This window comes from Zea mays, chromosome 4 (genome assembly GCF_902167145.1).
Source record: "Zea mays cultivar B73 chromosome 4, Zm-B73-REFERENCE-NAM-5.0, whole genome shotgun sequence".
NCBI classification, from domain to species: domain Eukaryota; kingdom Viridiplantae; phylum Streptophyta; class Magnoliopsida; order Poales; family Poaceae; genus Zea; species Zea mays.
In genome coordinates this window covers 38,919,335-38,988,886 of record NC_050099.1, presented here as the reverse complement: position 1 = coordinate 38,988,886, position 69,552 = coordinate 38,919,335, and the positions used below count along the sequence as shown (strand labels likewise).

Sequence of the window (69,552 nt, the reverse complement as noted above, 5' to 3'; positions counted from 1 at the left end):
TGATCATTTGATGCAATAGGAGATTTCTTTTTAGGCATTTTAACATGGGTAGAACGCCTAGAGCTAGAAGCCTCATTCTTATAAATAAAAGCATGGTGAGAAACAGAATGAGTTTTCTTAGCATGAATTCTCCTAATCTTATCCTCAGGATAACCAGCAGGATATAAGATATAGCCCTCGTTATCCTGAGGCATGGGAGCCTTGCCCTTAACAAAATTAGACAATCTTTTAGGGGCATTGAGTTTGATAGTGCCTCCCTTTTGGAAGCCAATGCCATCCTTAATGCCAGGGCATCTCCCACTATAGAGCATGCTTCTAGTAAATTTAATTTTTTCATTTTCTAAGTCATGATCATTAATTTTAGCACTAAGTTGAGCTATGTGATCATTTTGTTATTTAATTAAAGCTCGGTGATCATGGATAGCATCAACATTAATGTTTTTACATCTAGTACAAATAGTAACATGCTCAATGGTAGATGTAGAGGGTTTGTAAGCATTTAATTCATCAATCTTAGCATGTAAAATAGCATTCTCATTTCTAAGATTGGAAATAGAAATATTGCAAATATTTAAATCTTTAGCCTTAGCAATTAATTTTTCATTCTCAATTTTAAGGCTAGAGAGAGATGCATTCAACTTGTCAATCATAGTAATTAAACTAGCATTATCATTTCTAAGACTAACAATTGAATCATCACAAACATCTAACTTCTCAACCTTAGCAATTAATTTTGCATTTTAATTTCTAAGGTTTGAGATAATATCATGGCAAGTGCTTAGCTCACTAGTTATTTTTTCACATTTCTCTACTTCCTGAGCATAAGCATTTTTAACCTTAACATGCTTCTTGTTTTCCTTAATAAGGAAGTCCTCTTGGCTATCCAAGAGTTCACCTTCTCATGAATAGCACCTACCAATTCATTTATTTTTTTCCTTTTGTTGCATGTTTAGGTTGGCAAAAAGAGCTAGCAAATTATCCTCATCATCACTAGAGTTATCCTCATCACTAGATGTTGCATATTTAGTGGAGGCTCTAGATTTTACCTTCTTTTTGCCGTCCTTTGCCATGAGGCACTTGTGGCCGACGTTGGGGAAGAGGAAGCCCTTGTTGACGGCGGTGTTGGCGGCGTCCTCGTCGGAGGAGGAGTCGGTGGAGCTCCCATCGGAGTCCCATTTCGACATACGTGGGCATCGCCGCCCTTCTTCTTGTAGTATCTCTTCTTCTCCTTCTTCTTTCCCCTCTTGTCGTCGCTCCTATCACTATCACTTGATAATGGACATTTAGCAATAAAGTGACCGGGCTTACCAAACTTGTAGCAAACCTTCTTGGAACGGGGCTTGTAGTCTCTCCCCTTCCTTTGCTTGAGGATTTGGCGAAAGCTTTTGATGATTAAAGCCATCTCCTCATTATTGAGCTTGGAGGCGTCGATGGGGAGCCTACTTGATGTAGACTCTTCTTTCTTCTCCTCCGTCGCTTTGAATGCGACGGGTTGCACCTCGGGTGTGGAGGTGGCGCCTCGCTCAATGATTTGTTTGGAGCCTTTGATCATTAACTCAAAGCTCACAAACTTTCCTATAACCTCCTCGGGAGACATTAGCTTATATCTAGGATCACCACAAATTAATTGAACTTGTGTAGGGTTAAGAAAAATGAGTGATCTTAGAATAACCTTGACCATTTCATGGTCATCCCATTTGGTGCTCCCGAGGTTGCGCACTTGGTTCACCAAGGTCTTGAGCCGGTTATACATAGCTTGTGGCTCCTATCCTTGGTTTAGCATGAATCGACCGAGCTCCCCCTCGATCATTTCCCGCTTGGTGATCTTGGTCACCTCATCTCCTTCGTGCGCGGTCTTGAGCACATCCCAAATCTCTTTGGCACTCTTCAACCCTTGTACCTTATTATACTCCTCTCGACTTAGAGAGGCGAGGAGTATAGTAGTGGCCTGGGAGTTGAAGTGCCGGATTTAGGCAACTTCGTCCGAGTCATATCCTTCATCCCCTACGGATGGTACCTGTACTCCAAACTCAACAACATCGCAAATGCTAGTGTGGAGTGAGGTTAGATGGTGTCTCATTTTATCACTCCACATACAATAATCTTCACCGTAAAAAATCGGTGGTTTGCCTAATGGGACGAAAAGTAATGGAGTATGTTTAGAAATACAAGGGTAGCGTAAGGGGATCTTACTAAACTTCTTGCGCTCATGGCGCTTAGAAGTGACGGACGGCGTGTCGGAGCCGGAGGTGGAAGGCGACGAAGAATCGGTCTCGTAGTAGACCACTTTCTTCATTTTCTTCTTCTTGTCGCCACTCCGGTGCGACTTGACGCGGGGAGGTGATTCCTCCCTCTTCTTGTTGCGGGACTCCCCCGATGGAGCTTTCCCATGGCTTGTGGCGGGCTTCTCGCTGGTCACCATCTCCTACTTGGCGTGAGCTCCCGACATCACTTCGAGCGGTTAGACTCTAATGAAGTACCGGGCTCTGATACCAATTGAAAGTCGCCTAGAGGGGGTGAATAGGCTAATCTGAAATTTATAAACTTTAAGCACAAGTACAAGCCAGGGTTAGCGTTAGAAATAAAGTCGAGTCCGAAAGAGAGGGCGAAAAACAAATCACAAGCAAATAAGGCGGATGACATGGTGATTTGTTTTACCGAGGTTCGGTTCTTGCAAACCTACTCCTCGTTGAGGTGGTCACAAAGACCGGGTCTCTTTCAACCCTTTCCCTCTCTCAAACGGTCACTTAGACCGAGTGAGCTTTTCTCCTCAATCAATTGGGACACTTGGTCCCCACAAGGACCACCACACAATTGGTGTCTCTTGCTTTGATTACAAATGTCTTGAGAACAAGAAATGGGGAAGAAGAAAAGCGATCCAAGCGCAAGAGCTCAAAAGAACACGGCAAAACTCTCTCTTCTAGTCACTAATTGCTTTGAGTGGAATTGGGACTTGGAGATATTTTGATTCAATCTAATTGTGTCTTGTATTGAATGCACTAGCTCTTGTATTGAATGTATTGGCTGAAAACTTGGATCCTTGAAGTGTGGTGGTTGGGGGGTATTTATAGCCCCAACCACCAAAGTGGCCGTTGGGGAAGTCTGCTGTCGACGGGCGCACCGGACAGTCCGGTGCGCCAGCCACGTCACCCAACCGTTAGGGTTTGACCGTTGGAGCTCTGACAAGTGGGGCCACCGGACAGTCCCTGTTCACTGTCCGGTGCGCCTTCTGGCACCTGCTCTGACTCTGCGCGCGTTGTCCGCGCACTGTAGCTTCACTATTCACTTTTGCAGATGACCGTTGGCGCTGTAGCCGTTACTCCGCATGGCACACCGGACAGTCCGGTGCTACACCGGACAGTCCGGTGAATTATAGCGGATTGGCATTTCCAGAAACCCAAAGCTAAGCAGTTCGAGTTGATCCACCCGGACAGTCCGGTGCGCCAGACTAGGGCAGCCTTCGGTTTTCTTTGGCTCCTTTCTTTTGAACCCTTTCTTGGATTTTTTATTGGTTTGTGTTGAAACTTTGGCACCTGTAGAACTTATAATCTAGAGCAAACTAGTTAGTCCAATTATTTGTGTTGTGCAATTCAACCACCAAAATTATTTAGGAAAAGGTTTTAGCCTATTTCCCTTTCACCCACCCTTCGGGGGAATTCGGCACCTCGGGTCTGGTCTCGACGGCTTTATGGCTATTTTTTCTTGTGCTGGACTAAGACGCGGTGGGGCGGATGCTGCTGCAATTAGAGATGGCAACGGTTGCAAACCCGCTAGGTTTTGCCATCCCAAACCCGTACCCGTGAAAAATATCTACACCCATTAAAAAACACGTACCCATGACGGGTTTGAAATTTTGCCTAAACCATATCCATCTGGTTAGCGGGTACCCACGAGTTACCCACGGGTTTCATCTCAATATGATTGTTCTTCTCAAAATCAATAAGTATCTTAATGATTAATGAGATCATGGTCCAAAATTTGTGTGATGAACAACGAGTTCATGATTTGGTATAAAAATTATTAGTTGAGAGAATGAAATACAAATAATAAGTTGTATAATCAAGTGACATTGCACTAAGTTATCCATCCACCACATATATAATGCTAGTATAAACTATAATAGCAAGCAATCAATACTCTCACCAACTACCTATACATTCCCATTTGATAAAAATTAGGAAGTAACTAGGGAGATAACAATTTTGTTGTTCGTTTATAAAATAAAATGACAATATGCACTAGGTTTGGTCGGGTTTAAAAAGCCTATGGGTTCACGGGGTTGGGTACTATAGGAACAAACTCGTACCCATGAACTCGTCGGGTATAGATTTATGCCCATTAATAAACCCATGGGTATGAAGATTGACCCAAACCCATAGTTCTGTCAGGGTTTCTTCTGGTTCACCCGTACTCACAGTGTGGGCCTCGAGGGCGCTGGGTCACCGAAGCTGGAGTTAGAGTCTGACAGGAGAATATCATAATTCAATTCCCTACAAACTTGGCATCGACCGTGGACCACATGTTTGGTGATTTTCTCCTCAACATCGTGATAATCGGGCAGGGGTTCTATAGGGATGTCCGTGATCAACGCACACTGGGGTCCGACCTCGCCGTCGCGAGGGGCCACATGTCGTAGCCCCAACTCCTTGAGATCCGAGGGGAGAAACGGACCGGGTCCTAGGGCGCGATCCAGCAGGGCTCCAAGTAGGAGAGAGATCCATGAGCACCTTGGTAATTGTACCAAGGTCATTTGCTTTGGATATTTAAGGGGCCAGGTGAAAGTCGCCTAGAGGGGGTGAATAGGCAAATCTGAAATTTATAAACTTTAAGCACAACTACAAGCTGGGGTTAGCGTTAGAAATATAAACGAGTCCGAAAGAGAGGGCGAAAACAAATCACAAGCGAATAAGGCGAATGACACGGTGATTTGTTTTACCGAGGTTCGATTCTTGCAAACCTACTCCCCGTTGAGGTGGTCACAAAGACTGGGTCTCTTTCAACCCTTTCCTCTCTCAAACGGTCACCTAGACCGAGTGAGCTTCTCTTCTCAATCAATTGGGACACTAAGTCCCCACAAGGACCACCACACAATTGGTGTCTCTTGCTTTGATTACAAAGAACTTGGGAACAAGAATAGAGGAAGAAGAAAAGCGATCCAAGCGCAAGAGCTCAAAAGAACACAACAAAATTCTCTCTTCTAGTCACTAATTGCTTTGAGTGGAATTGGGACTTGGAGAGATTTTGATTCACTCTATTTGTGTCTTGTATTGAATGTACTAGCTCTTGTATTGAATGTGTTGGCTGAAAACTTGGATGCCTTGAAGTGTTAGTGGTTGGGGGTATTTATAGCCCCAACCACCAAAGTGGCCGTTGGGGAAGGCTGTTGTCGTATGGCGCACCGGACAGTCCGGTGCGCCAGCCACGTCACCCAACCGTTAGGGTTCGACCGTTGGAGCTCTGACATGTGGGGCCACAGTGTAGCACCGGATAGGTCCTGTTCACTGTCCGGTGCGCCTTCTGCCGCCTGCTCTGGCTCTGCGCGCGCAGTTGCACTGTTCACTATAGACTTTTGCAGACGACCGTTGGCGCATTTAGTCATTGCTCCGCTGGCACACCTGACAGTCCAGTGCTACACCGGACAGTCCGGTGAATTATAGCGGAGAGGCAATCCCAGAAACCTGAAGGTGGCAAGTTCAAAGTTGATCTCCCTGGTGCACCAGACACTGTCCGGTGGCACACCGGACAGTCCGGTGCGCCAGACCAGGGTTGCCTTCGGTTGTCTTTTGCTCTTTTTATTTGAACCCTTTCTTGGACTTTTTATTGGTTTGTGTTGAACCTTTGGCACATGTAGAACTTATAATCTAGAGCAAACTAGTTAGTCCAATTATTTGTGTTGGGCAATTCAACCACCAAAATCATTTAGGAAAAGGTGTGAGCCTATTTCCCTTTCAATCTCCCCCTTTTTGGTGATTGATGCCAACACAAATCAAAGCAAATATATAAGTGCAGAATTGAACTAGTTTGCATAAGGTAAGTGCAAAGGTTGCTTAGAATTTAAACCAATTTACATTTCATAAGATATGCATGGATGCTTTCTTCTAATTTAATATTTTGGACCACGCATGCACCACTTGTTTTGTTTTTGCAAACTCTTTTGGAAATTCTTTTCAAAGTCTTTTGCAAATAGTCAAAGGTAAATAAATAAGATATCGAGAAGCATTTTCAAGATTTGAAATTTTCTCCCCCTGTTTCAAATGCTTTTACTTTGACTAAACAAAACTCCCCCTCAATGAAATTCTCCTCTTAGTGTTCAAGAGGGTTTTAGATATTAATTTTGAAAAAGGTCATACCAATTTGAAATTATATCAAAAATAAGATACCAGTTAAAAACATTTTAAAAACTTAAACTTATTTCAAAAATTTTTGAAATTGGTGTGGTGGTGCGGTCCTTTTGCTTTGGGCTAATACTTTCTCCCCCTTTGGCATGAATCGCCAAAAACGGATACTTTGTGAGTGAAATATAAGCCCTTTTCAAACTTCCTCCCCCTTTGGTAAATAATGTAGGAGTGAAGATTATACCAAATTGGAGAGCGAGGCGGAGTGACGGCGAAGGATGAATAATTTGATGGAGTGGAGTGGAAGCCTTGTCTTCGCCGAAGAACTCCATTTCCCTTTCAATCTATGACTTAGCATGAAATACACTTGAAAAACCACATTAGTCATAGCACATGAAAGAGATATGATCAAAGGTACAATGAGCTATGTGTGCAAAATATCAATCAAAATTCCTAGAATCAAGAATGTTTAGTTCATGCCTAAGTTTGGTAAAAGTTTTCTCATCCAGTGGCTTGGTAAAGATATCGGCTAATTGTTTTTTGGTGCTAACATATGCAATCTCGATATCCCCCTTTGTTGGTGATCCCTCAAAAAGTGATACCGAATGGCTATGTGTTTAGTGCAGCTGTGCTCAACGGGATTATCTGTCATGCGGATTGCACTCTCATTATCACATAGGAGAGGAACTTTGGTTAATTTGTAACCATAGTCCCTGAAGGTTTGCCTCATCCAAAGCAATTGCGCGCAACAATGGCCTGCGGCAATGTACTCGGCTTCGGCGGTAGAAAGAGCTACAGAATTTTGTTTCTTTGAAGCCTAAGACACCAGGGATCTTCCCAAGAACTGACAAGTCCCTGATGTGCTCTTTCTATCAATTTTACACCCTGCCCAATCAGCATCTGAATAACAAATTAAATCAAAAGTGGATCCCTTGGGGTACCAAAGGCCAAACTTAGGTGTATGAACTAAATATCTCAAGATTTGTTTCACGGCCCTAAGGTGAACTTCCTTAGGATCGGCTTGGAATCTTGCACACATGCATACGATAAGCATAATATCCGGTCGAGATGCACACAAATAGAGTAAAGATCCTATCATCAATCGGTATACCTTTTGATCTACGGATTTACCTCCTGTATTGAGGTCGGTATGTCCATTGGTTCCCATGGGTGTCTTGATGGGCTTGGCATCTTTCATCCCAAACTTGGTAAGAATGTCTTGAATGTACTTTGTTTGGCTAATGAAGGTGCCCTCTTGGAGTTGCTTGACTTGAAATCCTAGAAAATACTTCAACTCCCCCATCATAGACATCTCAAATTTTTGAACCATTATCCTACTAAACTCTTCACAAGTAGATTTGTTAGTAGACCCAAATATGATATCATCAACATAAATTTGGCATACAAACAAATTATTTGCAATTATTTTAGTAAAGAGAGTAGGATCGGCTTTTCTGACTTTGAAACCATTAGCGATAAGAAAATCTCTTAGGCATTCATACCATGCTCTTGGGGCTTGCTTGAGCCCATAAAGCGCCTTAGAGAGTTTATAAATATGGTTAGGGTACTCACTATCTTCAAAGCCGGGATGTTGCTCAACATAGACCTCCTCCTTGATTGGTCCATTGAGGAAGGCACTTTTCACGTCCATTTGATAGAGCTTAAAGCCATGGTAAGTAGCATAGGCAAGTAATATACGAATTGACTCAAGCCTAGCTACGGGTGCATAGGTTTCACCGAAATCCAAACCTTTGACTTGTGAATATCCCTTGGCCACAAGTCGGGCTTTGTTCCTTGTCGCCACACCATGCTCATCTTGCTTGTTGCGGAAGACCCACTTGGTTCCTACAACATTTTGGTTAGGACGTGGAACTAAATGTCATACCTCATTCCTCGTGAAGTTGTTGAGCTCCTCTTGCATTGCCAACACCCAATCTGAATCCCATAATGCGTCTTCCACCCTATATGGCTCAATAGAAGACACAAAGGAGTAATATTCACAAAAATGAGCAACACGAGATTGAGTGGTTACCCCCTTTTGAATATCACCGAGGATGGTGTTCACGGGGTGATCTCGTTGCATTGCTTGGTGGACTCTTGGGTGAGGCGGTCTTAGACCCTCATCATCTTCATTGTCTTGATCATTAGCATCTCCCCCTTGATCATTGTCCTCCTCTTGATCTTCATCATCATCCTCTTGAGCTTGATCCTCATCTTGGGTTGGTGGAGATGCTTGCATGGAGGAAGATGGTTAATCTTGTGCTTGTGGAGGCTCTTCGGATTCCTTAGGACACACATCCCCAATGGACATGTTCCTTAGCGCGACGCACGGAGCCTCTTCATCATCTAGCTCATCAAGATCAACTTGCTCTACTTGAGAGCCGTTAGTCTCATCAAACACAATGTCACAAGAAACATCAACTAGTCCAGTGGACTTGTTAAAGACTCTATATGCCCTTGTGTTTGAATCGTAACCAAGTAAAAAGCCTTCTACAGCCTTAGGAGCAAATTTAGATTTTCTATCTCTTTTAACAAGAATAAAGCATTTGCTACCAAAGACTCTAAAATATGAAACATTGAGCTTTTTACCAGTTAGGAGTTCATACGATGTCTTCTTGAGGATTCGGTGAAGGTAGAGATGGTTGATGGCGTAGCAAGCGGTGTTGATTGCTTCCGCCCAAAACCGGTCTGAAGTCTTGTACTCATCAAGCATGGTCCTCGCCATGTAAAGTAGAGTTCTATTCTTCCTCTCCACTACACCATTTTGTTGTGGCCTGTAGGGAGAAGAGAACTCATGCTTGATGCCCTCATCCTCAAGAAAGCTTTCTATTTGAGAGTTCTTGAACTCCGTCCCGTTGTCGCTTCTAATCTTTTTGATCCTTAAGCCAAACTCATTTTGAGCTCGTCTCAAGAATCCCTTTAAGGTCTCTTGGGTTTGTGATTTTTCTTGCAAAAAGAACACCCAACTGAAGCGAGAATAATCATCCACAATTACAAGACAATACTTACTCCCGCCGATGCTTATGTAAGCAATCGGGCCGAATAAATCCATGTGGAGTAGCTCAAGCGGCCTGTCAGTCGTCATGATGTTCTTGTGTGGATGATGAACACCAACTTGATTTCCTGCTTGACATGCGCTACAAACCATGTCTTTCTCAAAATGAACATTTGTTAGTCCCAAATTGTGCTCTCCCTTTAGAAGCTTATGAAGATTCTTCATTCCAACGTGGGCTAGTCGGTAATGCCAAAGCCAACTCATGTTAGTCTTAGCAATTAAGCAAGTGTCGAGTTCAGCTCTATTAAAATCAACTAAGTATAGCTAACCCTCTAACACTCCCTTAAATGCTATTGAATCATCACATCTTCTAAAGACAGTAATACCTATATCCGTAAAAAGACAATTGTAGCCCATTTTGCATAATTGAGAAACGGAAAGCAAGTTATAATCTAAAGAATCAACAAGAAAAACATTGGAAATAGAATGGTCAGGTGATATAGCAATTTTACCAAGTCCTTCGACCAAACCTTGATTTCCATCCCCGAATGTAATAGTTCTTTGGGGATCATGGTTTTTCTCGTAGGAGGAGAACATCCTTTTCTCCCCAGTCATGTGGTTTGTGCACCCGCTATCAATTATCCAACTTGAGCCCCCGGATGCATAAACCTACAAAACAAATTTAGGCCTTGTTCTTAGGTACCCAAACGGTCTTGGGTCCTTTGACATTAGAAACAAGCACCTTGGGTACCCAAACACAAGTCTTTGACCCCTTGTGTTTGCCCTCAACATATTTGGCAACTACTTTGCCTGATTTGTTAGTTAAAACATATGATGCATCAAAAGTCTTAAATGAAATGTTATGATCATTTGATGCAATAGGAGATTTCTTTTTAGGCAATTTAACATGGGTTGATTGCCTAGAGCTAGATGCCTCACTCTTACACATAAAAGCATGATGAGAGCCAGAGTGATACTTCCTAGAGTGAATTCTCCTAATTTTGTGTTCGGGATAACCGGTGAAAGTCGCCTAGAGGGGGGGTGAATAGGGCGAAACTGAAATTCTCAAATATAAACACAACTACAAGCCGGGTTAGCGTTAGAAATATAAACGAGTCCGCGAGAGAGGGAGCAAAACAAATCGCAAGCAAATGAAGAGTGTGACACGCGGATTTGTTTTACCGAGGTTCGGTTCTTGCAAACCTACTCCCCGTTGAGGAGGCCACAAAGGCCGGGTCTCTTTCAACCCTTCCCTCTCTCAATCGGTCCTTCGGACCGAGTGAGCTTCTCTTCTCAAATCACTTGGGAATCAAACTTCCCGCAAGGGCCACCACACAATTGGTGCCTCTTGCCTCAATTACAAGTGAGTGTTTGATCACAAGAAAGAATCAAGAAAGAAGAAAGCAATCCAAGCGCAAGAGCTCGAAAGAACACAAGCAAATCACTCTCTCTAGTCACTATGGCGTTGTGTGGAATTTGGAGAGGATTTGATCTCTTTGGTGTGTCTAGAATTGAATGCTAGAGCTCTTGTAGTAGTTGGGAAGTGGAAAACTTGGATGCAATGAATGGTGGGGTGGTTGGGGTATTTATAGCCCCAACCACCAAACTTGACCGTTGGCTGGGCTGTCTGTTCGATGGCGCACCGGACAGTCCGGTGCACACCGGACATGTCCGGTGCCCCTGCCACGTCATCAGTGCCGTTGGAAATTGATCGTTGGAGTTCTGACTTCTGGGCCCCCCTTGATGTCCGGTGGCGCACCGGACATGCACTGTTCACTGTCCGGTGCGCTGGTATGGGCGACTCTGACTCTGCGCGCGCTGCGCGCGCATTAAATGCCGTTGCAGGTAGCCGTTGGCGCCGGAAGTAGCCGTTGCCCCGCTGTTACACCGGACAGTCCGGTGTACACCGGACAGTCCGGTGATTTTTAGCGGAGCAGCCGAAGTGAAAACCCGAGGCTGGCGAGTTCCTGAGGCCGCCCTTCCTTGGAGCACCGGACATGTCCGGTGTACACCGGACAGTCCGGTGAATTATAGCGCGAGTGCCTCTGGAAATTCCCGAAGGTGGCGAGTTCGAGTTGGAGTCCTCTGGTGCACCGGACATGTCCGGTGGTGCACCGGACACTGTCCGGTGGCACACCGGACAGTCCAGTGTGCCAGACCAGAGGTGCCTTCGGTTGGCCCTTTGCTCTTTTGTTGAACCCAAAGCTTGGTCTTTTTATTGCCTAAGTGTGAACCTTTAGCACCTGTATAACTTATACACTAGAACAAACTAGTTAGTCCAATTATTTGTGTTGGGCAATTCAACCACCAAAATTATTTAGGAACTAGGTGTAAGCCTAATTCCCTTTCAATCTCCCCCTTTTTGGTGATTGATGCCAACACAAACCAAAGCAAATATAGAAGTGCATAATTGAACTAGTTTGCATAATGTAAGTGTAAAGGTTGCTTGGAATTGAGCCAATATGACTACTTACAAGATATGCATGGATTGTTTCTTTCTTATTTAACATTTTGGACCACGCTTGCACCACATGTTTTGTTTTTGCAAACTCTTTTGTAAACCCTTTTCAAAGTTCTTTTGCAAATGGTCAAAGGTAAATGAATAGGATTTTGCAAAGCATTTTCAAGATTTGAAATTTTCTCCCCCTGTTTCAATTGCTTTTCCTTTGACTAAACAAAACTCCCCCTAAAGGAGATCCTCCTCTTAGTGTTCAAGAGGGTTTTGATATATCATTTTTGAAATACTACTTTCTCCCCCTTTTGAACACAATAGGATACCAATTGATAAATACTCTTGGAAAACACTAAGTTTTTGAAATTGGTGGTGGTGCGGTCCTTTTGCTTTGGGCTCATACTCTCTCCCCCTTTGGCATGAATCGCCAAAAACGGAATTATTAGAGCCCTCGAAGTAATGTCTTCCTCTTTGGTCATAAACAAATGAGTTAAGATTATACCAAAGATGAAGTCCTTTTGTTTTCTCCCCCAAAGATGGAGAGTGGCTTGGAGCGACGGCGAAGGATGAGTTGCGGAGTGGAAGCCTTTGTCTTTGCCGAAAACTCCAATTCCCTTTCAATATACCTATGACTTGATTTGAAATAGACTTGGAAACACATTAGTCATAGCATATAAAAGAGATATGATCAAAAGTATATAAATGAGCTATGTGTGCAATCTAACAAAAGAAGTTGCGGGGATCAAGAATATTGAGCTCATGCCTAAGTTTGGTAAAAGTTTGTTCATCAAGTGGCTTGGTAAAGATATCGGCTAATTGATCTTTAGTATTAATGTAAGCAATCTCGATATCTCCCTTTTGTTGGTGATCCCTAAGAAAATGATACCGAATGGCTATGTGCTTAGTGCGGCTATGCTCGACGGGATTGTCGGCCATTTTGATTGCACTCTCATTATCACATAGCAAAGGAACTTTGGTTAATTTGTAACCGTAGTCCCGCAGGGTTTGCCTCATCCAAAGTAATTGCGCGCAACAATGACCAGCGGCAATGTACTCGGCTTCGGCGGTTGAAAGAGCGACCGAATTTTGCTTCTTTGAAGCCCAAGACACCAAGGATCTCCCCAAGAACTGGCAAGTCCCTGATGTGCTCTTCCTGTTAATCTTACACCCCGCCCAATCGGCATCCGAATAACCAATCAAATCAAATGTGGATCCCCGAGGGTACCAAAGCCCAAACTTAGGAGTATAAGCCAAATATCTCAAGATTCGTTTTACGGCCGTAAGGTGGGATTCCTTAGGGTCGGATTGTAATCTTGCACACATGCAAACGGAAAGCATAATGTCCGGTCGAGAAGCACATAAATAGAGTAAGGAACCTATCATCGACCGGTATACCTTTTGATCTACGGACTTACCTCCCGTGTCGAGGTCGAGATGCCCATTGGTTCCCATGGGTGTCTTGATGGGCTTGGCATCCTTCATCCCAAACTTGTTTAGAATGTCTTGAGTGTATTTCGTTTGGCTAATGAAGGTGCCCTCTTGGAGTTGCTTCACTTGGAATCCTAAGAAATACTTCAACTCCCCCATCATAGACATCTCGAATTTCTGTGTCATAATCCTACTAAACTCTTCACATGTAGACTCATTAGTAGACCCAAATATAATATCATCAACATAAATTTGGCATACAAACAAGTCATTTTTAAGAGTTTTTGTAAAGAGTGTAGGATCGGCCTTTCCGACTTTGAAGCCATTAGCAATAAGAAAATCTCTAAGGCATTCATACCATGCTCTTGGGGCTTGCTTAAGCCCGTAAAGCGCCTTAGAGAGCTTATAGACATGATTAGGATACTCACTGTCTTCAAAGCCGGGAGGTTGCTCAACATAGACCTCTTCCTTGATTGGTCCGTTGAGGAAGGCACTTTTCACGTCCATTTGATAAAGCTTAAAGCCATGGTAAGTAGCATAGGCTAATAATATGCGAATTGACTCAAGCCTAGCTACGGGTGCATAGGTTTCGCCGAAATCCAAACCTTCGACTTGGGAGTATCCCTTGGCCACAAGTCGTGCTTTGTTCCTTGTCACCACACCATGCTCGTCTTGCTTGTTGCGGAAGACCCATTTGGTTCCTACAACATTTTGGTTAGGACGTGGAACCAAGCGCCATACCTCGTTCCTTGTGAAATTGTTGAGCTCCTCTTGCATCGCCATCACCCAATCCGCATCTTGTAGTGCTTCCTCTACCCTGTGTGGCTCAATAGAGGAAACAAACGAGTAATGCTCACAAAAATGTGCAACACGAGATCTAGTAGTTACCCCCTTATGAATGTCGCCTAGGATAGTGTCGACGGGGTGATCTCGTTGTATTGCTTGGTGGACTCTTGGGTGTGGCGGCCTTGGTTCTTCATCCTCCTTGTCTTCATCATTTGCATCTCCCCCTTGATCGTTGCCGTCATTTGGAGGTGGCTCATCTTCTTGGTCTTCTTGTTCAACATCTTGAGTCTCACCCTCAACTTGTGTTGGTGGAGATGCTTGCGTGGAGAAGGATGGTTGATCTTGTGCATGTGGAGGCTCTTCGGATTCCTTAGGACACACATCCCCAATGGACATGTTCCTTAGCGCTATGCATGGAGCCTGTTCTTCACCTATCTCATCAAGATCAACGTGCTCTACTTGAGAGCCGTTAGTTTCATCAAACACAACGTCACAAGAGACTTCAATTAGTCCAGTGGACTTGTTAAAGACTCTATATGCCCTTGTGTTTGAGTCATAACCAAGAAAAAAACCTTCTACAGTCTTAGGAGCAAATTTGGATTTTCTACCTCTTTTAACAAGAATAAAACATTTGCTACCAAAGACTCTAAAATACGAAATATTGGGCTTTTTACCGGTTAGGAGTTCATATGATGTTTTCTTGAGGATTCGGTGAAGATATAACCGGTTGATGGCGTAGCAAGCGGTGTTGACCGCCTCGGCCCAAAACTGATCCGAAGTCTTGTACTCATCAAGCATGGTCCTTGCCATGTCCAATAGAGTTCGATTCTTCCTCTCCACTACACCATTTTGTTGAGGGGTGTAGGGAGAGGAGAACTCATGCTTGATGCCCTCCTCCTCAAGAAAGCCTTCAATTTGAGAGTTCTTGAACTCCGTCCCGTTGTCGCTTCTTATTTTCTTGATCCTTAAGCCGAACTCATTTTGAGCCCATCTCAAGAATCCCTTTAAGGTCTCTTGGGTTTGAGATTTTTCCTGTAAAAAGAATACCCAAGTAAAGCGAGAATAATCATCCACAATAACTAGACAGTACTTACTCCCGCCGATGCTTATGTAAGCAATCGGGCCGAATAGGTCCATGTGTAGGAGCTCCAGTGGCCTGTCGGTCGTCATGATGTTTTTGTGTGGATGATGGGTACCAACTTGCTTCCCGGCTTGGCATGCGCTACAAATCCTGTCTTTCTCAAAATGAACATTGGTTAATCCTAAAATGTGTTCCCCCTTTAGAAGCTTATGAAGATTCTTCATCCCAACATGGGCTAGTCGGCGGTGCCAGAGCCAACCCATGTTAGTCTTAGCAATTAAGCATGTGTCGAGTTCAGCTCTATCAAAATCGACCAAGTATAGCTGACCCTCTAACACACCCTTAAATGCTATTGAATCATCACTTCTTCTAAAGACAGTGACACCTACATCAGTAAATAGACAGTTGTAGCCCATTTGACATAATTGTGAAACGGAAAGCAAATTGTAATCTAAAGAATCTACAAGAAAAACATTGGAAATAGTATGGTCAGGTGATATAGCAATTTTACCCAATCCTTTGACCAAACCTTGTTTTCCATCCCCGAATGTGATAGCTCGTTGGGGATCTTGGTTTTTCTCGAAGGAGGAGAACATCTTCTTCTCCCCTGTCATGTGGTTTGTGCACCCGCTGTCGAGTATCCAACTTGAGCCCCCGGATGCATAAACCTACAAAACAAGTTTAGTTCTTGACTTTAGGTACCCAAATGGTTTTGGGTCCTTTGGCATTAGACACAAGAACTTTGGGTACCCAAACACAAGTCTTGGAGCCCTTGTGCTTGCCCCCAACATATTTGGCAACTATCTTGCCGGATTTGTTAGTCAAAACATAAGATGCATCAAAAGTTTTAAATGAAATATTATGATCATTTGATGCACTAGGAGTTTTCTTTCTAGGCAACTTAGCATGGGTTGGTTGCCTAGAGCTAGATGTCTCACCCTTATACATAAAAGCATGATTAGGGCCAGAGTGAGACTTCCTAGAATGAATTCTCCTAATTTTGCTCTCGGGATAACCGGCAGGGTATAAAATGTAACCCTCGTTATCCTGAGGCATGGGAGCCTTGCCCTTAACAAAATTAGACAATCTTTTAGGAGGGGCACTAATTTTGACATTGTCTCCCCTTTGGAAGCCAATGCCATCCTTGATGCCCGGGCGTCTCCCATTATAAAGCATGCTACGAGCAAATTTAAATTTCTCATTTTCTAAGTTGTGCTCGGCAATTTTAGCATCTAGTTTTGCTATATGATCATTTTGTTGTTTAATTAAAGCCATATGATCATGAATAGCATTAACATCAACATCTCTACATCTAGTACAAATAGATACATGCTCAACAATAGATGTAGAGGGTTTGCAAGAATTAAGTTCAACAATCTTAGCATGAAGAATATCATTTTTATCTCTAAGATCGGAAACTGTAACTTTGCAAACATCATAATCTTTAGCCTTAGTATTTAAATTTTTATTTTCTACTCTAAGGCTAGCAAGAGAAATATTTAATTCTTCAATCCTAGCAAGCAAATCATCATTATTATCTTTAGGATTGGAAGTTGAAACAATGCAAACATGAGAATCAACCTTAGCATTTAAACTAGCATTTTCATTCCTAAGGTTGTCAATCATCTCACGGCAAGTGCTTAGCTCACTAGATAATTTTTCACATTTTTCTACTTCTAGAGCATAAGCCTTTTTAACCTTAACATGTTTCTTGTTTTCTTTAATTAGACAATCCTCTTGGGAGTCCAAAAGGTCATCCTTTTCATGAATAGCACTAATCAATTCATTTAATTTTTCTTTTTGCTCCATGTTAAGATTGGCAAAGAGAACACGCAAATTATCCTCCTCATCACTATTATTATCATCACTAGAAGACTCATATTTAGTGGAGGAGTTAGATTTAACCTTCTTCCGTTTGTCGTCCTTTGCCATGAGGCACTTGTGGCCGACGTTGGGGAAGAGAAGTCCCTTGGTGACGGCGATGTTGGCGGCGTCCTCGTCGTCGGAGGAGTCGCTTGAGCTTTCGTCGGAATCCCACTCCCGACAAACATGGGCATCGCCGCCCTTCTTCTTGTAGTACTTCTTTTTCTCCTTTCTTCTCCCCTTCTTGTCGTCGCCTCGGTCACTGTCACTTGATATAGGACATTTAGCAATAAAATGACCGGGCTTACCACATTTGTAGCAAACCTTCTTGGAGCGGGACTTGTAGTCTTTCCCCCTCCTTTGTTTGAGGATTTGGCGGAAGCTCTTGATGACGAGCGCCATCTCCTCATTGTCAAGCTTGGAGGCGTCGATTGGTTGTCTACTTGGTGTAGACTCCTCCTTCTTTTCTTCCGTCGCCTTGAATGCGACGGGTTGAGCTTCGGATGTGGATGGATCATCAAGCTCGTTGATCTTCCTTGAGCCTTCGATCATGCACTCAAAACTTACAAAATTCCCGATAACTTCCTCGGGGGTCATTTTAGTATATCTAGGATTACCACGAATTAATTGAACTTGAGTGGGGTTAAGGAAAATGAGAGATCTTAGAATAACCTTAACCATTTCGTGGTCGTCCCACTTGACGCTCCCGAGGTTGCGCACTTGGTTCACCAAAGTCTTGAGCCGGTTGTACATGTGTTGTGGCTCTTCCCCTTTGCGAAGCCGGAACCGACCGAGCTCCCCCTCGATCGTTTCCCGCTTGGTGATCTTGGTGAGCTCATCTCCTTCGTGCGCGGTTTTGAGCACATCTCAAACCTCCTTGGCGCTCTTCAACCCTTGAACTTTGTTATACTCCTCTCTACTTAAAGAGGCGAGGAGTATTGTTGTCGCTTGAGAGTTGAAGTGCTCGATTTGGGCCACCTCATCCTCATCATAATCCTTGTCCCCTACGGATGGTACCTGTGCACCAAACTCAACAACATCCCATATACTTTTGTGGAGTGAGGTTAGATGAAATCGCATTAGATCACTCCACCTAGCATAATCTTCACCATCAAAAGTTGGTGGTTTGCCTAATGGGACGGAAAGTAAAGGTGCATGTTTAGAAATGTGAGGATAGTGTAGGGGGATCTTACTAAACTTCTTACGCTCTTGGCGTTTAGAAGTTACGGAGGGTGCATCGGAGTCGGAGGTTGATGTTGATGAAGTGTCGGTCTCGTAGTAGACCACCTTCCTCATCCTCTTTTGCTTGTCCCCACTCCGACGCGGCTTGTGGGAAGAAGATTTTTCCTTCTTCTCTTTGTGGTGAGAAGAAGATTTCTTCTCCTTCCCTTTGTTGGAGGAGATCTTCTTCTTCTCCTTCCTCTTGGTGCGGGACTCTTCCGATGAAGTGCTCTCGTGGCTTGTGGTGGGCTTCTCGCCGGTCTCCATCTCCTTCTTGGCATGATCTCCCGACATCACTTCGAGCGGTTAGGCTCTAATGAAGCACCGTGCTTTGATACCAATTGAAAGTCGCCTAGAGGGGGGTGAATAGGGCGAAACTGAAATTCTCAAATATAAACACAACTACAAGCCGGGTTAGCGTTAGAAATATAAACGAGTCCGCGAGAGAGGGAGCAAAACAAATCGCAAGCAAATGAAGAGTGTGACACGCGGATTTGTTTTACCGAGGTTCGGTTCTTGCAAACCTACTCCCCGTTGAGGAGGCCACAAAGGCCGGGTCTCTTTCAACCCTTCCCTCTCTCAATCGGTCCTTCGGACCGAGTGAGATTCTCTTCTCAAATCACTTGGGAATCAAACTTCCCGCAAGGGCCACCACACAATTGGTGCCTCTTGCCTCAATTACAAGTGAGTGTTTGATCACAAGAAAGAATCAAGAAAGAAGAAAGCAATCCAAGCGCAAGAGCTCGAAAGAACACAAGCAAATCACTCTCTCTAGTCACTATGGCGTTGTGTGGAATTTGGAGAGGATTTGATCTCTTTGGTGTGTCTAGAATTGAATGCTAGAGCTCTTGTAGTAGTTGGGAAGTGGAAAACTTGGATGCAATGAATGGTGGGGTGGTTGGGGTATTTATAGCCCCAACCACCAAACTTGACCGTTGGCTGGGCTGTCTGTTCGATGGCGCACCGGACAGTCCGGTGCACACCGGACATGTCCGGTGCCCCTGCCACGTCATCAGTGCCGTTGGAAATTGACCGTTGGAGTTCTGACTTCTGGGCCCCCCTTGATGTCCGGTGGCGCACCGGACATGCACTGTTCACTGTCCGGTGCGCTGGTATGGGCGACTCTGACTCTGCGCGCGCTGCGCGCGCATTAAATGCCGTTGCAGGTAGCCGTTGGCGCCGGAAGTAGCCGTTGCCCCGCTGTTACACCGGACAGTCCGGTGTACACCGGACAGTCCGGTGATTTTTAGCGGAGCAGCCGAAGTGAAAACCCGAGGCTGGCGAGTTCCTGAGGCCGCCCTTCCTTGGAGCACAGGACATGTCCGGTGTACACCGGACAGTCCGGTGAATTATAGCGCGAGTGCCTCTGGAAATTCCCGAAGGTGGCGAGTTCGAGTTGGAGTCCTCTGGTGCACCGGACACTGTCCGGTGGCACACCGGACAGTCCGGTGTGCCAGACCAGAGGTGCCTTCGGTTGGCCCTTTGCTCTTTTGTTGAACCCAACGCTTGGTCTTTTTATTGCCTAAGTGTGAACCTTTAGCACCTGTATAACTTATACACTAGAACAAACTAGTTAGTCCAATTATTTGTGTTGGGCAATTCAACCACCAAAATTATTTAGGAACTAGGTGTAAGCCTAATTCCCTTTCAACCGGCAGGGTATAAAATGTAACCCTCGTTATCTTGAACCATGGGAGCCTTACCCTTAACAAAATTAGACAATTTCTTAGGGGTAGTAAGCTTGACATTGTCTCCCTTTTGGAAGCCAATGCCATCCTTAAAGCCTGGGCGTCTCCCACTATAGAGCATGCTTCTAGCAAATTTAAATTTTTTATTTTCTAAGTCATGCTCATTAATCTTAGCACTAAGTTGAGCTATGTGATCGTTTTGTTGTTTAAATAAAGCTAGGTGATCATGAATATCATCAATATTAATATCTCTACAGCTAGTACAAATAGTAACATGCTCAATGGTAAATGTAGAGGGTTTGCAAGCATTTAATTCATCAATCTTAGCATGTAACATGACATTTTCATTTCTAAGATTGGAAACAATATCATTGCAAACATTTAAATTTTTAGCCTTAGCAATCAATTTATCATTTTCTATCTTAAGGCTAGCAATGGATTCATTCAACTTATCAATTTTCACAATTAAACTAGCATTATCATTTCTAAGGTTGACAAGAGAATCATCACTAACATTTAATTTCTCAACTTTAGCAATCAATTTATCATTCTCAAATCTAAGGTTGGAAATAGTGTCATGGCAAGTGCTTAGCTCACTAGTTAATTTCTCACATTTTTCTATCTCCTGAGCATAAGCATTTTTAACTTTAACATGCTTCTTATTTTCTTTAATAAGGAAGTCCTCTTGGCTATCCAAGAGTTCATCCTTCTCATGAATAGCTCCTATCAATTCATTTAATTTTTCTTTTTGTTGCATGTTTAGGTTGGCAAAAAGGGCAAGCAAATTATCCTCATCATCACTAGAGTTCTCCTCATCACTAGATGTTGCATATTTAGTGGAGGCTCTAGATTTTACCTTCTTTTTGTCGTCCCTTGCCATGAGGCATTTGTGGCCGACATTGGGGAAGAGAAGACCCTTGTTGACGAAGATGTTGGCGGCATCCTCGTCGGAGGAGGAGTCAGTGGAGCTCTCGTCAGAGTCCCATTCCCGACAAACATGGGCATCGCCGCCCTTCTTGTAGTACTTCTTCTTTTCTTTCTTCTTTCCCCTCTTGTCGTTATCCCTGTCACTATCACTAGATAAAGGACATTTAGCGATAAAATGACCGGGCTTACCACATTTGTAGCAAACCTTCTTGGAGCGGGGTTTGTAATCCTTCCCCCTCCTTTGCTTGAGGATTTGGCGGAAGCTCTTGATGATGAGCGCCATCTCCTCGTTGTCGAGCTTGGAGGCGTCGATGGGGAGTCTACTTGATGTAGACTCTTCTTTCTTCTCCTCTGTTGCCTTGAATGCGACGGGTTGCATCTCGGGTGTGGAGGAGGCGCCTTGCTCGATGATTTTCTTCGAGCCTTTGATCATCAATTCAAATCTCACAAATTTTCCTATAACCTCCTCGTGAGACATTAGCTTGTATCTAGGATCACCACGAATTAATTGAACTTGTGTAGGGTTAAGAAATACAAGTGATCTTAGAATAACCTTGACCATTTCATGGTCATCCCATTTGGTGCTTCCGAGGTTGCGCACTTGGTTCACCAAGGTCTTTAGCCGGTTGTACATGGCTTGTGGCTCCTCCCCTTGGTGAAGCATGAATCGACCGAGCTCTCCCTCGATCGTTTCCCTTTTGGTGATCTTGGTCACCTCGTCTCCTTCGTGCGCGATCTTGAGTACGTCCCAAATCTCTTTGGCACTCTTCAACCCTTGCACCTTATTATACTCCTCTCGACTTAGAGAGGCGAGGAGTATAGTAGTGGCTTGGGAGTTGAAGTGCCGGATTTGGGCTACTTCGTCCGAGTCATAGCCTTCATCCCCCATAGATGGTTCCTGCGTACCAAATTCAACAGTGTCCCAAATACTAGCGTGGAGTGAGGTTAGATGGTGCCTCATTTTATCACTCCATATACAATAATCTTCACCGTCAAAAACCGGTGGTTTGCCTAGTGAGACGGAAAGTAAAGGAGTGTGTTTGGAAATGCGAGGATAGCGTAAAGGGATCTTACTAAACTTCTTGCGCTCATGGCGCTTAGAAGTGACGGACGGCGCGCCGGAGCTGGAGGTGGAAGGTGACGAAGAATCGGTCTCATAGTAGACCACTTTCTTCATTTTCTTCTTCTTGTCGCCACTCCGGTGCGACTTGACGCGGGGAGGTGATTCCTCCCTCTTCTTGTTGCCGGACTCTCCCGATGGAGCCTTCCCGTGGCTTGTGGCGGGCTTCTCGCCGGTCACCATCTCCTTCTTGGCGTGAGCTCCCGACATAACTTCGAGCGGTTAGGCTCTAATGAAGTACCGGACTCCGATACCAAATGAAAATCGCCTAGAGGGGGGTGATTAGGCAAATCTGAAATTTATAAACTTTAAGCACAACTACAAGTCGGGGTTAGCGTTAGAAATATAAACGAGTCCGAAAGAGAGGGCGAAAACAAATCACAAAGACCGGGTCTCTTTCAACCCTTTCCCTCTCTCAAACGGTCACCTAGACCGAGTGAGCTTCTCTTCTCAATCAATCGGGACACTAAGTCCCCACAAGGACCACCACACAATTGGTGTCTCTTGCTTTGATTACAAAGAACTTGGGAACAAGAATAGAGGAAGAAGAAAAGCGATCCAAGCGCAAGAGCTCAAAAGAACACAACAAAATTCTCTCTTCTAGTCTCTAATTGCTTTGAGTGGAATTGGGACTTGGAGAGATTTTGATTCACTCTATTTGTGTCTTGTATTGAATGTACTAGCTCTTGTATTGAATGTGTTGGCTGAAAACTTGGATGCCTTGAAGTGTTGGTGGTTGGGGGTATTTATAGCCCCAACCACCAAAGTGGCCGTTGGAGAAGGCTGCTGTCGTATGGCGCACCGGACAGTCCGGTGCGCCAGCCACGTCACCCAACCGTTAGGGTTCGACCGTTGGAGCTCTGACATGTGGGGCCACCGAACAGTCCGGTGGTGCACCAGACAGGTTCTGTTCACTGTCCGGTGCGCCTTCTGCCGCCTGCTCTGACTCTGCGCGCGCAGTTGCACTGTTCACTGTTCACTGTAGACTTTTGCAGACGACCGTTGGCGCATTTAGCCGTTGCTTCGCTGGCACACCGGACGGTCCGGTGCTACACCAGTAGTCCGGTGCTACACCGGACAGTTCGGTGAATTATAGCGGAGAGGCAATCCCAGAAACCCGAAGGTGACAAGTTCGGAGTTGATCTCCTTGGTGCACCGGACACCGAACAGTCCGGTGCGCCAGACCAGGATTGCCTTCGGTTATCTTTTGCTCTTTTTATTTGAATCCTTTCTTGGACTTTTTATTGGTTTGTGTTGAACCTTTGGCACCTGTAGAACTTATAATCTAGAGCAAACTAGTTAGTCCAATTATTTGTGTTGGGCAATTTAACCACCAAAATTATTTAGGAAAAGATGTGAGCCTATTTCCCTTTCATCGGGTCGCGAGGCCCTGAACAGATCATCCTTAGCAGTGATGATAAAGTCGAGGCCCCGAAGCGTATGATCGCTCCGTAGACCCATGTGATATTTACGTCATCCTCCTCATCATGGTATCTCTCCTCGCTGATCAGTGGACCCAAAAAGGCCCGAGGTTTCGCACCCTGATAATCATCCTAGGCAAGAACCGTTTTAAAAGAGAAAGGGTATTGATAAAGATTTTAACCCCCTCAAGCCTTGTTTGGATAAATAGGGATTGAAGTGGATTGAAGTGTATTTTAGGAATTAAAAGGGAAATCAGTTCATATTATACTTCAATACACCTTATACCACATCAATCCACTTCAATCCAAGATTACCCAAACAAACCCTCAATCTACCTACTCTCAAACACGTCCTACAACTATTTTCTAAAAAGTCAAAGCCCTGCCACTGCCAATGGGGGCCTTGCCCGTAGCTGATGTGGGCTACTAAAGGGACAATGAGGCCCACCAACGAGGGCCTTCTACAAACATCCCGTCCCTTCGCCGGCGGGCACGACCATCACTCCACCATGTCCGCCGCCACCTCGGCGGCAGCGGCCGTCTCCTCGTCGCGCCCGTATCCCCTCCTCCAACCCGCCTCCAGACCCGCCCTCGTTTCCTTCCCTCGGCGACAGCTTCCATCCACCTCGGTTGCCCTGTCCGCGTCCTCCCAGCTGTCGTCGCGGGGCTCGCCGCTGGCGCCGGCGGCCAACCCGAAGTACCACAACGCGAAGGTGGACGCGGGAGACGAGGACGCGGACGGTGAGGAGCTCCTGCGGCGGTTCCGTTGGCAGGTGTCCCGCGCGGGTGTCATGGAGGAGATCAGGCGGCGGCGCAGGCACGAGGACGCCCGGGACAAGCGCAAGCGCAAGGCGCGGTCGGCGTCGCTGCGGTACCGCCGGAGGTGCGTCCCCCACTGCTCTATGGATCGCTCTCCTGATTAGTGAACTTGATCGCCATGTACGTATAGTTGCTTGGATTGTTGCTCTGCTGTTCCTTGTCTCCGAATTTGAGGTGCTATAAATGACATGATTGCTGATTTATAGCCGTGTTGCCTGATTGTATTTGTAGGGCAAATTCTAAGTGTTGGCGGCTCATTTGACCTTCATGTGCAAGTTGTGCTATATTAACTTATTAAGGTGATATGTGGTCATATATGTGACCACAGTTGTTTGATTGCCAAATTCATCAGCCCATAATTCTTTGGCAATGAACCAACCGAGGTCTCGTTTTGATGCCCTAGTATCTATCTCGATTCAAATCCACTTGTATTCAAGTGGATTCGGATGTAATAAACTAGTGTAAGTTCCACCCCAATACGCCCACCACATATAGACTGAGGTGAGCAGGCCCTGGTAGTCATGATCCTGAAGGTGGGACAGCTAGATTATGTCACTGCAGATCATTTCTGATTGGAAATAGCTGCACATGTGAAATGGTCCTATTTTTGTCTTTGGTATTTAATCTGGTTTGCCAGACCATCATCATAATACTGTGACCATGTTTATAACTCTTTGATCGCTTTTTTTTTTAAAAAAAAAGAGGGGTGCTACTCTTTGATCATGAATACATGAGTGTGCATCTCTGGCACGTCCAGGTGCAAGGACATGCCTAATCAAGAACCCATCGGGCGGAATGATCATCTAGCTTTGCACTGAACTATGTGGAACCTATCATCAAGGACATCTCCCCTTTCTGGGGAGGAGAGACCATTGTTTTTGGCAATTTTCAAAGCTCCTCGAGAGTTCAGTAGCGCTGTAGCAACAATATTGAGAACTCCTGACTGACTCCTGAGCCCGACCGTTCCTTTGCAGGCGCTTCAAGGGCCCATATCCTTCCATCGATGACCAGGGGCTCAAGGAGCAGGACGAGGAGAACGACAACTGGGAGCTCCCTGCAGGAGAGTTGCCTCCTTACATTACAGGCAGGTGAAGGTGGTCCGACAAATTGAAGCGTGGTTTTGTCTGACGGAGAATTTCGGCGGCTAAATCTTCAGTTCTTTCTGTTAGTCGAGTAGGTGTTGCCAAATTGTTCTTGTGGATGGATTGTACAATGGCTGGTGTGTTCTCACGAGAATTCTGATGCTTTCTGGTGGGGAGAAAATGATTTCTGATGCAGATGCAGTTGACACTTTTAAATTTATAATGAATAATTTTTCGCCTTATATGCATCCCCACTCTGTGATGTCTATGTACCCATAAGACAGCCACACCCTCTTCAGGTTTGCTTTAACTTCGAAACTGCTCAATTATGTTGCAAAATTCAGGTTTGAAAACGTTATACAATGATGTATCATTGAACACGTGCCAGAAGTGACCAGAAACGACATGGAGATCTCAGGCGAAAGGAGAAGAGCTGGGTAAAGCAGATCTCATGTCTCATTTTCTATCTCATATTTCAGACTTCACTTTGTAAACAGTGTTTCTACTTTTCCTATTTTACGCTACCTACTATAGACAGGCTAATAAAGCTACAAAATGAGGGATTATTGAACATGTGCCAGAATTGTCCAGAGACGACGTGGAGGAAACGACGAAGAAAGGCGAAGAGCGGAGGAAGAAAGCCATGTCCTGTCGTTATTCTGCGTACGATTGGGGTTCGCATTTCTTCTCGTCCTCACCTGGCCTAATCTCTGACCCCACCTGGCCACCTAGCTGTCTTCCCTGTTGTCGAAAGCTGGGGGTAACACTTTATCACATATTTATATTTTAGGGAGCTAAACAAATATATATATATATATATATATATATATATATATATATATATATATAGTTATAGTATTAGGAGCCCTGGGCTCTCTCTAATTAGAGAAAGCCCTGACCCCCACTCAATCGGTCGACCTAACATCATCTTTACGCTTTATTGTACATAAGTTTACACTTATTTTGCTGTAACACCATCGTATAAAACGGATCGCACTATCCAGCCTTCCCGACGGCGGCTGTTTGCAAGAAAAATAGGGTTTCAGTGGCGGCAGTTTTACCTCCACTCACGCTGCCATCGCCTCCGAGCCCCACTCCCCGATCCAGACAACCACCCCGCCCAGATCTGGATCCACCTAGCGCAGCACGGCCGTGGCTACCAGATCTCACAGCCTCCGCTTCTGCTTTCTTTTATGCAGGCGCCGGCGGGGGAGAGGGAGCTGCCGAGCAACGGGTCGCCGCCGGTGGTGGATGACGCCGGCGTCCAGGTCGCGGCCGTACTACGGAAGCGGTCGTTTCGGACGATTCAGCACAGCAAGATCCGCACGCGCAGGGCCTCCACGACCGCCGGATGCGGCTCTCGGTCGGGGTCGCGCGAGAGTTCTTGGCGCTGCAGGACCGCCTCGGGTTCGACAAGGCCAGCAAGACCCTGAAGTGGCTCCTCGCCCAGTCCAAGCCGCCCATCGACTGCCTCGTCGACGCCGCCGACCAGGTGGCTGTAGTCACTGGAGGACGACCGACGCTGGTGAAGGGGAGAGAGCAGGGGAGCAACTCAAGCATTTGCTGTTTGACAGACTCGAGGTAGGAGCTAGCCACGGAAAGGGAAGAAGCAGAGGCAGTGATGACGGTTTTGATTGGCCACCGCCTCTTATTGAAGAACACAGCTGGGACTTCGCGCAGGGCTGGAGTGCTACTTCCAGTATTGCTTGCAGGTCGAGGAGTTGATGAGATGCAACGGCGGAATGCCAAGGTGATTACTTGTATGCTATGCAAACATGCATAAAACATTGTATATAGGTGATTCCCATTACGTAATTAGGCTATATGGTTGGTTGCTAGCTATACAGTACAAATAAATCAACTGGGTTCTCTATAAATCAATAGTCATGAGCCTGGGGTTGTGTTATCCACTTTTGGTTAATGGCAAGTAATAATCTTATCATAATTAGCTAGTGTTGTTTGTCAATTTTTCATATATATACTCGTGCTAATGATATTTGTTGCTTCATTCTGTACAATTATGAGACATTTTATATTTTTATATATATATATTTTTTGGTTATGCATATATATTGGTTTTTAGTGTATATATATTATTTAAGTACATAACATTAAAAAACCAAAACATCTTTGAGTTTTTCTTTGGCATATGCTATCACTTTGGAACTGTAATTAACCAGTGCTTACTGCTTTGATCGCACTTAATGAAACTAAGCATTTAAAGTCTGGTTAAGAAGATTTGATATTGTTAAATATTGTTATGAGAAGGTCTGCAACAACGCTTAACTGCTGGAATTTCTTCTGGCTTCTTATTTAAGGTCTATTTGTAAACAGGTCATGTAAATAATTGTAGATGGGACAAAAGTCTGAACTGTTCTAAATGTGTCACGTATTGCTTTCAGGTTCTCTTTCCAGATCACAATTTAATTATTTAATTTTTTGTTTATTTTTTTATCATTTAAAGATTCTAGGAGTTGGGAAGACCACTTCTCAACAAGAAATAAAGAAGGCGTATCACAAATTGGCTCTGCGCCTCCACCCAGATAAGAATCCTGGGGATGAGGTAGTATCTCAACCATAAACATGAATGTTTTTTTACCTTTCAGACTCAAGCAATATTTTTATGGATCTTCCTTTTTCATCTAGGCATTGGTGGGAGAAGCAGCAAACAATCTTCAGGAGTACTTCAGAACAATGTACAAGAAAGTATGGTTGCTTCTATACTAATTGTAGGCTAATGTTGTCTATTAATTTACAATGATATTTTTTAGGGAAATACAGTAGCGAGAACTCTGTTGTGGCATAAAACTAGCTCTGTTGCTCTGTCTCTAAAAGAATACCCTTTTGGCTTGTTCAGATGTATAGCCAGAGTGACAGTATTTTGGGGACAGGTTGTATATTTTTATATATAATGGTACTTAATTTAATCTTTATTCCCAGGTCATGGAGGCTGACATTGAAGAATTTGAAGCTAAATATAGAGGGTCAGATTATGAGAAAACGGACTTGAAGGACCTCTACACAAAATATAAGGGCAACATGAACAGGAATAATTATCTCTTATATCATATTGTAAAATCTGAAACAGTTCTCCTGTAGATGGTTAGCTTGCATTTTACACTACAATTAGCTCAGATCACTTCTTGTTGTATCTTACACCAATTTACGACATTTCTTGATGTGTTTTATGACAACCTCATGCGCTGAGAGATACATTCGGTCTACATTCGTTATTATGAAACAGATGGACGATTTACGCTAAAATTCATACTCATTTACGTTGTTTTGGTTCACGATTTACACTTAAATCCGTCCGAGCCAGAACCCGCGCACGACCGATGGCGCGCGATTTTCACGCTGTAAATTTGGTATACGAAACAGGTATACGATTTACGCTAAATTGTGTACTCATTTACGCTGTTTTAGCTCACGTTTTACGCTAAAATCTATTTCAGCAAAACCCGCGCACGATCGGACGCACGCGATTATTACGCCGTAATTTCGGGACCCATTTACGGTTACGAAACAGATATAAGATTTACGCTAAATTTCGTACTCATTTACGTTGTTTTGGTTCATGTTTTACGCTAAAATCTGTCCGAGTCAGAACCCGATCACGATGGGACGCGCGAGATTTTTACGCCGTAATTTTCGGGCCGCGTTCGCCGTTTCAAAACAGATCTACGATTTACGCTAAAATTCGTAATCATTTACGCTGTTTTTGTTCAAGTTTTACGCTAAAATATGTCCAAGTAAGAACTCATGCCCGATGGGACGTATGCTGGTACGAGACGTGGCTATACCTGGCTGGGGCTTCCTGGTACTAATGGAAGCCCAGGGCTTCCATTACCTCGTCCCTATATATATATATATAGAAGAGGTAATGGAAGCCCTGGGCTTCCGTTAGTGGGCGAAGCCCCAGCCAGGAGGCCGATCGGGTCACGTTCGGCTCACTGGACGCCAGCTTGCGTCAGCCATGCATAGGATAGCCACGTATCCCGGCTGAGACGCGACATGCGATATACGCACGTATAAATATATGTACAAATGTGTATAACTCATGCATAAATGGAATCTTTTATGCCACGAATCACGGGAACGAATATTTGCATGTGCTTGTCGGTTACGATTGCATAACGCTGTGATACATGATAGCGTAAACCATGCAAACATTTAAAATCTCCCACCGGTTTTGAGATAAGGAAAGACGTGCTCTTCGTGCGCGTAAATAAAGGCGCAGTTACGGGAGGAAACAAATACGCACACATAAATATATGTAGTAATGTGCATAAATCATGCATAGAAGGGATATTTTGTACCTTGACTCACGGAAACGAATATTACCATGTGCACACCGTTTACGACTGCATAACGATGTGTAACATGATAGCATAAACCATGCATTATATAAATCTTGACCGGTTTGATATAAGGAAAGACGTGCTGCATAATCGCGTAAATAAAGGGACAGTTACGGTTCGAGGAGCATTAGTAGAAGGAAATAAATTTTAATTTACAGCCGCAGTTCGCGGGTTCTGCTCGGACGGATTCCAACGTAAAACGTGAGCTAAAACATCGTAAATGAGTACGAAATTTAGCGTAAATCATATATCTGTTTTGTAACAGCAAACGAAGCCCAAAATTACGGCGTGAAAATCGCGTGCACCCAATCGTGTGTGTGTTCTGGCTAGGGCAGATTCCAGCGTAAAATGTGAGCTAAAACATCGTAAATGAATACGAAATTTAGCGTAAATCCTATATTAGCTAAAACAGCGTAGATTGATCACGTTCGATCGTGCACGGATTTTGGCTTGGTCAAATTTCAGCGTAAAACGTGAACCAAACAGCGTAAATGGGTACAAATTTTATCGTACATCATCAATCTATTTCGTAACAACGAATGTGGCCTAAATTACGACGTCAAAATCGCGCTCCGATCGTGCTCGGGTTCTAGGTCAGGTGGATTTAATCGTAAGACGTGATCCGAAACAGCGTAAATGGATACGAATTTTAGCGTAAATCAATGATCTGTTTTAAAACGACGAATGTGGCACTTGCTTTTTAGTGGAAGCGTAAAATACAATAAGAAAGAACCCAAGACAAAATCTTTTTTTGCCGACCTATACATGCGACATGGGGGTGAATTAATAACTGAACGAATCCAAGACAAGAAAGAAAACGATGAAGCCATTTGTTGTTCCTGAATCTTGATCCGTCACGCTCACGCCCGGCCATGAAACTGAGGTCAGAAGAGTAGCCACTAGACAATACAGAGGGCACAGCGGTCAGAAGAACAAGAAGCGGAGCTGGCACGCCAGGCGCGTCCACTGGTCGACGCCGATGATCCCCGCGACCTTCCATTGCGTCCGGGCCTCCCCATCCACCCGGAACGGCACCACGCTGTCGCGGAGCGCGGCCTCCATGGCGGCGCTGCCGGCGGCGCCCAGCGGGGCGCCCTGCGCGCGCGCCACGTACGCCAGCGGGAGGACGCCCCTAGCGGGCACGCGGAACGGGTAGGCGCGGAGCACCGCCAGCCCGCCCGCACCGCCACGTACGGCGCGCGGGGCTGCAGCAGCACCACCACAAGGACGGCCACGGCGCCCAGCCGCACCACGACCGCCAGCACCATGAACAGCACCACCGCCGCCCACTCCGCCACGCCCCGACCGGTGCCTCCTGAACCTGTACCGCCGCGGACGCTGAGGCTCCTCCTCGCGCCCCTCCACGACCGCCAATCCACCGGCTGGAGAGCGCCGCGGCGGCCGGGGCTCTCCTGCTCACAGGCGCCTGCTTGCACGCCCGAGGGAACTGCCGCCGTCGCTAAAACCTAATCCCTGGCGGCGTGGGGGTGTTTTTATAGTGACGGCGTGGGACTGTATAATTGTGAGCGCGTGGGCAGGATCGTGGGCCCGATTCACGTAATATGCGCAGACTATATTTGCATAAACTGATACACACATCAGCATAACTCGTATTATCATTTAGCGTAAGCACAGGTAGGTATAATAAGCCCAGGGCTCCGGTGCGGTCTGCACACCTGGTCAGGGCTTCCTGGAGTTAAATAGAGCCCAGGGCTCTAAATACTATATCTATATATATATATATATATATACTATATGTATTTAGAGCCCTGGGCTCTATTTAGCTAGAGGAAGCCCCAGCCAAATATGAACGCACGTGCATTCACAGCCGACTGACCTTTCGGTTTCCATATAAATACCTACGTGATCCCGCGATTAGCTCCTTTGCTCCCGGCTCAGTTTCCATAACCGCAAAACCCCAACCCCGGCACGACTCCAGGAATCTCCGCCGATTCTTCCATCCCGGCGACTCCGCTCCCCTTTCCGACGACTCTTCCAACCCCTCGCCGCTCGCTGTCGATCCAGTCGCAAGCGGCATTTGAGCGGCGCGCCCTCGGTGTTCCCAATCCTCGCTCCAATATTCGCGCCGCTGCGTCCGGCGACCGGCGAAAACCCTACCTTCTCCGGCGACGCTTCTGCTCCTTCGCTCTCCGCCGACCCGACTGCTTCCACGTTCTCCGCCATCCTCAACATTCGCCGCCGTCAACGGGTACCGCTCCAATTGGTAGTCCATCCCTAAACATTTTCGGTGTGTTCTTCCCAACCCTAGCTCGCGCGCATTTCATTGTATCGAGTTTGACCGTCAACAAACTAGTTGTTTTTTGTTCATTTTGCATTGTGTGGATCACGGCTAGGGTTGACATTAGTTATGCAGTTGATGTATTACATTTACGCACATTTACACAGTTGGTTACGCACACTTACACAGTCGGTTACGCTCATGTACACAGTTGGTTATGAACATTAGGTTACATGTTTATGCACATTAGTTAAAGTTTTTTGCATCATATTATGTTCAATTGGTAATTGGGTGGTCATCTAGTTGTTTTTGTGACTGCATACACTTATTTATTCCATTATTGTTATAGTTAATACATTGTGTGACAGCATGTATTGTTTTATTGGATCATATCCAGTTTTTTATTATTTTAAAACAGACATTATTTATTAAACTAGTTCACAGTTAATACAGATTGTTTATAGTAATTTTTGTTTTGCTCAAACATATCAGGTTGCAGGCAAATTGTGTTTTATGTTTGCAACTGTATGCAATGGTATGCAACATATTCAGATTTTTATGAATGTATAACAGGACAGAACATATATGTTAATGTGTTTCATGTATGCATCTGTATGCAACATATTCAGTTTGGTATGCTGGTATATCAGGTCAGAATATGTATGCATCTGTGTTTAGTAAATGTTCAGCCAACTAGTTGTTTTTCATAGAGTATATGTTTTATATAAAATTTCATTTCTGTTTAGTGCATACATTTATGTATTTTCAGATGATTAGAGCTAATACATTATTTGGTTACAGCAAGGTCTGTTATTCACTTATTTTTGAACAGTTCAGTACATGTTTTATTGAATCATATACAGTTTTGTATTATTACAAAACAGACATTATTTATTACACTAGGTCACAGACAATACAGCTTGGTTATAGCAAGTTTTGTTTTGCTCAAACATATTCAGATTTTTTATGCAAATGTGTTTAGTAAATGAGCAGTCAACTAGTTGTTATTCGTAGAGTATATTTTTTATTTAAAATTTCATATCTGTTTAGTGCATACATTAATGTACTTCAGAGCATTACAGCTAACACATTATTTGGTCACAGCAAGGGCTGTTTTTATTGAAACATATTCAGTTTTTCCTAATAATTGAAACAGTTCAGTATGTGTATGCAAATGTAAATAGAGAACAGTATATTCAGATGTTTTAAGTTTGGTTTTTAAAACAATTAGGTTCATTGATTCAATCATACCACACCATAAATACATATGCATATATAACATTTTATTTTTTACAACATTGTATATTATGTATGCAGCTTTTAATTTAAAAAAATGAAGCAAGTCGACCGTCCTCCAAATAACCCCAAGCGTATAACAATCCAGTCAAGCCAGGAGTGCTTCAGTGTTGACATTCCCTCTGCAGAACAGCCTAATCCATGTCCAGAAGTTGAAAATCCTCCAAATGCTGACAGTCAAAATGTGACCAATGAAACAGTTCAGATTGATTCTGATGAAGATGACTTCATGCTAGCTCTGAAGAAGCGTAATGTTTCTGAAAGCCACACAAGAGTGTTAAGAAAAGTCGTGACAAAGAGGATTAAACATGAGGAGCTACCCCGACAGGTTAATGTTATGCATACACAACAAACAATTTCATATTTGTAATGTTCTGATTATTTTTTTCATAATAACAAAATTATTTCATGTTGTATATTGTTTAACAGAGGCTTAATGTGAGGTGCAACCCTCAAGATGTCATTGCAAGCATTAACATTTTGAATGAAAGACAACGTGAGGCTATAAGACGTAAAGGTTTCTCTTCCATTCTTGATATGACAGTAGATGCGCTGTGCAGTAGATCACACCTCCAATGGTTGATGGACAAGCTAGACCCCAAGGATATGACAATATGTCCTGGTCCAGGAAAGGAACTCAAGATTACAAAGGACATTGTTCATCTTATTCTTGGTGTGCCAAATCATGGAGGTGGTAAACCTTTGGGTATTGATGAAGCAGTTGCAGCAAGCAACTTGAGGGCAGAGCTTGGTGTGGCCAAAGATGAGTTCAATGTGGCATTTCTACAGGATCGTTTAAGGAAAGGCGAGGATGATGACCTTTCAATCAGATGTTTCTTCCTCATTCTATTCAACCGTTTGTTGTTTCCAACTGCTAGCTGGGGCATCACATATCATGAGGTGCTTCTCACAGAAGAAATGCACCGTTTCCATGAGATCGACTGGTGCTAGTTGATTTTTAATGATCTATGTGAAGCTGCCAAGAAGTGGCACAACCGGATCACCACAAATGTCTCCACGACTATATATGGATGCTCCATTGTTGTCCTTGTAAGTATAGGGTTTTTCCGTATGCACATTTATTTCATTTTTGGTTGCTAACTTTTGGTAGTTATGTAACATGTTTTACGATGTTGGTTATGTCTACTTACATTGCTATTGAACATTGTAATTCTTTTTTATGTAGTTGTATTACTTGGATCACCTGCATACAGCCGCTGCCCCCCATAATAAGAGTGGCACACCTCGCATTAAATTTTTTGATAAGAATAGCATAAAAGCTTTGACCAAAGCTGACAAGAGGAAGGTTCGCCATGGGGCTGAATCTTTCGGACACTGTGAAGTAAGTTATACATATTTTCACAGTTGGTTATGCACAGTTACACAGTTGGTTACTCACAGTCACTACAATTTTATTTCTAGTTCCGAAGCTCGACGGAGACATGCTATGCAGTTGGACCTAAGATCGATCGCCAATCTGAGGCAAGTTTATGATGTATTATATACATTGTTTATGATTATTTATGGAACAAATATAATACGAAGGTGGACATGGATTCTTATTAATTTTTGCTGAACAACCAGCCGGAGTGCAGGACCAATATTTTTGATGCACCGCGCCCTGGCCCCATGCCTCGGCCAACTTTTAACATCAAACTTCCATCTATCAAAGAGATGATGTCAAGTAAGATCAACGATCTCCCACATCGTCATCGATCTAAATTCACAGATATTCTTGCTGCATATGACTTGGAGGTTGACAAGTCATGCGTAGCCATAAAAGACAGCATTGACAAAATTATTGAGAAGCAATACGACATAGCAGACAAGTTTATAGAATTGATAGACGAGGTACTACGTGCCGAGTCTGAAAATTTGGAAAACGAGACTGATGAGCCACAGCAACCGGGGAATTCGGCTGATTCAGCAGGTATTCCTTATTCAGAACATTTTATCTTTTGACATGTGCATACGTTTTTTGTTATAAGTACAGTTAACAGCTTATGTTTTTGCCAAGTATACACAGCAACATTTGATTTATAATTCAAGTTTTGACATATATTATTTTCAATATAATTGTGTACAAGGACACATTGTTGATGCCACCCAGCCCACACCCGATATGCCATCCCAAGCTTCGCAGCTTGAGACCCAACTGGGTGGTACTCAGTTTGAAGAAATTCACGAAAGACAACAGCATATCCGTAGAGTCCTTGAGACCTTTCCCGACGAATCGGATGTGGTTTCAGATCAACAGGTAATTTGTCCAACGACAATACTATTTTTACTCATTATACGTACATGTATGCATACTTCTTTCTAGCAGTATGCGAACCATACTTTTTTTTGTCAACAGGATTTCTGTTTTGATGTTCGAAACATAAGTTTGAGGAACACAAATATCACACCTCAAACCACATCAGCTTGCACCTGCTTGCCCAAATTTGACGTGACACCGGAAAAAAATGTTTGTTAGCAGTCCATGTCTCATGTTATAATTACATTTTACTATACATACAACACAGTTATACTAATCATATACCTTTGTGTAGAGAGGTGCAATGGCAACAGAGGAAATGGAACACAATGACAGTGGGCCAGTTTTTGACCAGACCCCAACTCCTCATGTCAGTATGATAACATACATATTACATAATGCTTTTTATGATATTAAACTGATTTTTTTAATGTTCAACCACTTACAACCATGTTGCATTTCAGGATGATACACTCAAAGGTACTACAAACTCTGGATCTGATCCACCCCTTACAGAGCAAGAGTGTATTTGTTCTCTGTGGGATTTAATTTGTTCCAAGGACATTGACCAAAGCAGGTACATGTTACCCAAATTACGAATAACGTATTTATAAGTTTGGTTCATTTATGAAATAAGAATCTATAACTTTGTTCATCATACAGGGTTGTTATTGATTACGGTGAATACAGTGCAAACTGTATGGATATTTATGAATCTTTCGCGGAGGGCAAATGTCTTGAGAATGTCTTCATGCAGTGTTTCATTGAGTGTGTTCGTGATGATTCTAAAAATCATCGTCGAACTCTGACATCTAACAGATTAATACTTGATGTCAACGTTGGGGTAGGTTCTTCTTCACAGTTATTGTAACTATACACATAATATACTTACACACTCTATATTTTTTATAGGCTCTGTTAAATTTTGAAGAACAGGAACGTCACAGCAAGAATCCTCAGCCGTTTGATCAAAATGTCCTACAGAATTGCTTGCACAACACATTGCCTGCTTTGGTGAATCTGGATAAATGCAAGTCGGTAAGTCCCATTAACATTTTGTTCCCAGTTTCATCAGCTCATTAACTGTACATTTTAATTATCATGACTTTACAACAGCAACATGTAACCTATATTTACTTTTCTCATCAACAGATAATGGTACCTATGCTTAGCAGGGGTCATTGGACACTGTATGTGATCAATCTACACCACCGGGTTATACACATTTTAGATTCGAATCCCTATGGTATACAACTTGGTGGCACCGAATGGAAGGACTATCATTATGATCCAATTTATTTAGGTGGCAGGAAATTCCCATGGGCTAGGGTGATAATGAGTAGGCTGAGCAAAGCGTTACAACACGTTTGCCCCAACGCAGAATTTCCTAAGTTTGGTAATTTTCCATTGGATATGCCATCTAACTGCCCAACAATGAGGACAGGGTCAAATGACTGTGGATTTTTTGTGATGAGTTACATGAAGTCTTATGATCACAATGCAGGTGTCATATCTTCTTTCAATCAACCAGTAAGTGACTGTGCTAACTGTTTCTATAATCCGGTTGCCATCAGTTGTACATGTTAGCTATAGACGTGTCTAATGCACGCTATGCTTTTATTGCAGGACAATTCCCGAGACCTACGTGCTCATGCCCTTCATCAACTCACATTCCATCGCATCAACAAGGCGTTGCCACTTCCATTAGATATCCAGAGATTTATGTTTGCGCGCAATTAGTGAACTATGTCAGAACTAAGCAATGGTGTGGGCAATGTACCGTTCTGTGGTATTTTGGCCATTATTGTCAGTTAACAAATGTAGGAAGCTTCCTTATATGTGCTGTTTTCAGAACAATTGTCATGCTACTTTGTCTTAGGGGTGTTACCCAGGTTCTTTCTGTGAACTTTAGTTGGCTGGATACTTATGGTTATGTTGCGAATATGAGAACATCAGATGTTTTCACTTCTGTGTGCTTTAAATATGATCTTTTTTATGTTATGAAGATGTTATATGTATACCTCATTCCTTAATATTACCATCTGTTTATATGCGAGTATCATCCAGGCTATATACGATGTTTCCTACTTCAAATTATGCAACATTAGTAAGCAATATACGCTCTATTTATCAGATTTCAACAACTTTATATCTTAGATTATTCGTATCAGATACAACAGACTACTCGCGCGCCTGACTCACTGCTGTCGTTATCAACAGTACTGGTATATAGTTTACAAATTATACGATCATCCCACAAGTTATCTACGATGTTTTGTAGTTCCAGTTACGCAACATTATTAAGCAATATACGCACCATTTATTAGATTTCAATATCCACCTCTATATAAATCAGTTGCCAAACAAGCAATGTTTATTGTAAAAAAGAAATTAATCGTATCTCATACAACAGTCTAATCACTGTCGGACTCACTACTATCGAAATCATTTGCGTGTTTTTTTGATGTTGTTGTCTCATTCCAATCAGGAGCTTTACTGCCACCCTTGTTCCTAGATCCTGGAGGTCGTCCTCTCTTACGTCCAGCAAGGCTTGCCAACCTTTGTCTATTTTCCTCCATTGACAAACATGTCCTACTGTTGTGACCATCAGCAATTCCACACTTCTGACATTTCCTGGTCATTTTCTTTGTACCTTTTGCTCCCAATTTAATAACCCTTTCTTCACTCCCCTTTATTGTTCTTCCTTTGGGTCTTGAGTTATTTAGTCTTGCCAAGCTTATCCCATCGACTGCAAATTCCAGTTTCTGCAATTCAAAAGTAAATACTTCTCAGCATATAATATTATGTAGTCCAACATACAGTATTTATACCATTATTACCTTTCTGGCATTATCATTTTGTTCACTGACACCACTAACATTCATTATTGCGTGATCATGCAAATTAACCTGTAATTGACAACACATTTTGTTAAGCTCAATCATAACCCAATAACTCAAACGTATAAATCATGTATATGTATAACTGCAAATCAGTAAAGTTGTTAAAGATATTACCTCTTCTAATGGACGTATTGGTATATGTATTTGATCATTGGCCACATCTTGTTCAAGTATAATAGATACGTCTTGAATTTCCTGAAAATTTGGATGAAAGATCATTATACATCATTTACAAATAAACATTCACAACATTACGATCCAAACCTTGTTATTCCTTTCGTCAAATTCATCATCCTTTTCGTTGTCTCTATTGGCTTCATCATCGTCCTGAGATTTCACACCTCATCAATATAATATGATTAATAATATGTTACAACATACATATTAAAACATTACATACCTGTATACCATCTCCTCCACTAGTTCCACAAGTTTCCTCAACGTCTATATCTGTTTCCAAACGCGAAAGTACTTCGAGAAGCTCATCCATTACTGTTAGGGCTCTATCATTTCCTGCTTTGGATAAACTAGCATGATGCACTACTTTCATTGCCTTTTTAAGCAACATCTTCTGTCTATATGACTTAGTTTCTCCATCCTTCCCCTTCAAATTCCTATCATCTCTTGAAAACGGAACATCTTGCCTTGCAGAGGTGGTGTATCTTTGTAAAATATATTCTTTCGGTATCCGGTCAATCTGAAGATGCATAAACGCGCGTAGTACATGTACACAGAATAGCCCTATAAAACAATAACGATCTTAAGATTTTGTTCATATGTTTTCAATGTATATATTTACTATTTAGTACTCCATACCTGTATGTTCCCAATGTTTGCATTCACAAGTATACTTTCCTGCATCTTCATCAGCTGTGACTTTGAATTGGTGCTGTCCCCAAACAATTTTATTCGATCTAGTTGTATGTTGCACCACCCAATCATTTGCACCCCCTTCTTCGTCGTGCATTATCTTGAATGCGGTTGCATATTTCAAAGATTCCTGGAATCTACACATCACAGCCCTTGTGTATGCTCTTGCAACCCTTATCTCAAACATGTATAGCGTGTTCGTTTCCTTTTGACCCTGTGGCATATATAATGCAAATTAGTTTACACTTATATTAAAGTATCAATATACGACATAACAATTTTATGCTCACCATGCTTCCGACTGCTTCTTTTGACTCTTTCATCTTTCTACTGTGTAGAAGTTTCATCATTTGCTTGGCGAATTGATGAAGCGGAGTATTTGCATCAACATGTGCACTTTTGACAAGCCTGTTCATGCTTTCGCTACGCTGTGTAGACAACATTAGACCACAATAATGATTTTTAAAAAAAGCAGGCACCCAATCCTTACGTATTCCATACAGCTTATCCAGAGTACTGTTATCGTGCAGATCAAAATCTTCAAGTAGCATTGACCATGCAGTTTCAAACTCCAACTCAGTCAAAGGATGATGTATTATAGATTGAAACCGTGTCTTAAAGTCCATTTCCTCAAATCTTGCATACAACTTGTTTAGAAAAGGCATATACCTATTTTGCACATGCCATAGACATAATCGATGTATTGTGTGTGGGAAAACCCTCTTGAGGGCTACTGGCATTGCAGGATCTTGATCTGCAAACATATATGACAAAATTGTACAAATCTTATTCCATGTTATATAAAGAAAATAATATCTAATTTAAGCCATATTTGATGTATATACATTTAATTCATTATTATCAGTCGTACCTGTCAGCATCACTCGTGGCCCTTCGGTTCCCATGCATGTTTTGAAGGCGTTGAATACCCATTCAAATGTATCAACAGTTTCATCCCCCAACAATGCGAAAGCAAATATAGTGCAATGTAGGTGGTGATTTGAACCAACAAACATACCTAGTGGTTTTTCATACAGATTAGTCTTATGTGTTGTGTCAAATGTAACCGCATCACCAAAATCAATGTAATCCCCTTGCTGGCTTGCATGTGACCAAAATATGCTTAAAATCTTGCCTTCTTTATCCAATTGGAAGTCAGAGAAAAATTGTGGATTATCCTTTTTGCAGGATGCAAAAAAGGATAGTAGCTTTGCCACATCATTTGCATTTCTTTCTCGTTGCTTTGCCTTTTTCCTGAAATTATTGTGAAAATTTAGCATTAGGCGGAAACAACAATCAGCAAATATCAATTATGTATATCAATCGGAACATATCATAAACTTACAGATTATACATGTCCTGTGCTGTTACAGGCACACTCTCAGGACCACCGTGCATTTCTGATACATAATCCATAATACAATGTTGCGGGATTCGACTCTCTTGCATTGAACTTATGAACTCCATGTATTCAGGATCATGCGTCTTGTTGCATTGTAATTGATTCTTTTCGGTATCCTTTTTAAAAAATTCATGATTATGATCCAAGTGCAACAGATCAATACGCACTGATATAACTGTCTCTTTTGCATCATCATAAATTTTTTTAAGTTTCATACCGGCCTTGCATTGTGTCCGTTTCGAACTGGTACTACGTACCTTTGGGTTTGATATTCCCCTTACTGATCTTTTGCCTTCCATCGAGCAATTCAACCACTTACAATTTTTCCGTTCCCTATACTTTTTCAATGGAAATCCAACTTCATATGCATACCTACTATAAAATTTATATGCTTCATCCACCCCACTGAATGTCATACCAACTTTAGGTACTAATCTCGGATCAATTGTAACTTCCTGTGCAAAAATATAAATTGTATCATCTATGGTACCCTACATATTTTTATGTTGTATGTAGATCATAACAAACTTCAGGCAAAAGTTTCACAGTGTATGCACAATATAAATACTGAATGTCACACCATCTCTAGCTGCCTTATACTGTATACAATTCAACGTACAATACTGAAAATTCAAATCAGTTCAATATTACTTACATGTCTCTGCAGAATCACTGGTGTGTCCTGTTCATGATCACCAATAGTACGCATAGTATTAAGGTGCTGTCCTCCTTGATTTACTGTCATCCTTGATGCCTCAATTATGGTCTGTTCATCAACCCCTGGGGCCCTCAGAGCTGCTGGTGGAGTAATTGCGTCTACAGCAGTAGCTGATTCTGTATGCGTAATTCCATCTGACGCTAACTGGTACCCTCCTTGTTCTTCTTCCTGCACCATTGTTACGATATCCAAGCATTGATTTTGTCGATGAACAGACGTCGGCGTCGCATACTCACTTATGGTCTTGTTTCCCCACGGCGCCGCCATCTTCCAGAGCAAATACGCCCTTCACCTAGCAGCGGACTATCAAATGATGCGTACTCTCCACTTTTCTGGAAGATTATGATTTTTTTCCCTGTACCAAGCGTATATCCAATATCGTGGACGCATATTTCACGGCGCATATCCATTACCCGCTGAATTTTAGGATCGTGGCCACGCTGATCGTGGGCGCTCTGATCGGGGGAGTAACAGTCATCTATGCAATTTTATACATATCTTTACGGTGTCGTAACTGTCTGTTTAAATGCGCTTCCCCCTTTTACGGGTTACACGTCACCGATCCACGTACGAACACGTGGCCCACGTTGGTTTACGCATATTTGTACAAGCTATTATACTTGCATAACTGTAGTGCATTAAAACGGGCCGCCTGGATCGATCCATTCGGTTCGACCACTTTCGGCTCGTCTGGCTGGGGCTCCGCGCACCTATATGAAGCCCAGGGCTTCCATTACCAACGCCCTATATATATATATATATATATATATATATATATATATATATATATATATATATATATATATATATATATATATATATATATATATATAATGAGCAAGTACTACTTCCAAAGTAATCATAATTATTTTATGTAAAACAAGTATATGTATGTGGATTCACCTTGAAAGCTACTTGCGCAATGTTGCATTTTCTTCTTTTTTTTGCAACGAAGGGGAATTATATAGCAAAACTCGTTACAGTGCCTTTTCGGAATTACGTGTACAAAAAAAGACAAAGTGATTGATTGAGATTCTTTCATTGTCTTCCTCTTCGATGGCCGCATCGAACGTGGCCTTGTTGGACACCAAAGCGAAACTAGTGGGCATGTGACAAGATCCAACATTTTGGAGCTAATCCGGAACACATGTTTGGAAGCAAGACTAATGAAGGAAGGGGTCTAAATAGTAAAGGAATTTTTGGTCTCTCGATCCCCTTCATTAGGCCATCAAATTTCACTTTTACAAACAGTATAAAATATCTTATCTACAGTTCTATGTCCCCTATTTTATAGGATCTACCGAAAATGACCTGAACCTTCTTCCAAACAAGCCCGTAAAGTAATATAAGAACATCAACAACAACAGTAGTTCCCCTTCTGTCATGCTAGACTCAGCACCTCAAACACTTGATTTGTCATGCTAGACTCAGCATGGTTTTCTCTCCGGGACTATCACGAGGTCTATGACTCATGGTTTAAAAAAAATAACTTCTGGTCGGGAACAGAAAGGGCTGCAACGCGAGGGGGGGGGGGGGGGGGGGGGGGGTGCATAATAATGGACGAGGATTCTCAGAGATGGTATGGCAAAGCAAAGGTGTGCCCAGCCAGCAGCCTACCTGTCCAACGCGAGAACCTTCCAAGGCTCCAAGCCTCCAACCAGGCGAAAGCGCCCAGCCTACCAAGCTGCAGCTCAGATCTGTAGCCACGCTCACCTCTTTCGGAGCCATCTTGAGACGGCAACGTCACCAGGCACACGCCCGTGCCAGCTTTTGTATTGTTGCCCATAGTTTTTTGCTTGATTACTACAGATGAACTAACACCAGGAACAAAACAACCCCTGATTTTTGACTTGGCTGTCTTTTGTAGATGCAGTGTGCTTCGTGGGTTTTCACATAGACAGAGGAGACCAATATTCTTTCACATAGACAGAGGAAGGTGCACCACCCTTTTCTTCATCGCAAACGACGACAGCTTGTGCTTACAGAATTGAGTGTAAAAATATCAGAAGACAGAAAGTCAGGCAGGCATCCTATTCACTAGTAAGTTGCCCGCGCCTCGCGCGACTTTGATTGATACGTTTACACAATTAACAGATCGTTGTTGTAGACATCATGTAGAGGTAATAGAATTAATTGAACTGCAGTATTAAAATGTCTTGGTCTAGAAATATATAGCATGGGCAGCTTATATGATATATTACAACGGTTTTGTATATAAGCATATGAGTGTATATTGGAAACTTAAATATCTCTTCTGTGGCCCCTATGCTTCAACGACGAATGCACTTTTAGACATCACGTCGATATGCAAAAGAAGGGAATAACATTGAAGCATGGTATTGGTTGAGCGTGTAGCATTATTTGGGCATCTGTATACAACTGCTGGACGATGATGATGCATCCACAGAGATCAATGATTAATGCACTTACATCACATATTGTATTGCAGCCTGGCAACATCCTTTTGAAAACGCAACCAAATCCTCCTTTGCCAAGTTTTTCAGAGTTACCACGAAACTTGCATGGTCACTCACCGTTCAGCATTGTAAAATTTGCTTGTGTCTCAACAAAAGAATCAGAGAAATAACAATAAGGGTTGTCACATGAATCATCCATCCAAGAAACACTTTTTTCTAGAAAGAAAATAGAGGTACAGTTCTAGAACTTGACTGTTGTCTGGTTGCCATATGTACATACATATGGATGATATTTAGATCAGAGTCCAGAACTATTGTTCTGCAGCTCCGAAAACCATAGTAGGCAACCTGCACTAAAAAGCAAAGGCAGTACAGGTACAATCCCTTTAGCAAGCAGATTCACATTCATTTATGTTTGTAACTTCCAAGTTCCGATGTGAAAGCTTCCAAGGGATATCTATGGATGCTATATTGGATAAAATGTCACTTCTCCATTTTCACATTTTAGAGGACCATTTATCAAACAATCAGCAACAATCCATTCATATGTCGATAGTGAATTAAAACCAACTGGGCATAGACAAGGGCCTAACAATGAGCAAAGGCTGTAAGATCCACAATATGAATAAAAAATCACACGAACTTTTCTGGGGTAGACAACAAAATAGAACCACAACCCCCTTGCTTACCGAATCTAATCGTATGTTAATTTGAAGTGTTAATTTGAAGCAAGGAAACACAAGACTGATCAAGGAGGGAAGTAATAATGCAAAGGAAGATGAGCATACGTACCTCAAACTGTCTGTGCACACCATTTTAGGGGATACTCTTCTTGTCAATCCCCAACGAAGTATGTGCTTAGTCCCTCCTAACCAAATTGGTATAAGAAAAAGATCTACTGGTCAGTCAAAAGCGTGAATCGCAATGCTCTACTGTGCAAGTCCAACAAGGTTGCTCGCCTGCCAGGCATATGGATTCTATCATGACACGTTATGCAGTCAACATGATGCTGATCTGTTGGGCATCTATCTTTCAGTGACCTTGGTAAACCAATTTTTGTCTCCACAAATGAACGTAACTGATGTGAAGAGTCCGACAATACCCGTTGCCTCGTCAATGCCAACATGCTTCTCAGTTCTCATGGAACCAAGAGGCTTTGATAGACAACGGGCTCTTGGGGTGAGGCATTTCGCCGAACGCCTTCAGCTCGTCCAGCATGCCCGGTGCACCTGATGTGAGCCACGCAGCACACACTTGCGTCTAGGCATCTGAAGCATCTCGCTCACCTTGTCTTGTCCTCCCCTGCTTGCTTTTCTATGTCATGCCTAATCTTGGAGCAGCTAGTCTGTGACGGAAATTGTTACACATAACACAAAAATAATAACACAAAAATAATAGGAGGACAGACAAATGGCAAGAAGAAGAAAGGCACCTTGAGGGCTATCCGTAGGCGGTGAAAGGGAGGAGGTAGGCGAAGGGGAAGGGAATGGAGAAGAGCTATCAATGAGATTGACGTACTCGCGGTGGACACTCAGTTTAGGGTCCGTGCCTGATGTTGACGAGATTTCAGACAGTTAGGTTGAAGACGATCTTGTTGACCTCGTCGAGGAGGCAGACGGCGGCGACGCTGGGCTGGCCACAGTCTAGCGAGGACAAGGCAGTCGATGTGCGCCAAGTCGTCCTGCTCCGGCCCTCCCACCTTCTTTCCCGCGCCCCACTCTATCGTGTACTTCTCCTGCTCCTCCAACTCATCTAATCTCGCCCCGAGGCTGGCCATGCACCAGCTTGTCGCTGCCGTGCTTGAGGACGATGAGAGAGCAAACGAAGTTCGGGCTGTCAAACGCGCCGAGGAGCAGGGTGCACGGTGCGGTGACCACCAACAGCGTCACCGGCGACGAAGAGCGCGGTGACTTTCTTTTTTTCCCTATTTCGACTGTGTGCCTTCCTTAGCGTCGAGCAGAGCGCGGTTGTGCTGGGAGGGGGAGTGAATGGGGCATCGACCACCAGTGGGGTCTAGAGGATTCCAGTAGCGTCGGGCGGATGGTGGACATGTGCGATGAGAACTTGCTGTGTTTGGTAGCCGCCAGCGTAAGATCGGACGGCTGAGAAACTATACGGTGACGTGGACGCACGGGAGCGCATGTTTCCATCCCGCTTTGTATATATAGAATTTCGACTGTGTGCCTTCCTTAGCGTCGAGCAGAGCGCGGTTGTGCTGGGAGGGGGAGTGAATGGGGCATCGACCACCAGTGGGGTCTAGAGGATTCCAGTAGCGTCGGGCGGATGGTGGACATGTGCGATGAGAACTTGCTGTGTTTGGTAGCCGCCAGCGTAAGATCGGACGGCTGAGAAACTATACGGTGACGTGGACGCACGGGAGCTCATGTTTCCATCCCGCTTTGTATATATAGAATTCCCTCCTTTCGTCAAGATAACTTACTACCTACCTTTCTTTTTATCTACAAAAGAATCATTTCCTTAGACATGTAAAAAGAAAAAAAAAAGAGAAACAGATGGCTCTAAAAGAAGTAAGAACAGGGGAAAAAAAAGAAAACCTCAAATGACTAACAGAGAGCAAACCACTCTTCTACCTATCCTTTTCGTTTACTTGTTTCTTAATTCCCTGTCTCTCTGTATGTATACCCCCATCATCTACCATGGAAGGCTTCCAGTGGCCGGGTCTGCGAACGCCTTCTGCACGAAATCCTTAAGCCCGGTGTCGTACACTTCGCAGAACCGGCGCGGCCAGTCCTCCGGCTCCACCGGCCTAGTCCCCAGCCCCGGCGCCCTGTCCCTGGACCCGACGTTCTCCTCGTCCCGCCAGTCGGCGACGTAGGTCGCGACGCGCCCGGAGAACTTGTCCTTGAACACCTCCCAGACCTGGTACTTGTAGTGGTTGACGAGCATGGCGCCCTGCCCGACGTTCACGTACCTCGCGCCTTCCCTCAGGTGGAAGTGGTGCACCACGTTGACGAGCGACGGGTTCAGCGCGTCGGGCCTCACGATCGACTTGTGGCGCTCCGGCGCGGCGAGCCGGCAGGTGTAGCCCGTCGTCACGCCTTGCTTGGGGATTCTGGTCCGCCCCGAGGGCCCGAAGCTGTGGCAGGCTGTCCTCAGCTCGCCCACCCGCGGCCTGTTCGAGTAGCTCCGCAGGATGTCTGGCAGGGTCGTCTGGTTGCCGGGGAAGTGGAGGAACTCGTCGACGTCGATGAACCCCACCCACTCGCAGCTCTCCCGGGCCCTCAGAGCGCAGTGCGCGAAGCCAGCCTCCTGGGACTTCGTCCACGGCCACAGGTGGCGCGTCACGTTGTGCGTCGACGGGTCCATGGTGCCGAGGACCTGCTCGATGCCGTCGTCGCTGTTGTTGTCGTAGATGAACCACCGCTCCACGCCGATGCGCGAGTGGTAGATGATCCATTCCCTGAGGAACCTCGCCTGGTTGCGGAGCATGGTGCACACGCACATTGAGTGCGCCTTTGGCCGTCGTCGATGATGCCTGTAGTTGTGCCGAGGAGGAAGTGGCTCAGGTTCAGCGATCGAGGGCAGCGTGGAGTCCCTCTGCCCCTTCGTTCTGATGGAGACCAACATCGGCTTGTCATTGCCATTGCCATTGCCGTTGGGATCAGTTGTCATCCTGAGGTGCCGGCGAACGCGAGCTGGAGTCACGCACCGGAAAACCTCTTGTGCGGCAGAAATCACAGGGGACGTGAGCACACGCTGCTTTGGCTTCCACAGATCACGGCCAAAGACGCACTGGTACCTCGACGCCACACCCAACCGGCCTGGCCGGAGGTTCATCCCCTTGGCGAACACGACGGTGGAGTTGTCCCTGCTGTCAACGAGCGCAGCGTACACAAGCCTGTCCCACTGCAGCGGCGCCACCGGAGGGGACAGGGACAGGGACAGAGAGACGTCCACACACGATGGCTCGGCAGGGCAGTGGACGAGGCTGGGTCCATCGGGTGAGGAGGCGGCCAAGAGGGGTCGGTGGCGGCGCAGTTCCGAGGAGTTGGCGGGGGAGTACAGGCACTGGAACCGCTCGGGAGATGGCAGCAACGGCCCGTCCTTGAGGATCAGGAGTACACGGTCCGGCATGGCGACCGCGTGCCGGATTTGGACTGACGGCAGCACGGTGGTGTCGGCGCTGCTGCCACCTCGCCGCGCTCTGGCATCGGAGGAAATGGCGTTCAGGGTTGCCGCCGGCCACGCCGTCCTGAGCACTGGCCGGAACGTTGCTGCATCAGAGACAAGAACATGAGCACCTCGTCTATAGTGAAGAAACAAAGCAAACGGATGGACAGACACATTCTTCATGTGATGGCGTGAGTTTTTCCTGATGTATTCACTTGGTAACGTTCCATTCCAACCCAGGTCAGGTGCGTTTCCAGTGAACTCATTAGCAAATAGACCGAAACGAAATCCGAATCCAACGCAAATTTCCCGCGAGTGGTACGACCGCATTCAGATCTACCGCAACGCCCCCACAAAAAAAAAAGGAACCGCCTTTTTCCTCGTCTTCCCAACAACGAACACCAAACACATACCAAAATCGTATCTAAAAAACGAGAAATTTGTCGCCCCAATAATTGTTAATACCACCACGCTCCAAGCACAAGATTCTCGTGACAATACAATTCCGGCGACCCGCCTAAACCCCACCAAGATCCGAGAGTCCACGCCGGGAGAAGGCAGAAAGTTCAGTGAGGAGGCAAATGGGGAGGGGAAGGCTGAGCTCACCTCCAATGACGTGCACGCCGCCGAGGACGACTACGCCGGCGCACAGGAACGCGAAGAGCGCAGCGAAGACACGCCGCTGCGGCGCCGCCGCCACCGACCGGTGGGCCCTGGCAGCAGGCGAACCGCCGCCGCCGCCGCTGCCACTTCCAGCCGCCGCACCGCCCTTACAACTCCCGAGCCTGCTCAGCTTCCTCTCCTTCGCCGATATCGCCATCGCCGGCGCCAGTCACAACCGCCGCTGCCGCTCCGGCAGCAGCCCAGATCCCAAAGCGGCGGCAGCGAGCCTCACAGGCCCACAGCATCCGCAACGCGCTACGGGGAGTCAGGGAGCATCGGCGCCCCGCCAATATCTCGACGGTTAGTTGGTTGCCGTGGACGAGGGAGAGAGAAGGCGAAGCGGCGGCGGGGGCCGGCGAATCCGGAGCGGTCAGTTGCGTTCGCAAGGAAGGAAGCTTGCTTTGCCGACTCCTGCTGCTGCAGCAGTGCCTGGTGGGCAACCGGCGCGTTTATACCTGCGCCCACGCCTCTGACCGGTGGGGCCTGCGCGTTCCTCCTGATCCCACACGTCGGTGGCGTGAGGCACGCCGCGAAGCGCGGTCCTGCGACGCGTGGCTGGGAATGACGTGTGGGCCCGTTGAGACGTGTGGGGTCGCTTCTAACGGCACGGACACGTCGGGCCAATGGGGCGGCGGCTTCGCTGGGTGTGGTTATTTCATATGGACGTGCTGTATGACAGTGGGGTCAGAAAGCATGGGTCCACTATGCCAGTTACCGAGGTTGGGGGTAGGCGTTGGTGTCTGGTGATTTGGATGCAACGGCAATAATTGATGCGCACATGGGGGGGAAAGGTATTATTCTGCAATTCTGCCTGTCCCTTGATGGAATTTTATCTTCTACTCCTGAATATAACTAGTCATACTTCTCACATATAACACAGCAAGGTTCTCTTTTCATTCCCATTCACTTTATTTCTTTGCTTCGATGCAATTATTATTAGGGAGCAGAAACAATAAACAATAATATGGATGAATAAAAAAAAGCAGATTTGGCAGAGCATGGAAAGAGAATGCCATGAACGCCAGAGTTGGCAAAACATGAATACATATTACTCATGCATCTGAATCTTCTATGCAGCATGCGTCCCTGGTTTCGCAGCATGTTTTTTTTTTGAACTTTAGACCCTCACAAAAATACTGGAGCCCTGTTTTTACCATTTAATTTTGTGAATGTGAGGTTTAGTTTGTAGAAGTTGATGGCTACTTCCCTGTCGGTTAAAAACTTGTATGAGGGGGCGAACGAACGAGAGAGGGAGTTGAAAACCTGCATTCAACCAATCTGGAGGGCATACAGAAAAGCCATCATAAAGAAAGAAAGAAAGACACTTGTCCTGGTAAAATGCTTTATTGACCGTCCTGCTGTTCCTTCCTCTGCCTTTGTCTTTCTGTACAATTTTCCTCTTCAGCTACTGTGAACTGTGAAGCAGCACATGATGACTAAAAAGGTTTCAGAGAACCAACCGATCAATGGTTGTCCTATTAACGCTATGTCTACTACTATACCAGATCTGTCGAAGTGGTTTGTCCGTATGGATAATAGTCATTACCGTCTCACGAAGAAAAGAAAAAAATGGTTTAAAAGATGAGAGACCAACAGTTTAGGATTTGGCTGTGCTTAGCTTCAGCATTGGCTTTGAATGAAACGAGCCATGCCGTGTAGATGAAAAATCTTATCTGAGGCCTGAGATGCAGGAAGCGGAATGCCTGAAACACAAGAGGCACGGCAAGGGTGCTTTCTGGTCAGAGTTTGTTAGAAAGCATAACTGGTTTTCAGAACTTTTTTTTCCTGGACATGCACTACTCATGACAGAGAGTATCAAAACAGAGCAGAGTAGCACATGATTTTTCTGGTTGAGCTGGGTGCCTGGCTGCCTGGCTGCGTGTGTGTGTATAAAAGGGCAGCACCATCAAAGCTGGGAGCATGGCAAATTGGCAACCCAAACATCTATTAGCTAAGCTCTGAAGGCAAGGGTGGTAGAAAACTGAACTCTGCCCTGTTGTCTTCAGCTCCGTCTCGGTTTTCTCCAACATCTTATCTTCATTGCCACTATCGGTAGCCGCCACTGCAAAATCAAGCGGAATACTCCTACATGGATTAGAGTAAGGTACTTAGCTTGGCCAGGGAGGGAACTCCGAGCTGAAACTTGGGCAATTTCTGGTTGAGAAAGAAAAGACGAGACTTGGTTTCCACCAATTTCTCATGTTCGGTTGATCAGATGTGTAGGTGGCAGTGCAGCAAGATGAGACCTGTCTGAAGAATTTGGAAGCTGAAGGTGAGCGTTGGTGGAAACCAAGTCTCCAGCTGCACGCAAAGCACAAGATTTGGTTCCCTCCAATGTCTCATCTTCAAATGTCTCAAATCAATGCAAATCTCGAGGCGTTAGTAGGATCATTATTATCCTCCAAATACGGTGTTCCTAGTTAAGCAAAGTAATGGGCTCTTTGTTTGCACCAATTTGGCGTTTCGTGTTAGACAATTTCATATCGGGTGAACATTTCCAAATTCACTACTGACAATGTCATATATTTGTGGTTTCAGATTGGACTGAGGGGCCATCATTTGTTTTTGATGAAGTAATTGTGCAATAAATTTCTTATAAAAAGATAACTATCTACAAGTGTGCTAGCAGTAGAACTAATCATTTATTTGTGATGAAGTTTAGTGTTTCTCAGGTATGCAATATTTGGATCATTCATATTTATTTCTTGTAATGGAATATAAATGTACTTGATTGTTCCATTAATGAAAATATATATTTTTTCTTGTCTTATGTTTTTCATACACTTTGGATTGTTAACTGATACGCTTTGGATTGTTCACATACGGTATGTTTTAAATCGGTTTCAGTTATAAAAGGTTACTGTTTTGTGATACACTCGGGATTGTCACCGGCTCCACCGCCTTCGTTTTCTTCAAGTCCTTACACCCGCACCACCTCCTCGTCCACCGCCCAGGACCATCTGCGCCTCTTCCCTGATGTCCCACCACATGCATGGGGTGAAGCTGACTGGACTTTTGACACCGGCCTTCGACAGAAATCCTGAAATATCATTGGCATAAAAATGTATCGTTGACATGATCACAGTATGTAGAGGGGCAAGAAATGCAAAAGTATGACAAGGTTATGATTTCCCGTCAGAGTTTGGTAGCAAGCATAGCATAGCTGCTTCTCTGAACTATTTGCCCTCCGGACATGGACAACTCATGATAGGGAATAACAGAATGGACCAGCAACACGATGTTAAGGCTGGACTGGCGTACAAATGGGAAGCACTATAAGAAGTTTGAAGTAATGCAAACCAAACAGATGAGCTAGCTAGTCCTTTACTGCATGTCAATGACTTCAATCGAGACTAAGGATATTCTTTATTCTTGATTGAAGCCATTAACTAAGATCAAACATGCACGTTGGGTGGCTCGGCGGCGGCCGCGTGCACGTGGGCTTCGGGCGACGGTGGGCCGGCGGAGTGGCCCCGGCGGCGCTGCTGTGGTGCGCGCGCCAACGCCTCAGATCCGCCGTGTTGCGGCTGCTGCTGTCATGTCTGGTCGGCGGTGCTGGCGGCTAGTTGCAGGACACTCGCGCCCAACGACTGCTGGCTACAGTGGCCACGTTTGCCTGAGCCGGCGGCGGCTGCCGGCATCGGCTCTGGGCACGCGGCAGTGTGGCGCGGGGTGGCAAGGTAGTGCTCAGTTCCGTGTGCCCAACCGGAAGAGGAGTGGCGGCAGACGCAACTCGCGTCGATGTCCCTACAGAAGGGTTTGTGCGGAATATCAGGGCAGCGACGGCGGCGGCTGTAGCTTGACGTCTGGGGGACTTCTAAGGTGAAAGCCTCGACGGTGGTGATGCCTATGGGCGCCGTTTCACCTGTTGAGTGCGTTGTATTTTCTAGCATTGTCTTCCTTTGACAAAAGCTCTATCCAACTCAGCATGTGATGATGGTGTCTCCGATGTCACTCCCTTTCTGGAGACATCGCTTTGAACTTCGTTTCGGCCATGACGGTATCTTCGGCCATTGCTATCGCTTCTCGACGTCCGTTTTGTGGGTGGAGGTAAGGTCTTACAGCGTGAAGTCAAAGCTGCTATATCACGAATGTGGCTCGTCAACGATGACGTGAGACGAACCCCTTTTTTGTGGGTTGATTAGGAGGTTGGGCGAATGACGAGGGTGGGGCGGAGGATCAAGTTTGAAAGTCTTGTTGTTGAAGAATCAGAGCTGCCTCGCGTGCGATGTCTGGAGGCTTGGCAATAGCAACGACGGTGCACCACAATCTTTCTTCTTTCTGTGCCGGTGTTTGGGTGTAGAAGTCGTCGAGTTTCCTTTGGCCATGTGTTGCCCGTTTTAGGGAGTCGGAGTTGCTCATCCCCTGTGTTGAGCTCGGCAACGATGACTTTGGATAGGTTTTATGTGTAGGGCAGTGTGTCTGGGTTGCTTGTGCACCTGTGTAGAATTTGGACCCGATTTTTCTTAAAACTGGATCGATTTTATTCTTCTTCTTAATTGAAAGACAGAGCTCCTGCCATTGCATTTAAAAAGAAGAGAAATTATCGAATGTTTTAGATTAAAAATAATGATGGAATTTTTACTTGGTTTATACATCATCTGAGCTTAAATGTACTTAATAGTTTATATATGTTGATATGTTTTATTTATAATCTCTACTAATATAAATCACAAATTTGTTTCGCGATTTTATTTGCATTTTTTAGGCAACATTACAGTTTGCAATGCCACCGGACAGTTATCCCAAACGAAACCCATCACGGTACCAAACTTCGGATACGCGCATCCGAGTTGGTCTTGCATCAATTCAAAATTCCTCCCTCCGTGGAGAACCTTAAGCCTATCTTCAGCAGATCCTCTATCTCATTCTTTATTATAAATTTCTCCTTTGAAACAGTGTATCTTTAGTTCGGCGATACTAAATCTCGTCGTTAATTGAATTCAGAATAGAAAAATTCAGAATAAATAAAAGAAATACCCAATATCCTGTTGGAACAAGATAAAGATTCAACATAAACAAAAGAAATACCCAATATCCTGTTGAAACAAGATATTGGATATTTCTGGCTTTCCTTCCTTCAAAAATTCCTATATGTTAAGGAGAAAAACCTTATCCATTAAGGTAAGGAACTTCAAGAGCAGCTAGATCTAGAGGGAAGTTGTGAGCATTACGATTGTGCATTACCTATATGCCAAGATTAGCACGGTTGATGATATCAGCCCAAGTACTAATAACGCGACCTTGGCTATCAACTACAGATTGGTTGAAATTGAAACCATTTAGGTTGAATGCCACCCCTATTTTTCGCGCTATTGGATACAGTCTAAAAGAATGATACGATAAAACATCAATCAATGAGCACTTCATTCCAAATTTCTGTATACATCAAAGGAAGGAAAAGACATGTACAACACGATTACATATCATCACAAGACATGGCTCCAAGTTACCATTCATCATACACAAAGCATGCTATACATTTCAGCAAAATCACCATCAGCAGGCAAGAACAAGTGCTGCTCGACTGTCTTTCAAGTGCTTCTAGCAGTGCTTGGATCAAGACATTGAGCCGCAGACTAGACGTTAACATGTGGCATGAGCATCTCAGTAAAGCAGGAATGACCATTTTACATCCTTTCCTTTGTCCTCTGATGATGAAAACCGATACTGTCATCAGTGGATCACACGGCAGCCAGAACCTGAGTCCCCGTTGAAGCTTCACGGCCCACCATGTACCTCGTATTTACATGTCAGCCTGTAAAATGTTCGGTAAAGCAAGTAACACGAGGCAAGCAGCCATCCATGGGCAGTTACATCAGCATCTACTTGATCCTGCCAGAAAGAGCTAGCTGCTCGTATGCAGCCAGCAAGGCTAGATAGCTAGAGGAACTCTGCTGACGAGCTACAGCCTGGGCAGTCGGCAAGACGAGCTACTTCACCTCCTTTGACGAGGCAATTTCTTCTAGGCGCTTCCATCTAGCCTCACATCTTGACCTCATGCCGGCTTCTTGAGCTTCCTCTTCCTCAAACTTCTCGCGACACTCCTCGAACAGTGCTGGGTCGTAGTCCATGAATATTTTACGGACATTTAGACTCAGGCTCTGCACTGCCTGATTCCAATGGCCTTTCGTGTTCCGTTCTAATGCTGGGAGGACTACGGGCAGTATAACCTTGCTGTTGTGTTTGATCAAACCCTCGATGTGATTGCTGTTCCATAGGAAGAGCGCTCTTTCTGCCACCTGTGGAACAAAAGAATATGTTAGTTTCTGTAGCAAACAGTTGGGTGGAATGGCAACAGGACAGATCTTGTTTTATGACTGATTCTGGGAAAGGACCCAGCATTTCATCAGGTAAAAAGATCATGTAACAGATGGGCGTTCTGAACCCTGAGAAATTAATGTTCCATGAGTTGAACATGACTTTCTGTGGTCAAGGAATCAACTGTTCGTGCCTTCTGGACACTCTCGAAACAAGGACAATAAGGCCATGGGCCCATGGCTTCTTATTTCCTCAACTGCCTCACTCAGGGAAGAAAAGTCATTTATTCGAAAGAGGTGAATCGGCATGCTCCATAACAGCAACAGCTATACAGTTCCATGAATCTGAAAAGTGGGTGGTGCACTGAGACGACATGGAATGAAACTATGTTTGTACTGTATGTCTTCTATGTTTTGGCATGCTGTTTGGAAACCATACAATGATACTGAGCAGTAAAAATAGGAAGCATGTAAGCCATCAACTAAAATAGTACGAGCAAATTGTGAGAACACTAACAGAGATGCAAGATAAGGATATGAAACAGAATTATGACTTGACAAGAAGATTGGTCTTCATAAAGCAATTTGGACTTGTTTCAGCAGGACCCATTATTTACATTACTTTCTCATCAACCGTTTCCCAATCTTCAAATAAGTATAATTCTCAAGATACTTGAAGAAATACTAATTTTGAGATTACGGTATTGAATCCAAACAAATACAGATGAAATTTTGAATACCAGATAGAATAAACAGCCTAACTCTAGAAGGAACAAATAGGACAATAAACAGGTCCGATTATAATTTGATTAGAAGAAAAAATAACTGTTGGATTCTGGAGTGAAAATAAAAAATAAATGAAATGGACACTGGACAAAGTTCCCACACTACTAACATGTCATCATGTGTAAGTGGCAGCTAGAAAGGTCAATATTACTATTTGTGTATCAACATCAACAAAATAGTAGTATGCGCTTTACACCTATCGCTTGCTACAGCTTAGTTTTCTTGCACTTATAAACGAATAAATGATAGTCATCATGTCCCAAGCAATAAGGCAGAAATCAATGATAAATTTGAAGATGAGAACTTCGATGAACTATTAACAAGTAAATATACTATATTTATATTGTGTAACTGGCAGTCTGCTATCTCTTCTTACCTGAAAGTGAGAACTGCTTAAACATCGGGAAATCTGACGAAAAAGTGGCACCATACACCTCTGGAACTCTGCTGGCTGTGTAGCTTCCAGCACCTCCTCTAGCTCACCCAAAAACATCACCTCCTTTGAGCTATTAGTGACGGGCCAATACTTCAGTAAACCCCTAATGACAATATCAGCAAGCTTGCAATCTTTCTCAACAAACTGGGTGACACAGTAAGACAGTTGCTGATGGTACATGGCAACGCATTTTGGTTTGTGGAGTGGAATCAGTGATCGTACTAAAAACAATTTGTGCTCCTCCTTGAGTGGCAAAGCAAAGCCATTAATTATACTCCCGAAAATCTCTAACAGCTCTGCGATACCATTATGCTTCTCTGTCTCGAATATAAACCTGTAGAAGATATTATTGATCGCCTTCCTGATGAATGGACGGTGCACCATGAACTTGCCGTATATCCTGTGAAGGATCGTCTTCAAGTACTCCCTCTCCCTAGGATCCTCCGAGTCAAAGAGATCGAGAAGCCTGACAATGAAGCCGTGATCAATGTATCTCTTGGCTAGCTTCGCGTCTGTCTCGGGAGACTGAATAAACCTCAAGAACAGCTCATACACAATCTGCAGGTGCGGCCACGCCGGGTCCATGACGGGCTCTTCCTCCTCCATATCGAACAACTCGAGTGCCTTGTTCTCTCTCGGGGCAGGGGGCGGCACCCTGAACAGGTTCGCAGACACCATCCTGATGACCTCCGGCACGACGTGCTCCGGGAACTTGCCGGTGGCCGAGGTGATGTAGTCCACCAGCTCAAGCAGCGTCTGCCTCTTGACTTCCTTCTCCCTCGCGTCCTTGGTCGGGTCCGCGAAGTCGAACACCACACAGCACATGGCCAGCTTCCTGAGGAACAGACCAGGTTTCTCCGGCGCCGGCACGTCCCTGAAGCTCGGCAGCGCCTCATACCCTGCCGAGGCCGGGAACCCGTTGCTGACGCCGGCGGCCCTGGCCGCCACGAAGCTCTGGCCTTGATTCGTGGCCGTGGAGGCGTAGTTGCTGGGACTGACAAGCCTGCTAGACGTGGTCAAATCGGTGGTGGTTCTCGTATCGGCCGTCGGGCTGGGCAGCGACGGGCCCGCGCCGGCCAGCTCCTTCTCGCCGGACTTGGCCTGCTTTTTAGGAAGCCGGCCGAGGATCTGCTTAATCATGACGGGTTCTGACAAGCGTCCCTGAACGAACCCGCGCTAAAGAAATCTCCCCGGATCCATGACCCCTCCTCCACCTGAACAAATCGAACACCGTTAGGTAACGAAACGAAAAATCCATAATCCCTTCGCCTTCCCCAGAAGCAAAATTGGGGAGGCAAAACCGCACCTGCGAACCAAATCGACGCCTCCGGGGGCGAATCCGCGATCGCCGCCCTCGGAAAGCCCGCGCCTTCCGACGAGAAAACACGATCCGGCGCAGCAATAAAAGGGGCAGACCGGCGGGGTCAACAAGAAAAGGAAAAGGGGGCCGGCGGGAGCGAAAGCAAAAGGGCGAAGAAGAAGAAGAAAAAAAATCGCGGCTTTGTCACGAATTTCCGCCGCGAGTGGGCCGGGGGCGCCGCGGACTGGCCGGATTCGTTGGTGCGGGAAGCTGTGGGGATTCAGGTGGAACTCGCGGACGGAGGCGCTGGTGCGGCGGGCGGGTCTCTTCTCGCGGCGCTGGCGCAGTGGATGGATACGTCCGGGACGACGCGGCGGGGGAGACAGACACAGTAGAGGGAGGTGGTGGGCGATAGCCCACATCGGGCGAGGAAATTTAAGACGACGGCGAGGTGCATTTCTGGACCAAATCCAAGTTTCGTCGTGAAAACGGATAGGCTCCGACCGTCGGCCGTAAAAATATTCTTGGCGTACGCGTTTCGCGACGCGCCCCGCGCTGGAGAATTCCCGCTCCACGTTCATCGGTGTGGTGCCACGAAATCTATTCTCCTGCATGATTTCCTCTCTTTTTATCGTTGCAAGATGTTCTTAGCCAAAGTATCGGGACAAGGTGGCAGCAGAGTTTGTATATACGCCTTCTAGAGATGTTTTAGGAGTATTGATCCGACGAGATTTATTCGGCATAGATGCATGCTCGGGTTCTTTTCTCGACCCACGCTAACTGTTAGCGGTGTTAATCAGTGAAATAGCTAATGGTTGGCCTAGTGACAATCAGACTTTTAAAATTTTGATTTAGACTGTCTCCGACCATTTCCTCAGTATTTCTTACCCTAAGGGCTAGTTTGGAACCATATTTTTTCACGAAATTTTCATTTTCCTAAGAAAAATTAGTTCATTTTTTCTTGGGAAAATAAGAATCCCCTCAGAAAACGTAGTTCCAAAACTAGCCCTAACTGTATTGTCTATTATATTTTACTATATCACTCAAAAGATACTTTCCACACATCTACAATGTCTCCAACCATTCACCATATCCAGCCTCCATATATACTATAGTTTAGTTATTTGACATTTTTTAGTCTTTGAAGTTTTAAAAAATCATAGAATATCTGTACTACCATAATACACACTATTTTAAGGTTACATACTAAAAAAGTGTTAATATCACCAAGAAATAGAGTGATTAAGTTATGGGGTTTTGAACTCACCCCATATGTGGAAGGAGTTTCTTTTCTTCCTCATATGTGGTGGATGCTAAGAGGAGCTGTTGGAGGGGTTTTCACCATAAAACTCATCGAACGTGGAGTGAGGGAAGTGGTTCAGTGAACAGCTGGACTTGACCTTAGTTTGTATCTAGAACTACGTTATTACTATTTTTTTATAGAGGGATAAACGTTTTTTTATTTTTTTTGCATGGAGGGATAAATGTTTTTTAACTGCTGGATGGGTCTCCATCAATAATTGGCCCAATGCCCATCTTGGACCTTTGATCACGTCCTGATCGAGGTTGCCAACCCTACATGATTCCCTATATGATTGTGTGTCTCTGTCATACTGCGCTATAAATAAAAGGACAAGGGCTGACGACTCATGTGACGTAGTTCGTTAGAGCCGTATTACCCACCGATATGAACCCTAACCCCACAGTTAAGATTTATAATGAAAATGTGTTGCATATTTGCATACATTTTAATTTACTTGTCTGAGAGAGTGCACAACTAGTGATGGGAAGACATTGTCGTTCTTTGTCGTCGTCAACCTCGCTTACCCGACCGTTGCTGCCCTAGCGCAAATCTTCATCAACGAATCTGATGGCGGCCAGATCTACATCCTCTTCCTACCGATGGTACAATCTGATATTGTTTTGATCTAGTAGTTAGGAACTTGAAATTACTATAAGACACACATAGATTATCTAACTAATCTACTCCTAGATATCTCTGTTGGGTCAAACAATGACAAGATGGCAATACTTTGTTGGACATGCATCCCTTGATTTGGTGGGATTTTTAGCACACGAGAGCTCACATTCAAGGACGAGATTAATACGATTTTACCAACAAAACACTTCCAAAACTGTGTTGAACCAGTAGCTAGGAGTCATGCATAGTGCCTGTTTTTTTCGGCTTCTGGCAGCTTCTGGCCACCAAAAGCTGCTGCGGACTGTCAAACGCTCAGCTTTTCAGCCAGCTTTTATAAAATTCGTTGGGGGCAAAAACCATCCAAAATCAACATAAACACATAATTGGTTGAGTCGTTGTAATAGTAGGAATCCGGCACTTTCTAGATCCTGAGCCCTATGAACAACTTTATTTTCCTCCACACGTAATCGTAACTGTTGGGACCATGCTTCGTCGCCGAAGGTCCTGCAGGAAGAAACAGCTTCGGCTGAAGCTGTCTGCACGTGATGACCGAAGGTTGCTGTTCATGAAGCTTCGGAATTGCAAACCGACTTAAAAGTAGAATGACCTTTTAGTCCACAAGTGTTTGAGTCATTGTTGTAAACTTTTATGAGGGGCATGATTATAATTCTTCACAGGAATTATTCCTTTACTGTTCACGCATTCCTGTAATTGCAATCGCATCACTCGGGAATTATTCCTTGCCAAGGTAGAGGTATAAATGTATCTAATATTATATTTGAATACATCAACTTTATATGATATGTAAATGATGTTGTTTACTTATAGTTTACTTGTCTTTAATGCTTTATATCTCACATTATTTTATATAATCTTTGAGAATTTAATTATGAAAATTCAACCTTCGTAATTTTGTCGTTTTAACCTTCGTCTGAAGTTCATTAAATCCTTGAGGAAATAATGCTTCAGCGGACGAAGGACGTTAACATTTAACATTTTATGTTGTCTTGTTCTTAATTCATAGCATTTGAGAACAGGTCCCCAACATTGGCGCCCACCTCCGGTGAACTCACTACCACTTTTTCTGAGCTGATGGCTTCGTTCAATATTCAAGCTGGAGCTGCTTCGGTTCTGAAGCTGGTACTCCCGATAACAGGCGGTTCATGTTCAGAACCAGCCAACAAGAAGCAGAAGAAGGAAGCACAGAGAAGGGTACAACATGTCGGGGTGCAAGGACCCTTCATCAAGTCAAGATGGTCTCACATTCCTATTACCTTCTCCCAAGAGGATCTTCAACTTAAGGATTACCCACACAATGATGCTATGGTTATCTCTTGTGTTATCAAAGGATTTCTGGTCCACAATGTTTTGGTTGATACAGGCAGTGCAGCTGACATCATATTTGCTAAAGCCTTCAGACAGATGCAAGAGCCCGAAGATAAAATTCTTGATGCCACACATCCCCTCTGTGGCTTCGGAGGAAGGCAAATTGTAGCACTCGGCAAAATCTCAATGTCAGTGGCCTTCGGATTCATCAACAATACAAGAACTTAACAAATTATGTTTGATATCGTTGACATGGAGTACCCTTACAATGCAATCATTGGTCGTGGTACTCTTAATGCCTTCGAAGCAATTCTGCATCCAGCTTATCTTTGCATGAAGATACCTTCGGACCAAGGGCCCATTGCTATTCATGGAAGTCAAGAAGCTGCCAGAAGGGCCGAAGGAAATTGGACAGACTCAAAAGCAATCCATAATATAGATGGAACTGAAGCTTGTGAGCAATACAAGTTCAGAAGGGAAAAAGCTGCTTCGGCTGACCAGCCGAAACCCATGCTCTTATGTGAGGATATAGCAGAGCAGAAGGTGCTATTGGGATCTCAATTGTCCGAAGAACAGGAGAAAACCTTGATAAGGTTTTTGTTTAACAATAAAGATGTTTTTGCTTGGTCAGCTAATGATCTTTGCGGAGTTAACAGGGATGTTATTGAGCACTCGCTCAATGTTGATCCATCCTTCAGACCCAGGAAACAGAGGCTTCGGAAAATGTCTGATGACAAGGCCGAAGGTGCTCGAAATGAAGTGAAAAGACTCCTCAGTGCCGAAGTTATTAGAGAGGTAAAATATCCAGAATGGTTGGCTAACACTGTTATGGTGAAGAAGGCCAATGGTAAATGGAGAATGTGTATCGATTTTACTGACCTTAATAAAGCCTGTCCGAAGGACGAGTTTCCATTGCCAAGGATAGATTCCTTAGTTGATGCAGCAGCTTCATCAGAGCTCATGAGTTTGCTGGATTGCTATTCAGGCTATCATCAAATATGGATGAAGAAGGAAGATGAACCAAAAACCAGCTTCATAACCCCTAATGGGACATATTGCTACCTTCGGATGCCTGAGGGGCTTAAAAATGCTGGAGGAAGTTTCAGCAGAATGACAGCAAAGGTTCTCCATTCTCAGATAGGCAGGAATGTACTAACTTATGTTGATGATATCATTGTAAAAAGCACGAAGCAGGATAACCACATTGCTGATTTACAGGAGACCTTCGCTAATTTTAGACAGGCTGGTCTAAAGCTGAATCCAGAAAAATGTGTCTTCGGAGTAAAGAAGGGGAAATTTCTCGATTGCTTAGTTTCAACAAAGGGAATTGAGGCCAACCCAAGTAAAATCGAAGCTATACTTCGAATGGAGCCACCAAGTACAAAAAAGGGGGCTCAAAGATTGACAGGAAGGCTAGCATCTCTCAACAGATTCATATCTAGATCAGCAGAGAGAAACTTACCATTCTTCGAAGTGCTAAAGACAGCTGAAGTCTTTCAATGGGGACCACTCCAGCAGAAGGCCTTCGAAAAACTGAAGCAGTATTTGATAGATCTAACAACATTAACTCCACCTACGCCAGGGGCTCCTTTGTTATTATATGTGGCAGCTTCGCACTCAGCGGTAAGTGCAGCACTTGTTCAGGAGAAGCTTGAAGGCCAGGTTAAGAGGCAGGCCCCAATATATTTTGTATCTGAGGTTCTTAGTTTATCAAAGAAAAATTATACAGAGTTGGAGAAGGTACTATATGCTGTCTTGATGGCCTCCAGAAAGCTTCGGCACTATTTTCAAGCTTACAACATAATTGTTCCTTCTTCACAACCTCTGAAGGATATCATGAGGAACCGAGAAGCTACTGGAAGGATTGGAAAATGGGCTGCAGAGCTCAATGAATTTTGTATCGATTATGTTCATAGATCTTCGATTCAGTCCCAGGCATTAGCAGACTTCATTGCTGATTGGACGCCAGGGGCTCAGGAGGAAGAAACAAATAAAGACGCTGAAGCATGGACAGTGTTTTGCGATGGGTCTTGGGGAACCTTCGGAGCAGGAGCGGCTGCTGTGTTGGTTTCACCTTCCAAAGTTAAAACTTGTTATGCGGCAAGACTTGATTTTAGTTGCACAAATAACATCGCCGAGTATGAAGCTCTGCTTTTGGGTCTTCGGAAATTAAAGGCAATGGGAATCAGAAGGGCCATTCTTAAAACTGATTCTCAAGTTATTTCTGGTCATATTGACAAAAGTTACAAAGCAAGAGACCCGAAGCTTGAAAGGTATCTAGATACAGTCCGAAGGATTGAGGCTTCCTTCGAAGGTTTCTCTGTCAAAAATATTCCTCGTGGAGAAAATGAATACGCTGATCTATTGGCTAAGTCAGCATCCCAGGGGCTGCCTATACCTTCGGAAGTATTTTTCGAAACAATAAAAGCACCTTCGGTCGAGCTTCTTGAAAGAGCAATCCTCAACATATCCCCTGTTTATAGTGAAGATTGGAGAACTGAAATCATCTCTTTCCTTCAGGGTAATTTTCTTTCAGACGACGAAGCTTATAACAGGAGAATAGAAGCAAGAGCTCGACCATATGTCATAATAGAAGGGGAGTTATACAAGCGTGGGGTCTGTTCCCCATTGCTCAAGTGCTTATCCAGATCCGAAGGTATAGAATTAATGAAGGACATACATGCAGGTCTTTGTGGATCTCACATTGGATCTAGGCCCTTGCTTGGGAAAGTTTTTCGCCAAGGATTTATTGGCCAAAGGCAGCTTCGGATGCAGCGGATTTAGTTCAAAAGTGCGAAGATTGTCAGAAATGTGCAAGAGATCAAAAACAACCTTCGTCTTTAACTCAATTAATACAGCCCACTTGGCCATTGCAAAGGTGGGGTCTGGATTTGCTAGGTCCATTACCACCTGCACAGGGGAACTTAAGATATGTGGTGGTGGCAGTGGAATATTTTTTCCAAATGGATTGAAGCAAAGCCCTTAGCCACAATAACCTCGTTTACTATTCAAAAGTTTTTCTGGCAAAACATTATTTGTCGCTTCGGAGTGCCGAAGGCTATAACTGTGGATAACGGAACACAGTTTGATTCTAAAGCCTTCAGAGAATTTTGCAATCAAATCGGCACGAAGATCCATTTTGCATCAGTCCGACACCCAGAATCTAATGGACTTGTTGAAAGAGCCAATGGGATCATAATGACAGGAATAATGAAGTCAATCTTCAATCAGCCAAGGGGAAAGTGGCCAGACGAGTTAATCAAAGTGGTGTGGAGTCATAACACAACCATCTCAAGATCAACAGGCTTTACACCCTTTAAACTATTGTTTGGTGACGAAGCAATAACCCCAGAAGAGGCTAAAACAGGATCGATAAGGACAGTAGCTTCGGCAGAGGGCGAAAACGAAGTTGATTGCTCTGTGGAAAAAGATGCTATTGAAGGGATTAGACTTCAAGCTGTGGAAAACATCAATAAATACCAAGCTGAAACAATAAAATGGCGTGATAGAAAGGTCAAGCTAAAGAATATTGAACCAGGACACTTGGTACTTCGAAGAGTAGCTAACCCTGAAATAGTAGGCAAATTACAGCTGAAGTGGGAAGGCCCCTTTTTGGTAGTATCTTCGTCAAGACCTGGTTCCTACAGATTGAAGGATATGGACGGCAATGACATTCCTAGATCGTGGAATGCGGATGAGCTTCGGCGATATTATGTATAGTTTGATGTAATTTTTTATATTCTTTTTTGTGTCACCCTTTTCCTTTTCAAAGGGGGAGAAAGGTTTTTAATGGGGCCACAACATGTAATTTTTCTTTTCCTTATTTCAATTCTATAAGATCAATATCCCCCAAAATGTAAATGTAAAAGCTGAGAACGCACCTTCGAGTGCAAAGAAAAGAGAAAAGAAAACAGGGAGAAGCTCAAAGGTCGTTCCTAAGGGAATGCAGAGCTTACAGCAAAAAATAAACGCTGATTCCGCTGAAAGTAAAAGGCGAAGAAGCTCCTAAGGGAGGCTTACAGCGAAAAATAAACGCTGATTCCGCTGAAAGTAAAAGGCGAAGAAGCTCCTAAGGGAGGCTTACAGCGAAAAGTCAACGCTGATACACCGAAAAGTAAACGGTGAAGCTGAAAAGTAAACGACAAAAAGATTTTTATCATTCTTGAGGGGACGAAGGGCCGTGCTTATGGTTTTTTGAACATGTGTCCTAATATTCATTTGCACATAACATATCATCATGTCATTTGCATTCATAAACATTCATTTAGACATATGTAGAGTCATCATCATGCTACACAAAAAAGACAGGTGCTTCAGAGAATAAGGAAAAGATTCGAAGGAAAAATTTTCTATGCTTCGTTGTGTACGAAAAGAAGGGGAGGTGTTTTTCGCCTTCGGCTCAAAAGAGAAGTTTCGTCCACAACAAAGCAGATTAGATGCGGTTATAGGAGACAGAATATATTACAAGGTATGTACAAATTTACATAAGTTATTCCATATCTATATTACAAGAGTTTCTCCAAGAATTTTTGCAGGAAAGCGCATTACAAGCAATTTTAAGCTTCAGCTAAGGCTTCGTCTTCAGTTTTGTCAAACTTCAGCATTGTCAATCTTCAGCTTCGTCATCCTGTATATATCAAACATCACAGTAAGAAAGGTACAAATTTCAAAGGAGAAGGTAAAAGTAACAAACATAAGTTTCTTACCGGCTTCAGATGGCTTCGAGCTTCGTCGCCTGCCATTTTCCGCCCGCCATTTACCCAGATCTGGGTCATGAATCTATTTCCAATGCTTCTGGCTAAGCTTGGGATATCTAACAAATCTGAAGCTGACAGGCTGAAGTTTGGTCTGTTCACGATGTTTCCATGTGTGCAGCCAGCCTTCAAAAAAGCAGCAGCTGTGCCCCGAGAAGAACCAGGGCGCAGAAGTCAGCGTTCCCACCAATAACTTCGTCAAGGGCATCAACTTCGCCTTCAATATGTTCTAATGTTCTTGGCAGATTTTCAGCTGAAGGTGTAAATTTCGAAGAGCTAGCTCCGACAGAGTGAAACACGTCCTTCAGCCGCTGCACACATCGGATGCCGAAGCTTAAGCATTTCTCCTGAAGTTCTGTAAAGGATTTCTGCAAATTTGAGTATTTATCCACTTCAGCTTTCAGGCTTGTTTCAAAATATTTCTTTTCTTGCTCAAATTTTTCTGATTGACGGAGCAATTCATTCTTTAATTTGTCATTTTCAGTTTGGACTTCAGCCAAAGAGCCCTCCATGGTCTGAATAACAAAATCCTTCTTTTCTAATGCACCTTCGTGCTCTTTGACCATGATTTCAAGATCTTGGATTGCGAAGTCTTTCTTTTTCAGATTGGCTTCGTAGTTTTCAACCTTTTCAGCCAAATCTTGAATGACGACTTTATTTTTCTCTTCCTCCAGATCTTGTTGCATTTTTAGAACCTTGCTTAATAATATGCTCTGTCGAAATGATCTTCGTTAGAACACGACCAAAGGTTAATAATAACAGTAATAAAATAACAAAAATATTCGTTACCTTGAAGTTAGTATAAAGCAAGCTTCCGGTGATGTGGTGTCGTTGATAACGACACAAGTCCGCTTCCACCTTCGGCAAGCCAATGCTTTTGGAAAGGGTTCTGACAATTTTGGCCTCGGTGCGGTTCCGAAGGCACCTTAGTTTCCCTTCGTTCACCCCACCAAATAGCATAGCGCCTGATTTATATCCGCAAGATACGACATATTTTTTCAACTCCTCTTTCTCAGCGTCTGTTAACTCTTGTCCAAGTAGGTCTTGAAAGTTAAAATCTTCTCCTTCAGAAATTTCACCAATTTGCTCTTTCCCCTTTTCAGTTGCCGTATTCACTGCAGCCACAGTAGCTTCTTCTTCGGCCATTTTTAGGAGAATATTGTCAATAACTTCAAGTGTAGTTTCCAGGTTCGACTCTTCGGTGGCCCCGGTAGCTTCGGTTTCGCTGGTTTCAGCTTCAGTAGTTTTCATCCCAGTAGCTTCGGCTTCGGCAGTTTCAGCAAAGGGAATTTTCGGCACCGTTGCCGGTGGCGGCGTCTGGTGGATCACATCTGTTACTTGAATAATTCTCCGTTTTTTCGGCTTCGCAGGACCTTCTGCTGCCGAAGCTGCCTTGCCCTTCTGAAAAAACTTCGTCAGTTCCAATGCCAGTGGACTTAGCCTGATAGGCAAGGGTTCAGTCATTACCTTCATAATCTCTTCTACTTCAACAGCAGAAGGAGAAGCAGGAATATCTTCTTCTCGGACCGGCGTTTCCGGCTCCGGGGATGCACCTTTTCTCTTTCTTGAAGTGGCCACCTTCGGCTCAGGATTTAACTCTTCAGCGCTAAGATTTTCAGAATCTTTCTTTTTCTTTTTGGCTACCTTGACGACCTCTTCGTCAGTAGCGCTGGCAATCCTTTTTCGCTTCGGGCCTCCGGCATCTCCACCCAGTCGACCGTAGTCAGCGTATTCAAATCCTATGGCATCAAGCACCCTGTTCAGCCTTCGTTTCGGCCGAGTGCCGAAGGCCGCTGTCATCAGTTGGTCCTCTTTTTTAGAGTAGTTCCCAAGAATTTCATTGCTCATTATTTCAATTGTATCAAGCCATTCTTGGCAGGGTACTTTAAAATATTTCTTGAATTTATAATGATAAGGTAGCCTGACGAGTTCCCCCTCTTTCTTTTCCCCTTTAAGCTTCGGCATTGTCCACTCTTTCATCGTTGGAAAAACTCTGAAGGCCAGGAATTCTTGCACTAAATCTCTAGTGCCAATATGTTCTGCTATAATTTTGAATTCGCCTAGTGCAGCCCAAGTTGGACCTTCTACTGTCATTTTGCATCGGGGTCTTGTTTCTCCGAAGATTAATTCAAGAGGGCTCTGAACCAGCTTCTCTTTATCTTCATCAACTTTGACATAAAACCATTCTAATTTCCAGCCCGCCGGCCATTTGCTTCGGTAGCTGATCACGGGAAACTTCGTGGTTTTCCGATAAACAAAATTATAGCAGCCAAAATTGTCATGCAATCCATCTTTTCTGGCCTTAGTTTGGTAATGCAACTCATGAACTCGACAGAAGCTGTCAGCAAATGGCTCCACCTCGTGGCTTCGGAGAGCCCAGATATAGACGCTGAGCCTGACAATTGCGTTGGGAGTCAGTTGGTGAAAGTAGATACCAAATCTTTGCAGCACATCAGATATCATCCTATTTAAGAGGAATCTTAATCCAGCTTTTAGAAAGCTCTTAAAAATAACTATTTCATCTTTTTCTGGCTTCGGGGTAGTTTCTTCCCCCCGAAGCGAAGTAGCTTCTTCTCATTCTCACTGAAATAACCCGACTTCACCATCTTGGAGAAATCAGCCTTGGAGACAGTCGATTTCCCGAAGTCCAAGTGGCTGGGCTTGCTTGACACGGCAATATGGTAATCATCATCAGAATCAGCTTCCTCAATATTTCCTTCTTCCGCTTCGGCAATAGCTTCTTCTGTCTCGGCAGCAGTCTGCTCTGTCTCGGCAGTACGGATTCCTTCCGAGGTCACCAGTCCGGATCGTTGCATCGCTTCGGAGATAGGAACAGTCTCCGCTCCTTCGGCTTCGCCTCCCTCACGCTCAACTCTAGCGGTAGAGCGCACTCTGGCCATTTAATTCTGAATTTTTTGGGAACTAAAGAACCTTTTCTTCCGAAGTTTTTTCTTCTGACGAAGTAGGCTTTAAAACTGGAGCTTCGGCTATGGTTAAAAATTTTGGCAGCAAAACAGTGCAATAGCAATGAATGCTGTGGTAACTTCACACCTACCCGTCTGTTTATATAGTGCTGCAGGTAAGAAGGTGAGCCATCAGGATTTTTACACCAAGCAAACAGCTGCTTACACCCGCTGCAGGGTGGGACCGCTACACGCTCGGAAACTGAATCGTTTCTCGACAACGAGCTCAGGGAAGGTGTTTTTCGGACCTTCGGCTTCCTGAAGCCTATGAGACTTTTTTCACGGATCAAGCTCGTTACGAAAAACGATCTAGCACCGCGAAGGGGCTACTGTTGGGACCATGCTTCGTCGCCGAAGGTCCTGCAGGAAGAAACAACTTCGGCTGAAGCTGTCTGCACGTGATGACCGAAGGTTGCTGTTCATGAAGCTTCGGAATTGCAAACCGACTTAAAAGTAGAATGATCTTTTAGTCCACAAGTGTTTGAGTCATTGTTGTAAACTTTTATGAGGGGTATGATTGTAATTCTTCACAAGCTGTGTCTTGTGCCTAGGGGTGTAAACGGATACTTATTCGGATATTAGTTTTTTGGTCTTTTTTCTTTGATTGTGAATTAATAGAATATAGAATCTGCTATGGAAATTTATATTCTTGTTTTTAGTATTGAGCTTGTAAAGATTTATGAAAGGTAAACCTCAAATCTATCATATATCTTTTCAAATAATAAATATAAATTTCGGATACAAATCGAATACGGATACGTATATTTTTTTACCTTTTTTGTTGCATGGAGTAAATAATGTATGAAATAATTTATACAAAATTCTATTCTTATTTATAATAATGTGCTTCATAACATAAGAAGATATTAGCATCAAATTTCATACATATCTATTTTAAAATATTAAATTTGTCCTAACAGTTCGGATATCCGTTTACACCCCTACTTGTGCCTATAAATAGTGAACAATATTCCTTTACTGTTCACGCATTCCTGTAATTGCAATCGCATCACTCGGGAATTATTCCTTGCCAAGGCAGAGGTATAAATGTATCTAATATTATATTTGAATACATCAAGTTTATATGATATGTAAATGATGTTGTTTACTTATAGTTTACTTGTCTTTAATGCTTTATATCTCACATTATTTTATATAATCTTTGAGAATTTAATTATGAAAATTCAACCTTCGTAATTTTGTCGTTTTAACCTTCGTCCGAAGTTCATTAAATCCTTGAGGAAATAATGCTTCAGCGGACGAAGGACGTTAACATTTAACATTTTATGTTGCCTTGTTCTTAATTCATAGCATTTGAGAACAAGTCCCCA

The 69,552-nt window shown here is 44.1% G+C and overlaps 6 protein-coding genes, 3 long non-coding RNA genes and 2 pseudogenes across 13 annotated transcripts; 6 read left to right on the top strand and 5 right to left on the bottom strand.

Moving 5' to 3' along the window:
- Window positions 1-23,705: 23,705 nt before the first annotated feature.
- Window positions 23,706-25,432, top strand: LOC100282029 (30S ribosomal protein S21, chloroplastic-like). 2 transcript variants are annotated; one of them, XM_035966919.1, is made up of 2 exons: window positions 23,706-24,256; window positions 25,111-25,224. In XM_035966919.1, the coding sequence occupies exon 1, from the start codon at window positions 23,734-23,736 to the stop codon at window positions 24,238-24,240; it is 507 nt and encodes a 168-aa protein (XP_035822812.1). In that variant the 5' UTR covers window positions 23,706-23,733; the 3' UTR covers window positions 24,241-24,256; window positions 25,111-25,224. The 2 variants fall into 2 exon arrangements, with proteins under 2 accessions (XP_035822812.1, NP_001358746.1); NM_001371817.1 differs by having other exon boundaries at window positions 23,776-24,200; window positions 25,111-25,432.
- Window positions 25,433-26,157: 725 nt separating this feature from the next.
- On the top strand, window positions 26,158-27,124 carry LOC103653116 (transcription factor pseudogene; annotated as a pseudogene). Its single transcript, NR_163892.1, has one exon. The product of NR_163892.1 is annotated as a transcription factor pseudogene (transcript).
- Window positions 27,125-27,590: 466 nt separating this feature from the next.
- LOC109945500 (dnaJ pseudogene) lies at window positions 27,591-28,244 on the top strand (annotated as a pseudogene). The gene is made up of 3 exons (NR_163893.1): window positions 27,591-27,781; window positions 27,865-27,924; window positions 28,159-28,244. The product of NR_163893.1 is annotated as a dnaJ pseudogene (transcript).
- Window positions 28,245-35,306: 7,062 nt separating this feature from the next.
- Window positions 35,307-35,900, top strand: LOC103655228 (uncharacterized). 2 transcript variants are annotated; one of them, XR_002268697.1, is made up of 3 exons: window positions 35,307-35,371; window positions 35,667-35,741; window positions 35,836-35,900. It is a non-coding gene; the product is annotated as an uncharacterized lncRNA (long non-coding RNA). The 2 variants fall into 2 exon arrangements; XR_002750461.1 differs by lacking the exon at window positions 35,307-35,371 and adding an exon at window positions 35,476-35,581.
- Window positions 35,901-36,047: 147 nt separating this feature from the next.
- Window positions 36,048-37,315, top strand: LOC109945499 (uncharacterized). The gene is made up of 4 exons (XM_020551820.1): window positions 36,048-36,215; window positions 36,284-36,409; window positions 36,524-36,901; window positions 36,998-37,315. Exons 1-4 carry the CDS (start codon window positions 36,072-36,074, stop codon window positions 37,109-37,111), a joined length of 762 nt encoding a protein of 253 aa, XP_020407409.1. The 5' UTR covers window positions 36,048-36,071; the 3' UTR covers window positions 37,112-37,315.
- A 520-nt stretch (window positions 37,316-37,835) lies between these two features.
- Window positions 37,836-38,282, bottom strand: LOC103627105 (uncharacterized). Its single transcript, XR_553381.2, has 2 exons — window positions 38,212-38,282; window positions 37,836-38,136 (listed from the first exon to the last, which is right to left on the bottom strand). It is a non-coding gene; the product is annotated as an uncharacterized lncRNA (long non-coding RNA).
- Window positions 38,283-38,453: 171 nt separating this feature from the next.
- Window positions 38,454-39,352, bottom strand: LOC103654738 (protein FAR1-RELATED SEQUENCE 5-like). The gene is made up of 3 exons (XM_020551819.3): window positions 39,091-39,352; window positions 38,675-39,015; window positions 38,454-38,601 (listed from the first exon to the last, which is right to left on the bottom strand). Exons 1-3 carry the CDS (start codon window positions 39,329-39,331, stop codon window positions 38,518-38,520), a joined length of 666 nt encoding a protein of 221 aa, XP_020407408.1. The 5' UTR covers window positions 39,332-39,352; the 3' UTR covers window positions 38,454-38,517.
- Window positions 39,353-40,485: 1,133 nt separating this feature from the next.
- LOC118477056 (uncharacterized) lies at window positions 40,486-42,030 on the bottom strand. Its single transcript, XM_035967595.1, has 2 exons — window positions 41,202-42,030; window positions 40,486-41,001 (listed from the first exon to the last, which is right to left on the bottom strand). Exons 1-2 carry the CDS (start codon window positions 41,529-41,531, stop codon window positions 40,486-40,488), a joined length of 846 nt encoding a protein of 281 aa, XP_035823488.1. The 5' UTR covers window positions 41,532-42,030.
- A 4,040-nt stretch (window positions 42,031-46,070) lies between these two features.
- On the bottom strand, window positions 46,071-48,872 carry LOC100191983 (zinc finger (C3HC4-type RING finger) family protein). Its single transcript, NM_001137407.2, has 2 exons — window positions 48,419-48,872; window positions 46,071-47,916 (listed from the first exon to the last, which is right to left on the bottom strand). Exons 1-2 carry the CDS (start codon window positions 48,630-48,632, stop codon window positions 46,334-46,336), a joined length of 1,797 nt encoding a protein of 598 aa, NP_001130879.2. The 5' UTR covers window positions 48,633-48,872; the 3' UTR covers window positions 46,071-46,333.
- A 144-nt stretch (window positions 48,873-49,016) lies between these two features.
- On the top strand, window positions 49,017-51,237 carry LOC103653115 (uncharacterized). Its single transcript, XR_565265.4, has 2 exons — window positions 49,017-50,579; window positions 50,691-51,237. It is a non-coding gene; the product is annotated as an uncharacterized lncRNA (long non-coding RNA).
- Window positions 51,238-53,826: 2,589 nt separating this feature from the next.
- LOC100279734 (Serine/threonine protein phosphatase 2A 59 kDa regulatory subunit B') lies at window positions 53,827-57,680 on the bottom strand. The gene is made up of 3 exons (NM_001152693.1): window positions 57,264-57,680; window positions 55,898-57,171; window positions 53,827-54,717 (listed from the first exon to the last, which is right to left on the bottom strand). The coding sequence occupies exons 2-3, from the start codon at window positions 57,095-57,097 to the stop codon at window positions 54,409-54,411; spliced, it is 1,509 nt and encodes a 502-aa protein (NP_001146165.1). The 5' UTR covers window positions 57,098-57,171; window positions 57,264-57,680; the 3' UTR covers window positions 53,827-54,408.
- Window positions 57,681-69,552: the final 11,872 nt, after the last annotated feature.

Excerpts from the sequence above, each read along its gene's own strand:
- LOC100279734 (NM_001152693.1), bottom strand. The coding sequence starts at position 57,097 with ATGATTAAGCAGATCCTCGGCCGGCTTCCTAAAAAGCAGGCCAAGTCC. Across the intron at positions 54,718-55,897 it reads TAAGCAGTTCTCACTTTCAG|GTGGCAGAAAGAGCGCTCTT; the intron begins GTAAGAAGAGAT and ends TTTGTTCCACAG.
- LOC100191983 (NM_001137407.2), bottom strand. The coding sequence starts at position 48,632 with ATGGCGATATCGGCGAAGGAGAGGAAGCTGAGCAGGCTCGGGAGTTGT. Across the intron at positions 47,917-48,418 it reads CGGCGTGCACGTCATTGGAG|CAACGTTCCGGCCAGTGCTC; the intron begins GTGAGCTCAGCC and ends TCTCTGATGCAG.
- LOC109945499 (XM_020551820.1), top strand. The coding sequence starts at position 36,072 with ATGGATATTTATGAATCTTTCGCGGAGGGCAAATGTCTTGAGAATGTC. Across the intron at positions 36,216-36,283 it reads TACTTGATGTCAACGTTGGG|GCTCTGTTAAATTTTGAAGA; the intron begins GTAGGTTCTTCT and ends TATTTTTTATAG. Across the intron at positions 36,902-36,997 it reads TATCTTCTTTCAATCAACCA|GACAATTCCCGAGACCTACG; the intron begins GTAAGTGACTGT and ends CTTTTATTGCAG.
- LOC103654738 (XM_020551819.3), bottom strand. The coding sequence starts at position 39,331 with ATGTTTGAGATAAGGGTTGCAAGAGCATACACAAGGGCTGTGATGTGT. Across the intron at positions 39,016-39,090 it reads CAAACATTGGGAACATACAG|GGCTATTCTGTGTACATGTA; the intron begins GTATGGAGTACT and ends ATTGTTTTATAG. Across the intron at positions 38,602-38,674 it reads GTGGAGGAGATGGTATACAG|GACGATGATGAAGCCAATAG; the intron begins GTATGTAATGTT and ends GTGAAATCTCAG.
- LOC100282029 (XM_035966919.1), top strand. The coding sequence starts at position 23,734 with ATGTGGGCTACTAAAGGGACAATGAGGCCCACCAACGAGGGCCTTCTA.
- LOC118477056 (XM_035967595.1), bottom strand. The coding sequence starts at position 41,531 with ATGGCGGCGCCGTGGGGAAACAAGACCATAAGTGAGTATGCGACGCCG. Across the intron at positions 41,002-41,201 it reads CAGTGATTCTGCAGAGACAT|GAAGTTACAATTGATCCGAG; the intron begins GTAAGTAATATT and ends ATTTTTGCACAG.